This window comes from Osmia bicornis, unplaced genomic scaffold (assembly GCF_907164935.1).
Source record: "Osmia bicornis bicornis unplaced genomic scaffold, iOsmBic2.1, whole genome shotgun sequence".
NCBI lineage: Eukaryota > Metazoa > Arthropoda > Insecta > Hymenoptera > Megachilidae > Osmia > Osmia bicornis.
The window spans coordinates 69,271-141,359 of NW_025791065.1; the positions used below are offsets into that span (position 1 = coordinate 69,271).

At 45.6% G+C, this 72,089-nt stretch overlaps 5 protein-coding genes across 5 annotated transcripts; 1 reads left to right on the forward strand and 4 right to left on the reverse strand.

Moving 5' to 3' along the window:
* The first annotated feature begins 14,811 nt into the window (after positions 1-14,811).
* On the forward strand, positions 14,812-15,798 carry LOC123988656. The gene has a single exon (XM_046289408.1). The coding sequence runs from the start codon at positions 14,812-14,814 to the stop codon at positions 15,796-15,798; it is 987 nt and encodes a 328-aa protein (XP_046145364.1).
* Positions 15,799-23,122: 7,324 nt separating this feature from the next.
* LOC123988657 lies at positions 23,123-24,325 on the reverse strand. Its single transcript, XM_046289409.1, has one exon. It carries the CDS (start codon positions 24,323-24,325, stop codon positions 23,123-23,125), a length of 1,203 nt encoding a protein of 400 aa, XP_046145365.1.
* A 1,510-nt stretch (positions 24,326-25,835) lies between these two features.
* Positions 25,836-26,480, reverse strand: LOC123988658. Its single transcript, XM_046289410.1, has one exon. The coding sequence runs from the start codon at positions 26,478-26,480 to the stop codon at positions 25,836-25,838; it is 645 nt and encodes a 214-aa protein (XP_046145366.1).
* A 1,738-nt stretch (positions 26,481-28,218) lies between these two features.
* Positions 28,219-33,477, reverse strand: LOC114881840. The gene has a single exon (XM_029198719.2). The coding sequence runs from the start codon at positions 33,475-33,477 to the stop codon at positions 28,219-28,221; it is 5,259 nt and encodes a 1,752-aa protein (XP_029054552.2).
* Positions 33,478-61,991: 28,514 nt separating this feature from the next.
* LOC123988659 lies at positions 61,992-65,122 on the reverse strand. Its single transcript, XM_046289411.1, has 2 exons — positions 62,532-65,122; positions 61,992-62,490 (listed from the first exon to the last, which is right to left on the reverse strand). The coding sequence occupies exons 1-2, from the start codon at positions 65,120-65,122 to the stop codon at positions 61,992-61,994; spliced, it is 3,090 nt and encodes a 1,029-aa protein (XP_046145367.1).
* Positions 65,123-72,089: the final 6,967 nt, after the last annotated feature.

A 72,089-nucleotide genomic window follows, 5' to 3' on the forward strand; every position in this document is an offset into this window, starting at 1 on the left:
ACAATGGATTCCCCCTGAAACCTTTTTTTTTTCTTTACGTGGGGGAAATCTTCGGAAGACTCCCCCAGCCCTCCTGGGGAGGAGCCGAGGGTAGTGCCGGATTTTTACCGGCTAAAACCCCCACGGTGGCCTACGCTGTGTGTTTGGGAGGGCCCCGGGACCTCTGACGAACAACACCGGGACCCAAACACCCATGGCGCGTTGACGCCGCCTTGCTCGGGGGAGGGTCTAGCTTTGGCCCTCCCCCTACGTGCCAAACTCCGCCCCCATCGGGGGCCACACCCGATGACGGCACTCCTCGGGCCGCGTGCAAGGAGCATGCAAATGCACCGAGGCCCCAGCCCCGGCCCCCTGCGGCCCTGTGGCCCCGCATAAGTTTCGCGGGGACGCGCGATCGGTGTCGGGGGGGCTTTCGCCCCTCCCCGGTGCTCCTCTTCCGGTGGGTGACTGGTTTCCCCCCACAGAACTCCTCTTCAGGGGGAGAGGGTGCTCCCCCCATCCTCTTCTCCGCGTTGGGGGCGGTGGACCTGGTATGTAAAATCTTCACGGCCCAGCGCCCCATCTCCCTCCGGTGACGCCGTCAGGGGGTCTCCCCCGATGACGCCCCCTCCTTCTTCTGCGGATGGGGTCGAGACAGAACCGACCTTCCTCCTTCAGGGCGATGACCGTCTCGCAGTAATCGGTCACCGCCCTCCACTGATTCTCACCGGCGAGCATCTCTTTGACAAGTGCCGCCGGCAAGAGATCACCACCAACTTCGCACCGCAGGGCGTGACGGGCCCGCGCAAACGCTGGACAGTGCTCCAGGGTATGTTGCGCGGTGTCCCGCCACGCCCCGCAGTGATGGCATGCTGCAGTCCCTTCCGCCCGGATCCAGTGCAGGAACTCACCGAAACAACCGTGTCCGGTGAGCACCTGTGTGGTCCTAAACGTGAGCCTTCCGTGGCCGCGGTCCCTCCGTTTCTTGAGCACTGGAAGGACTGCTCCGGCCACGCGCTGGGCGGTGGCGCCGCTCTCGACGAGCTCGCGTCACCCCCGACCCAGGGCTCTCTGCCGGGCCTGGCGCCTTATCCTAGCAACAGCTTCTGTCATCTCTTCTGGCGGGATCCCGTCCAGACGAAGGGCACGCAAACGCCAGAAACATTGGCGTCACCCTCCGCCTGGAACTTGAAGGGGACAACCCCCGCTAGGGTCATCGGCGCTTCGTAGCGGAAAGGTGCGGTAACCTCTGATTACCCTGATGGCTACGCTCCTCTCAGCCCGGCGCAGCAGTTGCTGGCTGCGCCGGGAACCCATCAGGGCGTTCGCCCATATGGGCGCACCATAGAGGGCCATGGTCCGCACGACCCACACGTAGAGACGGCAAACCTTCTCGTTGGGCCCCCCGATATTGGGTAGTAGACGGGCAAGCGGGTTGCGTGCCCTGTCTAGTCTAGGGGCCAGACGACCGAAGTGCTCCTCGAAGCGCCAGTGGCTGTCCAGGTGGAGGCCCAAGTACCTGTGGCCCTTCCCCACCTGGACGTCGACTCCACTCACATGGACCAGCGACTGGGGCGGTGGCGCAACCCCACGCCGAGGCGAGTGAAACCACATCGCCGCGGTTTTGTGGGGAGCTAGCTGAAGCCCCAGCCGCTGGATCCACGCGGCAGCGGCAGCGACGCCAATCTCGGCGCGGCGGCTAGTCCTTTTCCACCCCTGACCGACGGCCAACACGTGCGTATCATCTGCGAAGCACGTGAGGCCCACACTGGTCGGGAGCTCGACCCGCAAGACCGGGTCGTACCCCAGGTCCCAAAGTGTGGTACCTTTCACAGAACCCTGGGATACGCCACAGTCCACGTCCCTCTCGTGCATCTGGCCATCCCGGCCCCTGTACACAATCATCCTGTCCCGCAGGTATCCGCCGACGATCCTCCTCATGTAGGGGGGCGCCTTGTGGCGTATCAGCGCCCTCCTTATCGTCCCGTGAGGCAGGGTGTTGAAGGCGTTGACGATGTGTAGACTAACGCCTAACGCCATCCTGCCCCGCGACGGGGCCGAGTCGTAGCGGGAGCGCATCGACTGGATTGCGTCGATAGTGCTGCGCCCCCGCCTGAAGCCATATTGCGACTCGGCCAAGCCGAAACCCTCCTGGGACAGGTGCTGGACGAGGCGGGATACCAGAATTCGCTCGAACAACTTCCCCACCTCGTCCAACAGCACGATGGGCCGGTAGGCCGAGGGACTGACGGCGGGTCGCCCATCCTTCCGGCTGAGGACTAGCCGCCCCGTCTTCCACTGTTCTGGGAAGACTCCATCCTTAATGCAGACGCTGGGACTTGACTTCCTCCGCCAGGTCCTCAGGGTCTGGGAGGGACCTGCTACCCCGACTCGGTTCTATAGGGTCCTCGTTAGGGTCGAGCACCCTCCTCTCCTCCAGCAGGTCAAGTTCCCGTCGCTGGACATCCAGGACTCTCTGCTTAGCCGCCGCGAGTCACACGTACTGGTCCGTGGTCGGCGGGCGACCCCTCTTGCTCGTGCGCCGTGCCTCCAGAGATACTGCCGAGGAGAGTGACTCGTCCGAGTCCAAGTCCACCTCACTCTCTCTGGATGCGGGGGCATCAGAGACCGCCGGGGAAACTCCGGCCCCTCCAATGAAGGCAAGCCCCCCGTTCCAGCGAAACGTGACCACTGGGTTACGGTGTAATTGCTTGGGCACTCCGGGTTCGCTACCCGCACCCGACCGCCACGCAGCCTGGCCCCTGGAGAACTGAACGACGCTGCAGCCACCTTTTCGCCTCTCTGACCCAGGCCTTACCGGCAAGGGAGGCTCTGCCAGGATCCGTAGATCCCACCGGCATCGCCCCGGGTCATCTGCGAGGCTACTTCGACAGCAGCAAACGTCCCCCTTTCAGCCGCCTTGTACGACAGGCAGGGGTTACCGTGACTGTATTCTATCCCCCAGTCTCAGGGGAGGTTTTGATGGGTTTTCCTTCCCTTGGTGTTTGGTCCGCGGGCGCTATTTTATTTCACTCCTACCCTGCATGCACTCCGAAAAGTGCATGGCGAGCATTCCCCTATCCGCCACCTTGGGACGCGCCACGTCGGGGTATCACCTCCCCGCCCAGCTAGTTCACTTGGCCAGGTCCGTGGGTCCCCCTGAAACCTTTTTTTTTTTTTTTTTGGTTCAGTTGGAAGAGGAAATGCGTTTGCGCACTCGCGGGTTCGTTCCCCTTTTCGTCTATTCGGCTAGAGGGGACCCGGGCGGTGTGGTACTCATGTCCGCCCTGAAGGGGCAGCCTGGCGCCCGTGAGGTGAGGCCAAACCCAAAGAGGCAACGCCAGAAGGGGGCAACCTGGCAACCCAACCCTTAAGGGTTAAGTTTAGCCCAAGAGTAGGCCACAGCCCTGAAGGGGCGACATAGACGGGCAGCCCAGAGTGGGCACTCCCGAGGCTGGACATACTACCCACTAAAACCTCTCCCCAAACGTGGGCCGCCGGCACCTTTTCACTCGTTAGAATTCATAAAGTAATACCAGCGTATAGCCACAACGACGCTTCGGCACATCAACGCATTTCGCGTTATTGCGGCCGCCCGCAAAAACGCCATGCGCTAGGCACATGGGGCATCTGCGGATCCACGCCGTTGCACCTCCGATCCAGCGGTAGGACATTTTCAACCTGTACGGTAAGGCACAGGATTTTTCTTCGGCCACGACCAGGAACCGAAGTAAGCCCATTCCGGGTTGTCGCGCCATGTGTTCACCTGCCAGGGCAGGAGCTTGCTCTTCGACACGGCCAGGAACCGGGACATCGTATCTCCACGGCTGACTGTGTCCATCTTCGTCCACCATGGTTGGTTGATAATGATGATGTGGCTTATCCTAGATGTCATCACGCCCACCTGACCTTCCACGAGGACAGGCCATTTTTCTTCAGCAACGATCGGCACCGGGGGGACATCTTCCCGGCGTGACCGCGCCACCTCTTCGCCTGCCTAGCACTATTGCCAGGACAGGGGTTCCGCTTCGGCCACGACCAGGAACCGGAGCTCCTGCTCAACGGGTGATCGCGCCATGTGTTCACCTGTTTTAACAGGGCTTGCTCTTCAACACGGCCAGGAACTGGGACATCGTATCTCCACAGTTGGACGTGTTCATCTTCGTCCACCATGGTTGGTTGATAATGATGATGTGGCTTATCCTTGCAGTCATCACGCCCACCTGACCTTCCACGAGGACAGGCCATCTTTCTTCGGCCACGACCAGGAACCGGAGCTCCTGTTCAGCGGGTGGTCGCGCCATGTTTTCACCTGTTTTAACAGGGCGTGCTCTTCAGCACAGCCAGGGCCCGGGGCGAGTGCTTTTCCCGGTTGACTGTGCCACATCTTGGTAGGCTGCAATCCTCGATGACCTGTCCCATACATACTTTACACACACACACACACGCTCATGACAAGCATAGCGCTTCGAATGCCCCAAATATGCAACGATAAATAATGAATAAATAATGAGTAAAGAATAAATGAATAAATAAATGAATAAATGAATGAGTGAATGAATAAATAAATAATGAATAATGAATAGGTGCTAGTTTTATGATCTGGCAGGCTTTGTAAATAATAAAACGTTGTTTTATTAGGTGTATGTATCGATATATATTTCTTTATTAACGCACGTGTTTCTCTTACTAAGACAAGACTTATAATGAATAGAAAGTTTCTCTCCTCAGCGCCGCGTGTTCTGTATCTTGAACTACTCGATGGTAACCTAGAGAGGCAACTAGATAGGATGCAATTTTCCGGCACTCTAACACTCCCTCCCAATTGCGTCTCGCCTCTCGCCTCCTTCGGTTGCGCCTTCTTTGGTTTCGTTGCTCATCAGCCTTATCTCTCCTTTTATTGTTTGTCAGTCTTATCTCTCCTTTTTGTTGCTCGCCGTCCTCGATTCTCACCTGCCACTTGCTCACCTCTCGCCATTCAGTTAGTCCCTGAAAATCAACGCCATATTTAGATTTAAAGAATACTGTTCATTATCTCACCTAATAGATTCTTGTGTGTGCTGAAAGAAAGGGGTTTCGTGAATATGTCCGCTATTTGTTCTTTAGACTTAACCCACTTAACCGTCATGATACCCTTGTTCACGCATTCTTTAATATGGTGCTGTTTTATTTCCACTAAGTGCCTCAACTTATTTCCACCATTTATTTCCACCGAAATATTCGCCGCTCGATTGTCGCACCACGGTCATGGGTAGAAGTGGTTCCACCAGAATTTGCTTTAGAGAATTATAAGTGGACAACATTTCCTTACTGCCTTCGCTCATAGCCACGTACTCCGCTTCACACGTGGACAATGACACATGCGATTGTTTTTGAGTTCGCCAGGCTATCGCATCTCCATACAATTTAATCACATAACCGCACGTTGTTTTGGATCCTTTGCAGTCGGCAAAGCTCGCATCTGTATAGCCCCTTCTATTCCGTTTGCTTTCCCAAGGTATCTCATTTTTAAGTTTCTAGTTCCACTTAGGTATCTGAACACTCGTTTTGCCATTGTCCAATCCTCCTCAGTCGGCTCGATTTGGTGCCTGCTCAAGATGTTGACTGCATCGGAGATATCTGGTCTTGTCGCACCGGCCAGATAAAGTAGACTGCCGACTGCTTCTCTAAATGGAACGTTAATTTTTGTTTTTACGGTTTTTGCCACTGACTCACCGGTATCTGTTTCTCTTGCTCGCCTTGCTCTATGAGCCACCTGATTTGTAATCATTGGAGTTCTCTGAGGATGCGCGTCTTCGCATCCGAATCTCTTTAGGATTTTATTTATATAATTTTCCTGGCTCAGCTCTATTACTCTCTCCTTTCTATCTCGCCTGATCGTAATTCCCAGAAATTCCCTTGGCTCACCCAGACTCGTCATTTCGAATTCAGCATTGAGTTGGAATTTCACTTTGTCAAGCTTCTTGTTATCATTACTCGCCATCAGTATGTCATCAACATAGAGAAGCAGGATCAGAAACCTATGTCCTTCTCTCCAAGTAAACAGGCAAGGTTCTAAATCCGTATTTTTCAATCCTAGCTTTAGTGCTACCTCAGTGAATTTTACATTCCAGCGTTTGGGACTTATTTTCAATCCATACAGGGCTCGTTCTACTTTGCACACCTTTTCTCTCCTTTCCCTTTCCGTATGGGTTGTTCCCTCTGGTATCTCCATATATATTTCCTCGTCTATGACACCATTTAGAAATGCTGTTTACACGTCCAATTGACAAGTGTTCAAATCATATTTGTTTATTATTGCTAGTACCGCACGGACCAAAGGCAATCTGGATACCGGGGCGTAGGTTTCTTTTAGTTCATAAAAGTTTCTGTCCTTGAAGCCTCTTATGACTAATCTCGCCTTGTATTTTGTCTTTCCATCTGCGCTGTGCTTTAGTTTGAAAACCCATTTCGAATCTATTATCGTTGCTTTTCGACCATCCTTTAATCTCTCTGGTCTATCTGTCAGCCTCCAGACCCTGTTTCTTTCCATTAATCCCAGTTCTTCATTTACTGCCTGTTGCCAGTGTTCTCTTTCCTTTGTCGTCATGGCCTCTTTATAGTTAGTGGGATCACTGTTTATTTCAGTTAGCAGAGCATGGTATATTTCATCATTCTGTATTATTGCACTGGTTCCTAAGTTGTCTTCTTGCGTCCACGTGAAAAACGCATTGGTTTTCAAATTCTCACCTGTTTGCAAGCTCGAAAGGCCTGCATCATTTATGGTCTTACTTTCTGATGAACTTTCAGGTTCTTTCTCTCCTTCATCCCGTTTTCTTTTCCTGGGTCTGCCTCTCCTTGGTTGGTTCTCTCCCTCCGGCTTCAATGATTCTGACTTCTCCCCTTGTTTCTCGCCTTTCTCGAATTCTACAAACCATTTATTGTTATCCAGTTTTTCTTGTATTAGTGGTAATCCCTCAATGTCTGTTTTAGCGTATTTGTCTCCGTATACCAATTTTTTATTGAACCTGGCATCTCTACTCTCATAGTATCTTCCTTCTTCCGGCTTCAGAAATTGATACCCAGTGGGAGTGTATCCCACTAGGACAACTCTCCTTCCTTCACACCCAAATTTGGGGCCCGTCTTTCTTTGGACTTTAATATATGCCAAACAACCGAACCTTTTGATCTGTCCTATATTGAAACCATGGTGAGGGGCAAATCTCTCCAGTGGCGTTATCATGTTGTTCGATTTGTGTGGTGTTCTGTTATACGCATATACAGCCGTTGTGACCGCTAGGTCCCACAGGTTCTCAGGCAGCTTTGCATCATATATGTATGATCTCACCTTTTTCTGCAACGTTTGGTTGAACCTTTCTGACACTCCGTTATGTTCTGGTGTGTCAGGGCAGGCCAGTTGTGATTCCGCACCTAGTCTCTTTAACACCTCAACTGTATACCCACCAGTGTATTCGGTTCCCTGGTCGGTTCGCAGAAAACACACCTTCACATCTCTGCCTAACAGATTTCGACCACTCCTCACAAACATTTCAAAACAATGCCCTGTCTCTCCTTTAGTTCTCATAGGGTATGCCATTCCAAATCGTGAGTAGTCATCTATAAACACCGAAATGAATCTATATCCTTTCGGATGTGAGACCGGGGAGATCGGTCCCATGACGTCGGAGTGTATTATTTGTAATTGAGCCGTGGCCCTTCCTCTGACCGAGCTGAAAGGCAATTTATTGAATTTCGAGATTTGACACACCTCACATTCTTTGATAGAGTCGTCAAAAATGGCCCTTTTAAGTTCTTTATTTTCCGGGAATTTTATTTGCAGGGCCTTAAGGTATGCGACGGATGCATGGCCAAATCTGACATGCCACAACATAGCTCTGTTGTTCTTGAGAAAGTTTTTGTACTCGTTTGTGAACGGACTCTCCTTTTCTGAACTCTCTACCCCTTGCATATCATTGACATTGTGAATTTCCCGGTCCCATATAGTTATATCGAAGTTCGAGTGTTCATACGTATTTTCGTTCTCACCTACTCTCCCTCCGTTCTCTCCTGGTCCACTCGACGTTTCGTTACCTTTCTTATCTGTTTTCAATTCTCTTATGTCCTCACCTAGGTTTGGCATGCCCTCAACCGTTGTATTCTCTCCTTGTAGCTCATTTAGTTTATTCTGCTGTTTTTCTTTGATCGCCACGCTCCTTGTGATATATCTTCTGCCTTCAATGTTTTCCTCAGCCAGATTTACTGTCCCATAAGTCGCACTGTGAGAAGTTTGGACTTTGGAGGTGTTTTCTTCTACCTCCAGCTCAATTACCCAGTAAGGACGCTTGTAGATACCTGTCAGGAACATTTCTTTGGATTTTGGATCAAATATGTTGATTCTTTGATCATCTAGATAGATGGCGAGCCCCATTTCTGCGAACTTTCGCAGCGACAGTAGATTCTCCCTGAGAGTCTCGGCAAATATTACTTTGTCTATTTCTAGAGTTCTACCGTTCTTCAGTCTCACCTCAATCTTTCCTGTTCCATTTACCCTTATATCCGTTGTGTTACTTTTATTGGCACACTTTATCACACCATAGTCGCTTTCGTCAAGGGTTTTAAACATGATTTTGGTATTTGTTATGTGTTCTGTCGCACCTGAGTCTGCCACAAATTCTGGAGTAGACTTTATCCGAGTTTCAGTGTTACTGACCAACAAACCCGTCGGATGTCTCTTCTCAACTTTAACAGTATCTCCCTTCTCATTTAAACTTACAAGGTTGGATTCATTGTGATACTCACCCTTTCTCTCATCCTTCGCTGGCTGGCTTCCACCCCTGTAGTGTAAGTTTTTGTATACTCGTCTTCCCCTACTTTTACTGACATCGAACCGACCCCTTTTTGTTTCACTCATCTTTGCACTCTCCCTTTTCCTTTTCAACACACCTTTCTGCCCGAATTTACCGTCCGAACCCCGAGTGTAGTTATTAAATTTGTAACTGATATTGTACCTTGAGTTTCCTCTGAAGGGTCCTCCTTGTTTCGTCACACCTCTTGAACCGCTGGATTTGTATGGGCAGTCCGGGGCTCTGTGATTGCCTATCTTTTTACAATGGTAGCACATTATGCCTTGTCCCCGGTTTGGGCACATCGCGCCTATGTGCCCATAAGACTGGCATTCATAACATCGTCGGCTGTCGACGAGCGCCTGGTTAGCCGACCTCACCTCTGTGCTCGACCCACTCATCTGCTCTCTCACCGCCTCATCCTTCATTACGAGGAGTTTCAAGTCATTATATGAAGTTGTCGCTCCTTTAGAATTTTTAACAAACTCGACAGTCTGAATGTTCGGAACCGAAATCATTACCGCGTTGCAAAATGCGTCTCTCTTTTCCTCTTCGGACAAGAGAGACGCCCCAGGAGAGTTTTCGTAGTTTACTATTGTTTCCTCAAACTTGTCACAGAATTCAGCGGCTGTGGTCTTTCCTATGATGAACTGCATGCTGTATAACTGTTTCCTCACCGAGTGGGATGTTACATTTACCTCGCTTCGCTTAGCTTCTTTCAATTTTTCAAGAATATCTATGGGGTTCTTTAAGTTTGCTATCTTTGAGTAATACGATTGATCTAGCCGATTAATTATTATATCTCTCGCCTTGAACCGCTGTTCCTTTAGAGTGTTCTCATCTATCCCGCCTACATTTTCTTTGTCGTTAATTACATGCAGTAGACCACAGGCTCTCAACTCTGAAGAAAGATAATCGAGAAAATGTTCGAACTTGATGTTATTATTAAGTTTGTACTCTCGCCTCATAGACCCACCGCTATTAACTATTTCTAACTTCAGAGTATCCTTGTTCTCTCTGTCTTTAGATTGACTCACCTTTATATTCCTTAAGTTTTCAATTTCCGACCTAACTACATTTGCGATTTCTTTCTTGAAATCTGAACCCCCCATTTCATTCAGACCGTCGTGTGTGTTATCATTTGTTTTTGTATTTTTATTATTCGGGTCTCTCACCTCATACCGCTGCTCGCAGAGTCTCTCACCGTGACTCTCTCCTTTCTCTCCTTTGTCCAGCTTCTGATACAGGTCGGATAGCTTGTTGATCATTTCGTAGACCCGCTGAATCTGGGTCGCATGATCTTCTCTCACCGTCTGCCTCAGATCTCTTGTCCTCTGATTTTCCGTCATTCTCTCCTCTCTCCATGACACGAGCTCTTTCCTCACCTCGCTCATCATTTCATTAGCGCTCGTTGCCACGGCTTCTATTTTTCTGACAGACTCCTGATATTGATTCAGGGCCTGCGAGGAAATGTCACACAGTCTGTTCACCGACTGAAGCAGCTCAGTCGTCCTTTTCTCTTGCTGCTCTATTTTGACCAGCGCTGAAATATTACTTATATTAGTTCTACTACTTAGGGGTTCGGCTCTGCTTTTGCTTCGTGTATAATTCGTGGACCCGGTTTGGGTTTACCTGCTTTTGTGGCGAAAATTGCATCCCTAATCTCTCCTCTGCTCTCCTTGCTCTCCTTACTCTCCTTACTCTCCTCTGACTCATCTACTCTCTCCTTTTCCTCGTCTTTCTCATCTTCTCTCTCACCGCTCGTGTCCACGTCTATGATCTTCCCACCTGTCCACTCGCCTTCGCTTCTTTGAGGGGCAATTTCGCCAAGCTCCTGCATCCTTTTTCTCGGCATGACAGTCGGTTTCCCGAACAGTAATTTTTCCTCATGCCATGTCACCAAGCTGTTCCATGCATTTTCCTCCAGCATTCTTTTCCCTATACGAGAAATGTTTAGTTTCTATGTGTTTTGCCTAAAGGAATTTTTTCCGAACCGGCCCACCGAACTACAAGTGTCGCCTGTTCCGGGAGGTGCGAATGCAGGAAGGCCCGTACCGCAAGGTCTCCCCGCATTCGCCCCGAGCCCTCCCGTCGGGGCCTGCAAACCGAACAACAAGCCTGCATGCCCCCGTCAGGAGCTTCAGAATCTACTTTCATATATGTATATATATATAGGCCCATTTTCGATTCTGGGAAATTTCAGTGTGTGCATGCGTCCACGCTGAGTGGCGCCCCGCGTGCGAGTATGCTAGCCTATTCGACACGCAGTCTTTCAGGCTTGATGCACACACTCAGTTCGAACTATTTTTTTTTTAAATTTATTTTTAACCTCACCTAATCTCATTTAATGTCGACAAACACTCACCAGTTTTGTACGGTTTTCCGCTGCCGGTGTTCACGGAGATCTCCTCACCGTCTATTTCAATTGTGATCTCATCGTTTTTATGTAATTCGTTTAATTGGAACATATTTGTTAATTTGTCCCACACACCTGATAGACTGGTGTCAGCTGAAAATATAATTTTCATTGTACGTTTGTTTTCGCACAGTTCTAGTGCGCAGTTACAAGCACGTGCTTTTGTGTAGAGAGTGAGAGGCAGAGGGAACGCTCTGTCTTCGTCCCACCTTGGTTTATACTCTCCTCGCACACTATGGCTATCCCTCCCCTTCTCACTCTCCTTTCTCTTTCTCGCCCTCGCTTGCGCGCACGTGCCTGTGCCGGCCGGCCTGTTACTACGCACCAGAAAGTTTCCGTTATTTCAAACAAAGGAAAAACCCTTTGCAAACGCGTCTCACCCCGCGATATTTCGCCATTTTCTTTTGTCCGATTCTACCACGTGTTTTTACATCTCACCGTATTGGCTTTTCACATTAATTTAATTGACACACCGTTATTTCTCGCCGAGGAAGAACTTTAGAAGATTCGTTTTACTTTATGAATCTCTCCCAAAAAATGAAGTTTTTCGTACTTACCTTCTTCCTCCTTCCCTTCACTCTCCTTCATTGGCACAACTTTTTCCTCACCCATCATTTTTATTTTTCTACACTTTATTAACGCAGTGGAAGCGTGCTGGTGCCCGTAACCTGTTAGTTTTATGATCTGGCAGGCTTTGTAAATAATAAAACGTTGTTTTATTAGGTGTATGTATCGATATATATTTCTTTATTAACGCACGTGTTTCTCTTACTAAGACAAGACTTATAATGAATAGAAAGTTTCTCTCCTCAGCGCCGCGTGTTCTGTATCTTGAACTACTCGATGGTAACCTAGAGAGGCAACTAGATACGATGCAATTGTCCGGCACTCTAACAATAGGAATTAATACGCACATGAAGCCCATGAATAGAATAGAGGAGCCCATACATTCAATAACAGCTGTCATAAGAAGCATACTAAACATACTAAACATACTAAAACTGGTTAAATCAAATCACAAATACAACGGGAAATAAATATATATATGCATCTAATGCATCTAATGCAATAGAGCAGTTAATGAATAATTAACAGTAAAAGAAACAGTAAGCAATATGAGAACATGAAAAACTGTGAAGTAAACATAAGTAGTATTGCGCGCAAGCAGGCAAGCGAGTATATGTGAACTGGACATAAGCAAATGACCAACAAAACCTCCAAAACCTAAAACGTCAAACATACATACATACAGCCGAGCAGCCAAATAGCAGAAGAGGAATATTTAACATTCAACACTAGCGCACAATATAATCACATAAAATTAAACTCAAGATAAACCATAAATTTGAGATGAAATAAACTAAGGATGTGAACCGTAAAGTAAAATGAAGTCGCCAGACAGATAGCAAATAGCAAGCCAGCCATGAGAAAAGAGAAGCAAACATAACATAACATAGAATGCTATTAATTATAATCAGAGGTAAAGGTAAATAATGTACAGTATAAAATATAGAATATAGGGTATAACCAGAAAGTATACTGGGAAGAAAATAAATAGGTGAGCGTAATGTAATACTAATAATTGAAACCATTCATTGAAACTATTAAGTTACTTAAATTTACTTGCAGGAACATTTACACGACCACAACCTCAACGTGGTTGGCAAGCGAACATGATGGAGTACAATCAATGATCAAATGAAGGCAATAAAAAACAATTAGAAATTATTGCGAGCAAATCATCAATAAAGATAAGTAGCTACATATATCTCATAATGAGAATAATAGGAAGAGACAGAACTGTTAACATCAGAAATTAACCATAGTATTAAATGTAAAATGTAACATAATCCGAGTCTATTTGCAGGAAGCCCTAACGCCAGCCAATGGAAGTGGAGGTAGAGTATAATTAACGGATAACAGGAGAAGAGAATACCCATCTGATATAATATGGGGAGCACATGAGACCTAAATCGGCATAAACCATAAGGCAGATCAAACAATTCAAATAGTTATAAATTGAGTAGATTAGATTGTTACTGGATTATAATACCGCTCCGATAAGTATGGTATTAATATTAATACTGATACAGGTAAGTCGATGCAATACAGCGCGTGGTGAAAACTAATCAATAATAAACAATCAATAATGAACCCCACATACAACCATATTACTACTAAATCATAATATAATGGTACAAGAAAACTAAACTACACTACAATAGATCTAAATTACTATGAACATATGTGTATATATAATATGTAACGAAAACACTCCAAATATAATCAATTTAATAAGTATACCGATGTAGATAATTAATTAAACTCCTCATACCATAGTCAGTTTAAATGATGCAGTTCCATTAAACCCCCTTTAATACCAATTAATAGAAAAGGCATATAGGTGCTAAACCAAGCCAGACACTCCAATAAGAAAGTCATATGAGATCCACGGTCAAGAAATTCAAAGAATTTAAGGAACCATAACGCATATATGTATGTATAGGAAACCATAAAGACATTGTATCATGCAGGACGGACTACCGCAGCGTATGCCTCCCTGAGCACCAGCCGTATTAACCAATACTGAACTAACACTTTCCAAATCAGAATCAAAATCAGAATCAGAATTGTAGTTAAGAAAGGGTAATTAATGTACAAAACATTGCATAAAGTACCGTAGGTATTCAAAATACACAGATTCACAACTGTCACAGCTGCACTAGAATTGAATTAAACATAGTATGCAAAACATTATCCTGAGGGGGGGTACGAAGTGCTACAAAAGAGCAGTGAATAATATTATAGGTACATGGAACGTAAAACGTAACACTCAATTGAAGAAGAAGTCACTGAAACATGTCAAGTGACCAAGAATAAAAATAAGAAAAGAATAAGGATAGTGAATAGTGAACGGCGAACAATAAACCAATAAACCAATGTCGTTACACGTCATTCATATCTAAATTGCTAAAGGATATATGATACATCTTATAGTCTACAATTAACACTATGACGTCCGGTGGCTCCACGTTTGTGCCATGCAAAAACTATCGGGTAAGTGCCGGTGGCTCCACGTTGGTGCTATGAAAAAACTATTGGGTAAGTGCCGGTGGCTCCACGTTGGTGCCATGCAAAAACTAATGGGTAAGTGCCGGTGGCTCCACGTTGGTGCCATTCGAAAAGCCGGCGATAAGCGAAATTATGTAAGTCAGTTGCACCGGCACGACACGAAAAAATCTAGATTAGACACGCGGACGGCATAGTGTTAATTGACAATGCCTGGGAGCCCAAACAACCCCCGAAAGCTTGGAAACAATGCATGATACTACAAGAGGAACTAAGGAGCTAAGAACTAAGAAACAAGAAACCAGAATCAGAATCAAACCCACCCTTAAAATATGCAAAGGGATTATAAACGCAATATACGCATATGATATAAACTCATTAATCCATCCAATCCACATGGACTCTTCTAAATTCCATAATACAAGACCCATTAAACTAAGTCAAATAAATATAACCGGAAATATAATCGCATATATAATCATCACAGATATAACCAATACAATACAATAACAATACTATAATACAATGGCACTCATGGACCTGGCACCACCACATATCATGGTAGAAGCAGGAGCCAAGAGCACAGCCGTAAAACTGTTCTTAGCAGGCAAATGGAAGATGGCTTCACCGGGCCACGCGTCTATCCTTAGGGAATTCAGGGAACCAGTAGGGGCCTTAACTCTAGGAGGAGACGCGTGCGACCCGACATACCATTTTAAAAACAGCTTCCGGGTAAACATCCCATTCAAGGAAGCGTGGGAAGTAAACCGGGAGGAACTCCTCACTCCGGGAGGGCTGATCTGGTATACGAACGGCTCCAAAACCAAGACGGGTACCGGAGCAGGAATATGGGGGGAGAGGCCCAGGGCAGAGATAGCAATGTCCCTGGACCCGCACGTATCCATCCTTCAAGCGGAAGTGTTTGCCATATGGGCATGTGCCAAGCTGTGCTTGGAACGGAACTATAGGGACAAGCACATCTACATCTGTAGTGACAGTAAGGCTGCGCTTGGATCCATACGTGCTTCGATAGTGCGATCCATGCTGGTACAAGACTGCACGGACATGTTGGAACGGCTGGCTAATAACAACAACCGCGTCAACCTAATCTGGGTACCTGGATATGCAGGTATCCCGGGAAACGAGAAGGAGAATATGCTGGCAAGGGAAGGAGCTAGAAGGCCCAGCCCAGACACAGCATACCGCATAGGTGTCGATAGAGGGACGGCAAAGGAGACGGTGAGGGAGTGGGCGTGTACCCAAACCCACCTGACCTGGAGCAGTACTCAGGGAATGATACACACTAAGGCCATGTTCAAAGGGCCATCGTCAAGGCTAGGCAAGACTGTGAGTCGCCTAGACAGAAACCAATTGCGTTTGCTCGCGGGGCTCATTACTGGGCACTGGTATACGAGGAAACACTTGATGCACCTAGGAACCGGCAACGAACCAAGGTGCCCCAGATGTGGAGAGGAGGACGAGACTCCCATCCACCTGATATGGCGTTGTTGAGGACTGGCGGCCCTAAGGCGATCCTGTTTTAGGGCTGTCACCCTTGACAACGCACGTATGGAGGACATTGGAGTGGGAAGGCTTCTGGGCTTTGCCAAAGAGGCCGGCCTACACAATACACCTCAACCTTAGTACTGCCCACAGGGGCTCGGGCACAATGGTCCCGGGAGGACTGAGTGCCCGGAAACAGCGCAGTAATAATAATAACTACATCTGCATTACATATGTAATATACATTTAATAACAATATCATTATTAGTATATCTACATTAGATGTAATGGAATATACTGGTTCGGTACTACAGATCAATGTACATTTAATAACAATATCATTATTACTATATCTGCATCAGATATGTAAGACACATTTAATAGCAATATCATTATTACTAAATCTACATTAGATATAATGTAATATACTGATTCGTTACTACAGATCAATGTACATTTAATAACAATATCATTATTACTATACCCCCATTAGATATAATGTAATATAGTGATACCTTCCTACAGATCAATGTACATTTAATAACAATATTATTATCACTATATCTATATGAGATATAATGTAATATACTGACACCTTCCTACAGATCAATGTACATTTAATAACAATATCATTATTACTGTATGTGCATTAGAAATGTAATTTACATTAAATAACAACAACATTATTACTGTATCTACATTTGATGTAATGTAATACCTTGATACCTTCCTGCAGATCTAGTACATTTAGTAACAATATCATTATTACTATATCTACATTAGATATAATGTAATATACTGATTCGTTACCACAGATCAGTGTACATTTAATAACAATATCATTATTACTATATCCACATTAGAAACAATATGTTCTCGGCGAGAATTAGAGTTTTCTGAATAGGCGTGGATTCCGTATTTTCAAAGACGTGGGCGTCGAGGAGAAGATGAACGACACAGCTTAGCGGTCACTAATTGTGTATAACTTATAATTTTTACACAATGAGTAGTGAATTAAGCACTACAAAAATCACACTTGTGTTTGAATTTGGGATTCCACGATTCACAGACTTCGCGGTGCAAAGCACTGAAATGATTTTAAAAATGCTCTAAACTCGAGTAAAGATAAAGATCTTGGTCGTTGTTGTCGCTTGATAATCGCCCTCTGAATTGCTTTCGCATTAATGCCGTAACGGTTCGAATTTAGGAGTTTTAATATTGGCGAGCGCTCGGATCAGTCGTTAGACAGCGCAGCAGCGATTACTTTTACTTATTTGGTGAAGACGGGATTATCGACCCGTGTTACCGACCGAGATATTCGTACGAGATAGATTTGCGAAATTCGTACACGTACACACGTTATAAAGATGCAGAAACACCGTGGCCCCTTTCTCTGAGGTAACTTTGCACTTTTCTGAGCTGTATTCACTATTCTACGCTCTAAATGCCACTTCCAGCGCAGCTGTGCAGAAGAAGAACGAGAAGAAGAAGAAGTATCTCGGAATATGTGCATGACGCCCCTTTTCTTGAGGTAAATCAGCAAATATCTCGGAAACGGTGCGAGCTATGGCAAAATGCTAACAGACCTTTTTTGTAGAAAATGAAATTTCCTGCTATTTATGTTCTATAAATGTCCATAGATCTGTAGGAAGGTATCAGTATAATACATTGCATCTAATGTAGATATAGTAATAATGATATTGTTATACAACGTATATTACATATCTAATTCATATATGGTAATAATGATATTGTTATTAAATGTATATTACATATCTAATGCAGATATAGTAATAATGATATTGTTATTAAATGTATATTATATATCTAATGCAGATGTAGTAATAATGCTCTTGTTAATAAATGTACATTGATCTGTAGGAGGGAACCAGTATTTTACATTATATTTAATGGAGATATAGTAATAATAATATTGTTATTAAATGTATATTACATATCTAACGCAGAGATAGTAATAGTTATATTGTTATTAAATGTACAATGACCTGTAGGAACGCATCAAGATATTACATTATATCTGATGAAGATATAGTAATAATGATATTGTTATATAATGTACATTACATATCTAATGCAGATATAGTAGTAATGATATTGTTACTAAATGTACATAGATCTGTCGGAAGGTATCAGTATATTACATTATATCTAATGTAGATATAGTAATAATGATATTGTTATTAAATGTGTATTACATATCTAATGCACATATGGTAATAATGATATTGTTATTAAATGTACATTGATCTGTACGAAGGAATCAGTATGTTACATTATTTCTAATGTAAATATAGCAATAATGATATTGTTATTTAATGTATATTACAAATCTAATGCGGATATAGTAATAATGATATTGTTATTAAATGTACATTGATCTGTATGAAGGAATCAGTATATTACATTATTTCTAATGTAGATGTAGTAATAATGATATTGTTATTAAATGTATATTATATATCTAATGCAGATACAGTAATAATGATATTGTTATTTAATGTATATTACAGATCTAGTGCACATATAGTAATAATGATACTGTTATTAAATGTATATTACATATCTAATGCAGCTATAGTAATAATGGTATTGTTTCTAAATCTACATTGATCTGTAGGAAGGTGTCAGTATATTACATTATATCTCATATAGATATAGTGATAATAATATTGTTATTAAATGAACATTGATCTGTAGGACGGTATCAATATATTACATTATATCTAATGGGGGTATAGTAATAATGATATTGTTATTAAATGTACATTGATCTGTAGTAACGAATCAGTATATTACATTATATCTAATGTAGATATAGTAATAATGATATTGCTATTAAGTGTGTCTTACATATCTGATGCAGATATAGTAATAATGATATTGTTATTAAATGTATATTACATATGGAATGCAGATATAGTAACAAAGATATTTATATTAAATATACATTGATCTGTATTAGCGAATCAGTGTATTACATTATATCTAGTGAAGATATAGTAATAATGATATTGTTATTAAATGTATACTACATATCTAATGCAGATATAATAATAAGGATATTTTTATTAAATGTACATTGATCTGTATAGGGAATCAGTATATTACATTATATCTAATGCAGATATAGTAGTAATGATATTGTTGCGCCGAGGAGTGGAGCTCGCGCTTTCCATAGTTAAATGAATACACCAGGAGCAAACTAGACTGTCTATATTTCAGTTACACAATTGGGTTAGCAATAGATCCGTACAGTTCGGCTTCCCGATAGAATCTGATATTCAAAAGACGCGTGGTTGTCTAAGAGACTTCAAGCATCCGGTGACGTGTTTCCGCTCGAAACAAGGGATAGCTTCACGTTATGATTCGACGACAACTTCGGACGGGGCAGTCTATGGCTCTTTCGATATATCAAGAAGCAGTCGATGCGTCGAAAGAGCGGGAACTTCTCACCGTCGCAACATTGCTCCCCTCCTTCAATAAGCGGTCGACCCGACCGCGGGCATCTTCATACTTGTAACCATCTTCACGTAGGCCGATCAATAAGCCAAATCAAGTCATAGTCTCTAACCTCGGGCTGTCAGTCTTCCATGGATGCTAACCTCTTCTTTAGTACCTCTGCCTGAAAGGAGGTTAAAACCAAAAGCGTAACAGTTACCTAAGTGGCCCTCTCAGGCAGCTAACGTCTTGACATTCGTCCTTCGTCCCAGGGGAAAACCACTCAAAAACCCTGAGCAAGACGCCAGTTCAGTGCTAACAAGTCAACTTATAAACCGCTCCAATTTCCTATTCTTCTTTCTTCGATTTCCAATTCTTCTTAGCACTCTTCTTGCTTCGAGGAGGTCCCGACAGTTCCTCGCCCTTCCTCTTGATTCCTGGGCCTTCACGCCTTCCTCTCGAAGTCTTCTCGGATGAAGAAATTCCAGTCCAACGGGTCCACTCTACCGGGGGATGCTCCCCAGCCATCAAGCAAAGTCTTTCCTCGATGGACTGGTGGTCCGGAGCATACCACAACTACGCAGTCCGATGACCAGAACCCCGAATACAAAAATCAAAATAAACGGGACACCGGCTGAGGGGATGCCCTCTTCCTCCGAAGAGAACAACACTTCCTCCATCGTTTAGACACGCGTAGCCAGCAAGTTTACCGTGGCCGAAAGAAACTTCATCCTGGCTTTGTGCGACGAAACGTCTTCTTCTAGGACGAGGACGTCAGAAACACCCTCCTCAGTCTCCTATTCTTGATCCTTCCCTATTTAGGTGTTTCTTCCCCGTGAATGTTCATATGGAGCCAAACGATTCGCGTGAACCACCTTAGGTTTAGATTTTGGGGAGCGAAATATGCGGTAGATTAACTCATTTAACCGGTTCATTACTTCATAGGGTCCTTCCCAATCAAACTGGAGTTCTACTAGTTTCTTCGATGTAAGCAGTCTCTTCCTTCTATTCAAAAGCAATAGTTCCTCCGGGCAAATCCAAAGGTAGGTGAAATTCTCGTTCCAACAGAAGCATGGAAGGACTATTCAGAGTAACTTCATGTCGAGATGAACGATATGCTAATAAAACGCGGGAATCCACTCATCCCAATCCTTTTTGGGATAAATACTGCATCAAGGTCCTCAACAACCGCTCCAGGAGTCCATCCGATTGAGGGTGCAAAGGAGTTGTTCTTGTTTTCTTTATTCTCAACATCTTCATCAACTCTTTAAAGATAGTTGACTCAAAACTGCGACCCTGATCAGAATGAAGCTCCAACAGTACTCCATGCCGACTTATCACCTCCCTCATCAGGGCCGTGGAAATAGTAATAATGATATTTATATTAAATATACATTGATCTGTATTAGCGAATCAGTGTATTACATTATATGTAATGAAGATATAGTAATAATGGTATTGTTATTAAATGTATATTATATATCTAATGCTGACATAGTAATAATGATATTGTTATTAAATGTATACTACATATCTAATACAGATATAATAATCAGGATATTTTTATTAAATGTACATTGATCTGTATAGGGAATCAGTATATTACATTATATCTAATGCAGATATAGTAGTAATGATATTGTTGCGGCGGGGAGTAGAGCTCGCGCTTTCCATAGTTAAATGAATACACCAGGAGCAAACTAGACTGTCTATATTTCAGTTACACAATTAGTTTAGCAATACATCCGTACAGTTCGGCTTCCCGATACAATCTGATATTCAAAAGACGCGCGGTTGTCTAAGAGACTTCAAGCATCCGGTGACGTGTTTCCGCTCGAAACAAGGGATAGCTTCACGTTATGATTCGACAACAGCTTCGGACGGGGCAGTCAATGGCTCTTTCGATATATCAAGAAGCGGTCGATGCGTCGAAAGAGCGGGAACTTCTCACCGTCGCAACAATATTGTTACTAAATGTACATTGATCTGTACGAAGGAATCAGTATATTACGTTATTCCTAATGCACATATAGTAATAATGATATTGTTATTAAATGTACATTGCCCTGTATTAGGGAATCAGTATATTACATTATATCTAATGAGGTTATAGTAATAATGACATTGTTATTGAACGAATGTTACATATCTAATGCTGACATGGTTATAATGATATTGTTATTAAATGTATATTAATTATGTAAGGCAGATATTGCAATAATGATATTGTTATTAAATGTACATTGATCTGTAGGAAGGTATCAAGATATTACAGTATATCTAATGTAGATATAGTAATATTGATATTGTTGTTAAATGTATATTACATATCATTTCAAAGTTCCGACGCCGTACCAACATTATAAAGATGAAGAAACACCGTCGCCCCTCTCTTTGAGGTAACTCTGAACTTTTCTAAGCTGTAGCTACCACTTCCAGCGCAGCTGTGTTGACGAAGACGAAATATCTCGGAATATGTGCGTGACGCCCCTTTCCTTGAGGTACATCTGCAAATATCTCGGAAACGGTGCGAGCTGTGGCAAAATGTTTAGAGACCTTTTTTGTAGGAAATTAAATTTTATACTATTTACGTTCTATGATATTTTTTCATCAGACGCGTAGTTTTCGAGATATATCGAGATATTTCAAAGTTCCGACGCCGTACCAATATTACATAGATGAAGAAACACCGTGGCCCCTTTCTTTGAGGTAACTCTGTACTATTCTAAGCTGTAAATGCCACTTCCAGCGCAGCTGTGCAGAAGAAGAAGAAATATCTCGGAATATGTGCGTCACGCCCCTTTCCTTGCGGTAAATCTGCAAATATTTCGGAAACGGTGCGAGCTATGGCAATATGTTGATAGACCTTTTTTGTAGGAAATTAAATTTCCTACTATTTATGTTCTATGACATTTTTTGATCAGATGCGCAGTTTTCGAGGTATATCGAGATATTTAAATGTTCCGAAGCCGTACCAACATTATAAAGGCAAATATCTCGGAAACGGTGCGAGCTATGGCAAAATATTAATGAGACCTTTTTTGTAGGAAATTAAATTTCCTACTATTTATGATCTATAAATGTCCATAGATCTGTAGGAAGATATCAGTATATTACATTGCATCTACTGTAGATATAGTAATAATGATATTGTTATGCAATGTATATTACATATCTAATTCAGATATGGTAATAATGATATTGTTATTAAATGTATATTACATACCTAATGCACATATAGTAATAATGATATTGTTATTAAATGTACATTGATCTGTAGGAAGGTATCTGTATATTACATTATATCTAATGCAGCTATACTAATAATGATATTGTTATTAAATGTACATTCATCTGTAGTAACGAACCAGTATATTCCATTACATCTAATGTAGATATACTAATAATGATATTGTTATTCAATGTATATTACATATCTAATGCAGATGTAGTTATTATTATTACTGCGCAGTTTCCGGGCACTCAGTCCTCCCGGGACCATTGTGCCCGAGCCCCTGTGGGCAGTACTAAGGTTGAGGTGTATTGTGTAGGCCGGCCTCTTTGGCAAAGCCCAGAAGCCTTCCCACTCCAATGTCCTCCATACGTGCGTTGTCAAGGGTGACAGCCCTAAAACAGGATCGCCTTAGGGCCTCCAGTCCTCAACAACGCCATATCAGGTGGATGGGAGTCTCGTCCTCCTCTCCACATCTGGAGCACCTTGGTTCGTTGCCGGTTCCTAGGTGCAGCAAGTGTTTCCTCGTATACCAGTGCCCAGTAATGAGCCCCACGAGCAAACGCAATTGGTTTCTGTCTAGGCGACTCACAGTCTTGCCTAGCCTTGACGATGGCCCTTTGAACATGGCCTTAGTGTGTCTCATTCCCTGAGTGCTGCTCCAGTCAGGTGGGTTTGGGTACACGCCCACTCCCTCACCGTCTCCTTTGCCGTCCCTCTATCGACACCTATGCGGTATGCTGTGTCTGGGCTGGGCCTTCTAGCTCCTTCCCTTGCCAGCATATTCGCCTTCTCGTTTCCCGGGATACCTGCATATCCAGGCACCCAGATTAGGTTGACGCGGTTGTTGTTATTAGCCAGCCGTTCCAACATGTCCGTGCAGTCTTGTACCAGCATGGATCGCATTATCGTAGCACGTATGGATCCAAGCGCAGCCTTACTGTCACTACAGATGTAGATGTGCTTGTCCCTATAGTTCCGTTCCAAGCACAGCTTGGCACATGCCCATATGGCAAACACTTCCGCTTGAAGGATGGATACGTGCGGGTCCAGGGACATTGCTATCTCTGCCCTGGGCCTCGCCCCCCATATTCCTGCTCCGGTACCCGTCTTGGTTTTGGAGCCGTCCGTATACCAGATCAGCCCTCCCGGAGTGAGGAGTTCCTCCCGGTTTACGTCCCACGCTTCCTTGAATGGGATGTTTACCCGGAAGCTGTTTTTAAAATGGTATGTCGGGTCGCACGCGTCTCCTCCTAGAGTTAAGGCCCCTACTGGTTCCCTGAATTCCCTAAGGATAGACGCGTGGCCCGTTGAAGCCATCTTCCATTTGCCTGCTAAGAACAGTTTTACGGCTGTGCTCTTGGCTCCTGCTTCTACCATGATATGTGGTGGTGCCAGGTCCATGAGTGCCCCCATTGCCATTGTCGGTGTGGTACGGAAAGTCCCAGTCATCCCGAGCAATGCTAGGCGGTGGATCTTCTCCAGGTGCCTCCTGTTGCATTGTTTCTTCATAGAGGAAACCATGCACCATACAACATTCCACCATACAACAGAGGCATATGTTACTTGGGGTACCAAGATTGCGGTGTATATCCACCTGACCATTCTTGGTTTTAGTCCCCACGTAGTTCCAAACATCCTCCTGCAGGCCCAGTAAGTTGCGATTGCCTTTTGTGCCTGCTTTCCGATGTGGAGTTTCCAATTTAGCTTCATATCTAGGGTGACCCCTAGATATTTCGCTGAGATGGATAGACTAATCTCCACCCCGAACAGTGATAGGGCCTTGAATTCAAAGCCTCTTTTCCTCGAGAATAGTACCATCTCCGTCTTGATAGGGTTTACCATGAGTTTATGGGATAGGCACCATTTTTGCACGAGTATGAGTGCTTCTTGCAGTCTTCTCGCTATATAGTGCGGGTGTCTGCTTCTAACCAATATGCAGATGTCATCCGCATACCCTATCACCAGAAAACCTTCCTCGCTGAGCCTGCGGAGTAGCCCGTCTACCACAAGGGTCCACAGCAGGGGAGACAGGACTCCCCCCCTGCGGGCAACCCCTTGCGATGCGTGCCCTCAACGAAGACCCATCCGAGGAGGTTATTATGGTCCTGGTTCGTAGCATATTGTCGATCCAGGTGACCAGACTGTCGTCAATCCCGAAGCTTCTTGCTGCTTCATTCATCACATCGAAAGATGTGCTGTCGAAAGCCCCTTCTATGTCTATGAAAATACTCACGACGGACTCCCCCTGGGATAGGTCCTCTTCCACCTCCCTTACAAGATGGTGGAGCGCCGTTTCCACGGATTTGCCCGACTGGTACGCATGCTGGGAGGCGTGTATTGGCCTTTCTGCCAGTGCATGCTCTCTGATGTGCCTATCAGCCAGCCTTTCTAAAGTTTTTAGTAGAAAGGATGTTAAGCTGATTGGCCTGAAGGATTTCGCCGTATCGTAGCCACTTCTGCCTGGCTTAGGCAGGAAGACCACCCTGGCTATTCTCCATTGAAGCGGTACATATCCCAGTGCTAGGCATGCTCTGTATATCTTACATAGCTGCTTCAACAGGTCCTCTCCGGCTTCCTGAAGAAGAGCCGGGAAAATCCCGTCTACACCCGGGCTTTTGTACCTACTAAATGAGTTTATAGCCCATCTTAATCTGTCTATCGTGACCACCTTTGAGGCCAGTTCCCAGTCCCGTGCGCTGTTCCTGAGAGGTGCCTGTTCCTTCTGGAACAGTTCCTCCGGTATCAGTTCCGAGCCTGGGAAGTGCGTCTCCACAAGGTGGCTCAACGTCTGCAGGGAGTCAACTGTGACTCCTCCATTGGGAACTTTTAGACCTTCCGGTTTTTGTGGAGGCCCGGATACAAATACCTTCCGAAGCCTAGCTACCAGCGGTAGGGCCTCGGTTTCTTGGCAGAAGTTTTTCCAGGTCCTTCTTTTGGATACTCTGATCGTTTTTTTGTAGGCCTTCTGGGCCTCTTTATACGAGTCCCAGGCTTCTACGGTATTTGCCTCCATCGCCTTGTTCAGAAGCTTCCGGGCCCTGGCTCTGAGCTTATTCAGTTCATTGTTCCACCAGGGAACCCTTTTGCTTTCTCTCCTTTGTTTTAACGGGCATGATCTTTCGTAGGAGCCGATGATTGAGGCCTGCAGTCTTGCGACCTCCATCTCGATCCCCTTCGTGGTCCTCGGTATCACGCAGTGCCCCCTGAGCTCTCCCTCTAGGCTCTCACGGTATTGAGGCCAGCAGGTGGCCCTGGGGTTCCTGTATGTTCCCGAGGCCCTTAGGTCTGCATTCGTCTTTAACTTGAAAGTGATTAGCCTGTGGTCAGATATCGTAGCCTCATCTTCCACACGTCAATCTTGTATGGCTTGGGCCGCCTTTGCGGAGGCCAGCGTGATGTCAAGCACCTCCTGTCGCCGGGAGGTGACAAACGTTGGACTGGAGCCTCTGTTTAGAATCTCCAGATCCGTGGTAGCGAGGTATTCTAATAATGCCTCGCCTCTTTTGTTTATATTGCTGCTGCCCCAGACGATATGGTGAGCATTTGCGTCGCACCAAATCACTAGTTGCAGCCCGTTGACCTTGCAGTAGTCCGGCAGCTCACTGAGTTCCCTCGTTGGCGGGGGCCCCTCAGAGTCATAGGGCTGGTAAGTCGAGCAAACCACCAGGTTCGCCCTGCTACCTCCCACCCCCGCTGGGAGTAGGACTGCTGCTTGGTCTCTTGTGCAGAATTCTGCCAGTTTCGTTGCCCCGAGCCCTCTTTTCGCGTACACGCATGCTCTGGGTCCAGTCTCCAGGTCTCCATGGAAGATGGAGCCTTGTGTCATATCTAGCGCCCCTACTTGCCCTTGGATTAACCAGGGCTCTTGTATCAGGGCTATATTCGTGTATTTATGTATATCTGTGTGCTGCGCCGCAAGTCGCCAACGGAGCAGGTCCGTGGCCGCTTTGCAGTGCTGCAAGTTGATCTGCGAGATGGAGAGACAACCTGCAGTCATGGGAACCGCAGTGTCATCTCCTCTCGTGCGTTTCGCGCCTGCGCCTACTATGCAGATATAGTAATAATGATATTGTTATGAAATGTATATTACATATCTAATGCAGATATAGTAATAATGATATTGTTATTAAATGTATATTACATATCGAATGCAGATATAGTAATAATGATACTATAGTAATAATGTACTAAGTGTACATTGATCTGTAGGAAGGTGCCAGTATATTTCATTATATCTAATGTGGATATAGTAATAATGATATTGTTATTAAATGTACACTGATCTGTGGTAACGAATCAGTATATTACGTTATATCTAATGTAGATATACTAAGAATGATATTGTTATTAAATGTATATTACATATCTAATGCAGATATAGTGATAATGGTATTGTTATTAAATGTACATTGATCTGTGCGAAGCAATCTGTATATTACAATATTTCTAACGTAGATATAGTAATAATGATATTGTTATTAACTCGTTATGCGCCACGCCGAATTCTTGTGCCGTTCCGTTCAGGCCACAGTTAGCCGTCAGCCGGGCCTTGCCGGGCCGCTCGCAGGTAGGCGAGCCAGAGTATAAAGAGATGTCGGGTAACGTAACCCGGCCGGGCCTTTCCTTCGTATGTTTACCTATCGACTTGCACATATACTTTGCTTATATCCTTATTGCCCGTTCTCCTTTATAGTAGATAAAAACCCGAAAAGCGAGGCCTAATGACGCCCGAATGCGTAACAAATCCTCAGTTTCATAGATATCGTAGCCCAGTATCTTGTCTCAATAAATTACATTAATGTTTTTAAGTATTATATTGTTTTCCTTAAAGCATTGACCAAACAAAAACGATGCCGCCAAAAATGAACGTTCTGTCTCACAAGTACGGAGGGACCGACACGCGCGCGATGATAACACGAACGACAAGTCTGCCGCCGGTCCGTACGGACCGGCGAGGCCTCAACGGAGAGGTTTGCGCCGGTCCCTGGGGACCGGCGTGGCGCTAGACGTGTTAAATGTATATTACATATCTAATGCAGATATAGTAATAATGATATTGTTATTAAATGTACATTGATCTGTAGGAGGGAATAAGTATAATACATTGTTTCTAACGTAGATAGGGTAATAATGATATTGTTATTAAATGTATATTACATATCCAATGCAGATATAGCAATAATGATATTGTTGTTAAATGTATATTACATATCTAATTCAGATATGGTAATAATGATATTGTTATTAAATGTATATTACATACCTAATGCACATATAGTAATAATGATATTATTATTAAATGTACTGTTGTCGCGAGATTGAAGGATTGGGAGCGCGTTGTGAGAAGGTGGATCGAAACGGGGAGAACTTGGAGAAGATGCACTGTGAAACGTGGAAAGACAAAACTGTTTATTCTACACACAACTAGGTTGTTTTACACAGTTGTCTTACATAGTTGTTTTACACGTAGACTATGTAACGCTTAGCACAATTTTACTTGTATTCTCGGTATGTTTATTTAGTCGCTCGCTGCTCTGGTTTAATCTATTCTAATTAGGTCGCGCCTGATCAGCTGTAAATATAACAGAGCATGAGCCTGGTGACGTCACTCTGACGTCGTTAGATACAGGGTCCAAGTGGGGGGTTCGTCGTGGAATAGGAACGGTAAACGGCCCGCTGTGCCGTAACATTCCTGCCGGGCCTTGCCGACGTAACTGTACGTTGGCAAGATGCACCTACCCGTTGCGATTGTCTGTGACGGGATCCGACACCTGAGCGCTGGGATCCGTAGTGTCAATGGGCAAGACGCATAACTTTGTAATTGGCCGCGTTAACGTGGTGGACGCGGTGCGCAGGGTTACGACGCGAGTTAGGTTGTCACGCCCTGGGTGCAGCTGTGTAACGCAGGCGAGAGGCCATTTTGAAGGAGGAGTTCGTTCGTCTTTTATAAGGACAAGGTTTCCGAGTTGGACTCCGTTACGTAAGGCCTGCCATTTCGAGGCAGTCTGCAGGGAGGTTAGATACTCCCGTGACCACCGATCCCAGATGTTCTCCGTGAACTGTCTTAGCAGTTGCCACCGTGAGAGGCGTGACGTCTTGACGAGGGACAAGTCTGGTTCAGGAACCGCCCTTAGCGCGTCCCCAGTGAGGAAGTGCCCAGGAGTTAAAGCGCTGAGATCGGACGGATCGTCCGTCAAGGGGCAAAGCGGTCGCGAATTAAGAACAGCTTCGATCTGCGTCAAAAGAGTTGTAAATTCTTCGAAGGTGAGGGCCGTATCCCCCACCACACGACGAATGTGAAATTTTACAGATTTGACGGCGGCTTCCCATTTCCCCCCGAAGTGAGGCGCGGAAGGAGGGTTAAACCTCCAATCGGTGCCGTCGTTGACAAGTGTTGTCGAAATCGCGCCCGGATCGCGAGACGCTTTCGCGAGCATGGTGCGGAGCTCTTTGTCGGCGCAGACAAAATTGGTTCCGCAGTCGCTAGTGATCGTAGCAGGTATTCCGCGACGCCCGCTGAATCGCTTATAGGCCGCGATAAACGCCTCCGCAGAGTAGTCGGATACAAGCTCGAGATGGACGGCTCCAGTAGCAAGGCAGATGAAGACCGCGATATATGCTTTGTGGATCTTTCCCCCCCGGCCGCGAATCGTTCTTACACTGAAGGGACCCGCGTAGTTCACTCCGGAATGCAAAAAGGCCCTGGAAGGGGTGACGCGACGCGTTGGGAGTTGGCCCATAATCTGTTCGGCAGTGCGAGCTCGTTGTCGTGCACAGACAACGCATTTGTTGATAAACACGCGAATAGGGCAACGACCGCCGATAATCCAGTATGATTGTCGTATCGTGGCTAACGTTAGTTGGGGCCCAGCATGAAGTGAGTTCTTGTGCGCGTGATCAATGACGAGAGACGTAAGAGGGGATGAGCGCGGGAGAATAAGCGGGTGTTTCTGATCGGGATGCAACTGCGAGTGACTCAACCGACCACCGACTCGTAAATGTCCCTTCTCGTCTACGTACGGCATAAGATTGTAGAGACTGCTTGTTTTCGAGACGGTAGTTCCAGACACGAGCGCGGAGAGTTCATCTCGAAAATGCTCCTTCTGAGTTTCTTTCACCCAATATAAACGCGCGCGATCTAGCTCCGAGACAGAAAGCGTGAGCGGGGTTGGTGATGGTGCAGACCGTGACCGAAATTTGACAACCGCTCTGAAACACCACGCGGTTACGCGACACAGACGCGATAGCGAGGAGTAGCGCTTTAGGGTGTCCATCCATGACTCGGTGGTTGCGACTAGTGAGGCTTGAACGCGAGATTTTCGCATCTCGACGTCAATCCGGTCATCCGGAGTCAACTTTTCCGAAGGCCACGCGGGGGACGGGCACTGCAACCACGGGGGTCCCGACCACCATAGTGCATCGCTGATGAGATGTTGAGGCGTCGTGCCTCGCGAAGCCAAGTCTGCTGGGTTTTGAGTACCCGGAACATGGTGCCATGTGGCGTCTGGTAATGACGTTTGAATTTCGGACACGCGATTATGCACGAATTCCTTCCAGCGAGAAGGGTGGCTGCGGATCCACGCAAGAGCGACCGCGGAATCCGTCCACAGATGTATCGGAGCGTTCCCCATTTTTAGAACCTTACGGATCCGTTTGACGATACGCGCGAGCAGTGCTGCGGCCGAGAGCTCCAGTCGCGGGATAGTGACGCGTTTGAGAGGTGCAACTTTTGTTTTGGCCATTAACAAGGCAGTCCTGATTTGGTCGGTTTCATCTTTCGTGATGAGATAGATGACGACTCCCATGGCAAGGGAGGACGCGTCCGCGAACCCGTGAATCTCCGTGGAAACGTTCGTAGGCGCGGTACCGATCCATCGCGGTATTGTTACAGCTCGCACTTCCGAAAGATTGGAGCTGAACTTCTCCCAACGCTTAACGAACTCCGCGGGGAGTGGGTCGTCCCAGCCTACCTTTAGAGTCCACAATTCCTGCATGAAGGTTTTGCCTTGCACGATGACCGGAGCGATCCATCCGAGGGGATCGTAAAGCTGAGAGACGGTTGAAAGTACGCTGCGCTTCGTCGTGCATGAATGAGAGAGGGTATGAAATGTAAACACGAACGCGTCACGATTCACGTTCCACGCGAGACCTAAAGCTCGATGCGACGCGTCATCGTTCAGTGAACGTTCGCCTAGCGCGCTCGCAGATTGCGACGAGAAGTTCGATAATAATCTATCGTCATTCGCGGTCCATTTGTGAAGCTGGAAGCCCCCTGATCGCAGTAGCTCACTGATTTGAGATATTTTTTCGAGGCCTTCCGGGAGGCTGTGCGCGCCGGAGAGAACATCATCTACGTACGTCTCGTCGCGGAGAATGGTACATCCAAGAGGAAACTCCTTTTCGTGATCGGTAGACAGTTGACGCAGACATCGGAGAGCGAGGTATGGAGCGCAAGCAAGTCCATACGTGACCGTGGAGAGAGCATATTCTTCTATAGAACCGGAGCTATCGCGACGCCAAAGAATACGCTGAAGTGATTGATCGTCATCGTGCACTCGTATTTGGCGATACATTTTCTCGACGTCAGCCAAGAATGCAAACGCGCATTGTCTCCAACGCAGTAACACATCGGCGAGATCATTTTGTAACTTCGGACCGGAATGAAGGCAGTCGTTTAACGAGAGGCCCGATGAAGTTTTGTGCGACCCGTTAAAAACAACACGGACCTTTGTCGTGCCCGTTTCGCGTAGGACGCCGTGGTGTGGTAGATAATATGCTACGCGCGCGGTCAGTTCCGAAGAGGTTACGCGGTGCATGTGCCCGAGCCGTTCATACTCGGTCAGAAATTGAGAATAAGCGCAACGCAGTGGTGGATTTTTGGCTAGACGAGTTTCGGAATTGACAAGTATACGATACGCGGAATTGCGAGAGTCACCGAGAACCGCAACGTCTCGAGCGAGAGGTAGGCGCACGGTGAACCGACCGTTGCCGTCTCGAGCGTGTGTACGTACAAAATGATTTTCGCATACTTGGTCGGCTTCGGAGATTGTTGGTTCGCTGCACGAGGCGTAGTCTTCCTGGTTCCAGAATCGTTGCACGAGATCGACAAGTTCGCGGTCCAAGCAGCACTGCAGGCTCGCGCGGTGTTTTGCTTGGGGACCCTCCGCTGCTTGAGGCGTAGGACCGGACACGATCCACCCGAGTTGAGTCTTCTGGGCTAAAGGTGTTCGTGGTGGACCGCGAACAACCTCAGAAAGTAGTACGCTGTTGTAGACCTCGACGCCGATGATCAGGTCAATGCGACTTGACTGCGGGAAATCGGGGTCCGCCAACTGAAGCCCGTGGAGGTGCGGAAGGCTGACCAGGTTGGGAGAGCGATCTGCAATGTAATCGGTGAGCTTCGGCAATATAAGAGCGTTTACCTCACAGCTGAACATTGGGTTGACCAAGGACGATATTCGAAACGTGGAGGCGCCCCGAGTGACGACCGTCCGTCCTGCTCCGATGCCCGAGACGGGAATGGTTGCGTGTCGTCGTGGGAGATGCAGCTGCTGAACCAGAGATTCGGTGATGAACGAAACCTCGGAGCCTTGGTCAAGAAGGGCGCGGGCGATCCGAGTTTCCCCGTATGGAGATGCAAGTTTAACAAGCGCTGTGGCCAGCAGCATCCGCCCAAATGCTGGCCGAGGGTGGACATGGTTCGAGAGAAGATGTGACGTAACTGATGACGCTGCAGTGACTTCGGACGCGGACGGTTCAGTTTCGGGTGAGGGCTTCGCCGTCGGAAACGTGGAGGTCGTCGATTCATGAAGAGTTGAGTGGTGCCGCGCCTTGCATGTAATACAACGGTGATTTGAGCGGCATGCCTTACGATGGTGATTGCCGAGACAGTTGAAGCACCGACGCTGCTGAGCAACAACTGATTTACGTTGATCTACTGGTTTCGCGAGATACGTTGGACACGACGTGAGAGAGTGAGAAGCGTTGCATACTGGACAGGCGGCCGCGTTAACGGTTGCCTGATGCACCTGGACCTTAACTTCTCGACTTCGGGAAAGCGGTTGCGACGATCCGGAAAAGCGTTCCACGGACTCCGTCGCGCGAATGTGCATCAACAGGAAGTCGTTAAGTTGCGTCAGAGTTGGAATTTCGGTGGAGGTGCCGATATGCAGCTCCCATTCTCGGAAAGTGTTAGAATCGAATTTACGCGACACCCAGTATACGATTATAGGGTCCCAGTTTTTTGTGTCGCACTTGAGACCGTTAAGAGTTCCGATGACTTCGTTTGTTGTTCCATATAACCGTTTAAGCTCGGTCGCCGATTCTCGCTGTAACCGTTTGACTGAGAATAACAAGTCGAGCTGGGTGTCAACAAGAACGCGACGATTTTCATAACGGTCAGAGAGGACTTGCCACGCGAGTTTAAAATTATCCGAGGTCACGGATAAGTTGCTGATGAGTTGGGCGGCTTCGCCAGTTACGCTCATTTTTAGATAATGCAATTTTTCTACCTCGGGTATCGATGCGTTGTCGCTGACCATGGATTGAAACAAATCGCGGAACGGCGTCCATTCTTTGTGATGTCCAGCAAACTTTGGCAGCACGAGCTTAGGTAATGCCCGTGGCTGACCCGGTTGATCCGCGCAACTCGTGATGGACTGGGCAACAGGGCCATGCGGTGGTTTGGGAGTACGAGCGAAACGGTCCAAATACTCCTCCAGAGTCGCTTGGTTGTCGATGAAGATTTCCTCACCTTGAGTCCACAGGTCATCGGTGAAATAGCTTAGCTTGCGGGTTTCTTCCGTCTTCTGATCCGTAATTTGCGCATGGTTCCGACGGAACGACGTCCAGTTCTCTTTAAGCGACGAGAGACGGGATTTAACGTAGGATTCCGTGATGTTCGCCTCCCCCTTTTTGCGTAAATTAATAATTGTCCGGCTCATCGACGTAAAGAGCTCGTATTGACGTTCAATTAAACCAGTAATTGACGACATGATGACCGTTAGAACAAACGCGAGCAGCACAATTTAAACTTGGCCGTTGGGAACGGTTACCAAATTTTGTCCCACGGGAAGGTCGCACACGCGAACGAGCGAACGATGCGAATTAACGAAACGCGGTTCCCACTGGCGAAAAAGAAACACTTTCACAAAAGATTTTCCCAATCCATCTAGTGCCGGGTATCCGGCTCGAAGGACCATTTAATGTTGTCGCGAGATTGAAGGATTGGGAGCGCGTTGTGAGAAAGTGGATCGAAACGGGGAGAACTTGGAGAAGATGCACTGTGAAACGTGAAAAGACAAAACTGTTTATTCTACACACAACTAGGTTGTTTTACACAGTTGTCTTACATAGTTGTTTTACACGTAGACTATGTAACGCTTAGCACAATTTTACTTGTATTCTCGGTATGTTTATTTAGTCGCTCGCTGCTCTGGTTTAATCTATTCTAATTAGGTCGCGCCTGATCAGCTGTAAATATAACAGAGCATGAGCCTGGTGACGTCACTCTGACGTCGTTAGATACAGGGTCCAAGTGGGGAGTTCGTCGTGGAATAGGAACGGTAAACGGCCCGCTGTGCCGTAACATGTACATTCATCTGTACGAAGCAATCAGTATATTACATTATTTCTAAGGAAGATATAGTAATAACGGAACTTTTAAACATCTCGATACATCTCGAAAACTACGGATCTGATCAAAAAATCTCATACAACATAAATAGTAGGAGATTTAATTTCCTACAAAAAAGGTCTCTTAACATTTTGCCATAGCTCGCACCGTTTCCGAGATATTTGAAGATTTACCTCAAGGAAAGGGGCGTCACGCACATATTCCGAGATATTTCTTCTTCTTCTTGTTCTTCATCTGCACAGCTGCGCTGGAAGTGGCATTTGCAGCTGGGAATAGTGAATGCAGCTTAGAATAGTGCAGAGTTACCTCAAGGAAAGGGGCCACAGTGTTTCTTCATCCTTTTAATTTCGCTGCAGCTTCAGAACTTTTGAATATCTCGATATATCTCGAAAACTACGCATCTGATCAAAAAATGGGATAGAACATCAATAGTAGTAAATTTAATTTCCTACAAAAAAGGTTTGTTAACATTTTGCCATATCTCGCGCCGTTCCCGAGATATTTGCAGATTTACCTCAAGGAAAGGGGCGTCACGCACATATTCCGAGATATTTCTTCTTCTTGTTCTTCATCTGCACAGCTGCGCTGGAAGTGGCATTTGCAGCTGGGAATAGTGAATACAGCTTAGAATAGTGCAGACTTACCTCAAAGAAAGGGGCCACAGTGTTTCTTCATCCTTATAATGTTGGTACGGCTTTGGAACTTTTAAATATCTCGATACATCTCGAAAACTACGCATCTGATCAAAAAATGTCGTAGAACATATGTAACGGGGTCGGTCGGTTCGGTGCGCACGGCGTTGCGCACCGCGGTCGGTTTCCCCGTGCCAGGGTTCGCAAGGGAACAGGTCGGTAAATAACGAAACAGGTTTAAGTAGAAAAATATATGTTTATTCAAGAAAACTAGAGATGACTACGGTGACCAAGTGCGGCGGTCCTAGTCTCGCCGCGCTGGACGCCGGGCGGTGGTCTCCGGCCTCGGATACTACAATCATAAGAAAGGCTGCTGGTTAGACGAATGGAGCCGCTTTCCTTAAGACTAGAGTACAGGTCTTACATACTACGGTCGGAACCCGGTCCGTCACAGAAGTTACGCGGATCTTAAACCTACCGCTGTTAATGCTACTGCGGTCGCTACTGCCTTACAGCTAACGAATACGCACGCTGGTGTACGCGGAGCGCGGGCGCCAGCGGAGCGCGAACGCGAGTAAATCAGCGAAAGCGACGAGGCACTGTCGAGTGCCGAGAAAGTCGGGAAAAGGAAAGACCCGATTGGGTCGACGGTGTTTTATTGAATCGCGCTGCGGTGTTTCGCGCTGCGGTGGAGTTGTTGCCCGTTTGCCTCACGCGGCTCGTCTTCTCGTACGCCGAGGTAGAACCGAGCAGCGAACGAGACGACGACCAATCCTGGCCAGCGCCTGGATACGGCCTTAACATTTTGCCATAGCTCGCACCGCTTGCGACATATTTGCAGATTTACCTGAAGGAACGGGGCGTCACGCACATATTGCGAGCTATTTCTTCTTCTTCTTGTTCTTCTTCTGCACAGCTGCGCTCAAAGTGGCATTTACAGCTCCGAATAGTGAATACAGCTTACAATAGTGCAGAATTACCTCAAAGAAAGGGGCCACAGTGTTTCTTCTTCCTTACCTAATCGGTAAGACGTTCGTTTTGAACGGCTGTTTATTGTCGTTTGGAGCGACGACGCTGGCCGATTGTGTTGCCTTGCAAGGTCCCAATATGGATCTCTCTTCTTTTCTCTGAATCGATGCATGCTGCCCAGTTGCATGGTTGTTGGAAAGTCCCTGTACGAGAGTGCATACAAGCCTGTTTATTTACGGCCGGATTTGCGCGCGTGGCGGAAACTTGGATGCTTGCGAGGCGTGCTTTGATTTATCCTTATACATCTTTCGTTGTAAATTTTTATTTCTTTTGCATTTGTATGGACGCAATCGCTTACAATTTACAATTTGCAATTTACAATTTGCAATCTATGTGTTCAAAAGTATTCGAGATTGTAAGGAGGTCTTGAGCTTGCGATTGAGAACCGGTTGAGAACGTGTTGATTCAACACGTGGTCACCACGAAATTCTACTAATTTCGTGGATTTGCACGAACTAGATTAACCGCGAGTTCGCGTTGGCCGTCGGCACAGAATTCGCGTTGCGATGCTGAGTTCTTTAGAATCGAAATTCGTTAATTGCACTAGAAATTTTTGGAATCAGTACTGCACGTGTTTACCATAACGATACAAAACCGTAATGGCCGAACCAGCGGCTTCGTCGTAGCAAGAGCCGTTGGCTTCTTCCCGGTGACGTCAAGCTCGGTGATTGGTCAGCCTGACCGGCATCCAAGGTCACTGCTCTTTTGTAATGTTTTGCATACTATGTTTAATTCAATTCTAGTGCAGCTGTGACAGTTGTGAATCTGTGTATTTTGAATACTTACGGTACTTTATGCAATGTTTTGTACATTAATTACCCTTTCTTAATTACAATTCTGATTCTGATTTTGATTCTGATTTGGAAAGTGTTAGTTCAGTATTGGTTAATACGGCTGGTGCTCAGGGAGGCATACGCTGCGGTAGTCCGTCCTGCATGATACAATGTCTTTATGGTTTTCTATACATACATATATGCGTTATGGTTCCTTAAATTCTTTGAATTTCTTGACCGTGGATCTCATATGACTTTCTTATAGGAGTGTCTGGCTTGGTTTAGCACCTATATGCCTTTTCTATTAATTGGTATTAAAGGGGGTTTAATGGAACTGCATCATTTAAACTGACTATGGTATGAGGAGTTTAATTAAGTATCTACATCGGTATACTTATTAAATTGATTATATTTGGAGTGTTTTCGTTACATATTATATATACACATATGTTCATAGTAATTTTTATCTATTGTAGTGTAGTTTAGTTTTCCTGTACCTTTATATTATGATTTAGTAGTAATATGGTTGTATGTGGGGTTTATTATTGATTGTTTATTATTGATTAGTTTTCACCACGCGCTGTATTGCATCGACTTACCTGTATCAGTATTAATATTAATACCATACTTATCGGAGCGGTCTTATAATCCAGTAACAATCTAATCTACTCAATTTATAACTATTTGAATTGTTTGATCTGCCTTATGGTTTATGCCGATTTAGGTCTCATGTGCTCCCCATATTAAAGCAGATGGGTATTCTCTTCTCCTGTTATCCGTTAATTACACTCTACCTCCACTTCCATTGGCTGGCGTTAGGGCTTCCTGCAAATAGACTAGTGTTACGTCGCGAGCGAGTGATGATGATACGGCGCGCGACGTACAAATAAAAAAAATTTAATTCTGGATTGATACGCGGATGAGAACGGTATTTTCGCTGCACCAGTCCCGATCGCGCTCGACGATGTTAGGTCGTTAACGATCGGAACAATTAAAAGAATCGTTTAATTTTTATAATAAGATCCTAAAGTTGTTATATTGAGTTCGTCAATGCTCTAGTCCCATACGGGCCCCTCGTGCGAATTTATGCAATGATGGTTAGCGTGAATGTTAGGAAGGAAGTGTGTTAAACTAAAATGAATCGGAAACTAGTTATGTGTAACAAAAAGAAATATAATTTCAAAAAAAGTAAAGGATAACAGTAAATGAAGTGGTTTACAAAAATTCGAGCTGTTGAAAATATAGGAAAAAAAAATGCAATTTAAATATATGTTTAACAAGATCGGCGTAGATAGAACGGAAATTTAAAGATGATTCGAGCGGCGATTTCGATGAACAATTAAATAACGTTGAGAGGAAACGGTCCCAAGGGGAAAAACTTCCAGAACCAACGGTATCATGGGCCGCCTCACGTTATAACCTACGGAATTATTGTTAAAATTGCAAAATATTCTTCGATACCTTAATAAAACGTTGAACAGAACGATCTTGGGGGAAAACTTCCAGGACACGCGGTTTCAAGATCGCCCGTTTTGCCTCACTATATCCAAATTCGTCGTAGTGGAGAAAATGAAATAAATAACTCACCAAGCTCGTTGTAAAATAATACACGATAATAACTTTGGATGTCTTAACGGTTGCTGGTGTAGTCTGAAAATCTGGAAGGCGAAGAAAAGATGAGAACTTTGTCACACGCACTACGCGTTCGCGATCGGCCTTTCGACGGTATTACGATTACGAGAATTTACGAGACTATTACAAAACGACGCGACGCGGAAAAAGGAAAAATATTAATCATCGAACGATTTAAAAGCAAAAGTGAAAAGATAGAAAATGAAAACTATGAAAAGAGTTTAACGTATTCGTAAAGTCTTTTGCCGCGGAAAACGCGAACTGCGATCTCCCGGCACTCTGCCTTTTCCAGGACTTTACCGGGCAGCTAATTACAACGATTTTCGCACGACAACTCTTGCTTAACGTGAACACGGGCTCCCCGTCACGTACCTCACGATTTTTCGACGAAGAGTGATTTGCCTCAGTCAAGCGATCGTATCTCAGGGTTCGACCCGCGATCATGGGCCCAAAGTGGGAACATCATTTGGCAAATCAGGATACGTATCGAAGTGGAAGGCCCGCGCGTATTGGTTTCGTCTAGGCGCGTTTCCCGAGTTCTCATCCCTTCTTGACCTTTCTTCCGTCTCTATCTTCCGTAGGCTATCTCTTTCTTTTACCCCTCTAACGCTACGCGGATTTCATGCGTCGCAATTCTAAAGTTTCTAGAATGTTCGAAATCTGTTACGACTTTAATTGTTTGAATTTATTAATTAAGGAGAGGCTTTTATAGATGATATTTATAAATGATATTTCGGTAACGAAGAACATTTGCCCTTTTATAGATGATTAACTTACTACATTGAATAACTAGTAATGAATAACGCGAAATTTTCCGTTCTTATTTGTATTCCGGCGGTTTACGGAGAAAGGCAATCGATATTCATAATTATTATCAGATCGCGGATATATGCAAATATGTTACTGCATTTAATCGTTATTTGTTCCGCATACATCAATTTTTAATGGTTTTCGTATTTTCTAAACGCTCTACGTTTAACGTTTAGTTCATTGTCGATGTTTATTGCCTTAGTCGACCTTCGCTTGGAACGTTCTTGAACATCGATCGACAATTTCAAACCTCAGTGGTTGTCACGCAAACCCTCGCATTCTATAGTCATTCAAGCAGTTTCATTCCGTTTCATGCTAGCTGTTTCGATCTTAATTGCATTCATTCTTTGTGGAAGAGTCGGCTGACGCATGCTTCGCAGGTAGGAGAGGTATCTCGCTAGCAGGGTCGAACAAGAATTTTCTTTGAAACGGCGCGGTTAGCTGGGAAATTTCCAAGTGGGTCGCACTGCTTAACCGCGCGGCGAAGGATGTTTATGATACCTCTCCCTTAACGGTTTTGACTTTCGAAGTTTTAAACTACGCAGTTTCGACTAGGCAATTACCCCAAGGAAAGGTTGACTTTGTATTATTTGAAAGAGCTAAATATAGCCTCCTTTGTGTGCCTCGCCTGGGATTATTTCCAAGTGCTACGAACAGGCGAGGTACACAAACTTGGTATACTAACGATTAAACTATTGAAACTAATAAGAGAAAGGAAAAGAAGAATTATTATTTTAATCTCAAACCCCTTTCTTGTGCTCCTCGTGTGGAATATTTTCAAGTGCAGCGCACTCAACGAAGAGGCACAAGTTAGGGAGAGCGCGGACAGGATACGGAAATGAGAAAAAACAAGTAAACTGCCCTTCCTTGCGTCTCCCGTAGGGGAATTTCTTCCAAGTGCAGCGCACAAGACGGGAAGCGCAAGGTCGGGTTATTGAAAAATTAACCCGGACGTAACACTAGGATTATGTTACATTTTACATTTAATACTATGGTTAATTTCTGATGTTAACAGTTCTGTCTCTTCCTATTATTCTCATTATGAGGTATATGTTGCCTTCATTTGATCATTGATTGTACTCCATCATGTTCGCTTGCCAACCACGTTGAGGTTGTGGTCGCGAAAATGTTCCTGCAAGTAAATTTAAGTAACTTAATAGTTTCAATGAATGGTTTCAATTATTAGTATTACATTACGCTCACCTATTTATTTTCTTCCCAGCTTACTTTCTGGTTATACCCTATATTCTATATTCTATACTGTACCTTATTTACCTTTACCTCTGATAATAATTAGTAGCATTCTATGTCATGTTATGTTTGCTTCTCTTCTCTCATGGCTGGCTTGCTATTTGCTATCTGTCTGGCGACTTCATTTTACTTTACGGTTCACATCCTTAGTTTATTTCATCTCAAATTTATGGTTTATCTTGAGTTTAATTTTATGTGATTATATTGTGCGCTAGTGTTGAATGTTAAATATTCCTCTTCTGCTATTTGACTGCTCGGCTATATGTATGTATGTTTGACGTTTTAGGTTTTGGAGGTTTTGTTGGTCATTTGCTTATGTCCAGTTCACATATGCTCGCTTGCCTGCTTGCGTGCAATACTACTTATGTTTACTTCACAGTTTCTCACGTTCTCATATTGCTTACTGTTTCTTTTACTGTTAACTATTCATTAACTGCTCTATTGCATTAAGTGCATTAGATGCATATATATATTTATTTCCCGTTGTATTTGTGATTTGATTTAACCAGTTTTAGTATGTTTAGTATGTTTAGTATGCTTATTATGACAGCTGTTAATGAATGTATGGGCTCCTCTATTCTATTCATGGGCTTCATGTGCTTATTAATTCCTATTCATTATTCATTATTTATTTATTCATTCACTCATTCATTTATTCATTTATTTATTCATTTATTCTTTACTCATTATTTATTCATTATTTATCGTTGCATATTTGGGGCATTCGAAGCGTTACTCGAAGCGCTATACTTGTCATGAGCGTGTGTGTGTGTGTGTAAAGTATGTATGGGACAGGTCATCGAGGATTGCAGCTTACCAAGATGTGGCACAGTCAACCGGGGAAACTACTCGCCCCGGGCCCTGGTTGTGCTGAAGAGCAAGCCCTGTTAAAACAGGTGAACACATGGCGCGACCACCCGTTGAGCAGGAGCTCCGGTTCCTGGTCGTGGCCGAAGAAAGATGGCCTGTCCTCGAGGAAGGTCAGGTGGGCGTGATGACTGCAAGGATAAGCCACATCATCATTATCAACCAACCATGGTGGACGAAGATAGACACGGCCAACTGTGGAGATACGATGTCCCAGTTCCTGGCCGTGTTGAAGAGCAAGCCCTGTTAAAACAGGTGAACACATGGCGCGATCACCCGTTGAGCAGGAGCTCCGGTTCCTGGTCGTGGCCGAAGAGGAACCCCTGTCCTGGCAATAGTGCTAGGCAGGCGAAGAGGTGGCGCGGTCACGCCAGGAAGATGTCCCCCCGGTGCCGATCGTTGCTGAAGAAAAATGGCCTGTCCTCGTGGAAGGTCAGGTGGGCGTGGTGACATCTAGGATAAGCCACATCATCATTATCAACCAACCAAGGTGGACGAAGATGGACACGGTCAGACGTGGAGATACGATGTTTCGGTTCCTGGCCGTGTCGAAGAGCAAGCTCCTGCCCTGGCAGGTGAACACATGGCGCGACCACCCGGAATGGGCTTACTTAGGTTCCTGGTCGTGGCCGAAGAAAAATCCTGTGCCTTACCGTACATGTTGAAAATGTGCTACCGCTGGATCGGAGGTGCAACGGCGTGGATCCGCAGATGCGCCATGTGCCTACCGCATGGCGTATTTGCGGGCGGCGGCAATAACGCGAAATGCGTTGAAGTGCCGAAGCGTCGTTATGTCTATACGCTGGTATTCCGTTATGAATTCTAACGAGTGAAAAGGTGCCGGCGGCCCACGTTAGGGGAGAGGTTTTAGTGGGTAGTATGTCCAGCCTCGGGAGTGCCCACTCTGGGCTGCCCGTCTAGGTCGACCCTTCAGGGCTGTGGCCTACTCTTGGGCTAAACTCAAGGGCTAAACCCCTTAAGGGTTGGGTTGCCAGGTTGCCCCCTTCTGTCGTTGCCTCTTTGGGTTTGCCCTCACCTCACGGGCGCCAGGCTGCCCCTTCAGGGCGGACATGAGTCCCACACTGCCCGGGTCCCCTCTAGCCGAATAGACGAAAAGGGGAACCAACCTGCGCGTGCGCAAACGCATTTCCTCTTCCAACTGTACCAAAAAAAAAAAAAAAAGGTTTCAGGGGGACACACGGACCTGGCCAAGTGTACTGGCTGGGCGGGGAGGTGATACCCCGACGTGGCGCGTCCCCAGGTGGCGGATAGGGGAATGCTGGCCATGCACTTTTCGGAGTGCATGCAGGGTAGGAGTGAAATAAAATAGCGCCCGCGGACCAAACACCAAGGGAAGGAAAACCCATCAAAACCTCCACTGTGACTGGGGGATAGAATACAGACACGGTAACGCCTGCCTGTCGTACAAGGCGGCTGAAAGGGGGACGTTTGCTGCTGTCGAAGTAGCCTCGCAGATGACCCGGGGCGATGCCGGTGGGATCTACGGATCCTGGCAGGGCCTCCCTTGCCGGTAAGGCCTGGGTCGGAGGGGCGGAAAGATGGCTGCAGCGTCATTCAGTTCTCCAGGGGACAGGCTGCGTGGCGGTCGGGTGCGGGTAGCGAACCCGGAGTGCCCAAGCAATTACACCGTAACCCAGTGGTCACGTTTCGCTGGAACGGGGGGCTTGCCTTCATTGGCCGGCCCGCGAGGATGACAACCGCTATAAAAAATCTCTAGCCCCAAGCTGCGGTACGCGGTGATGAGGGCGCCCCTGGAGTCAGCGCCAGGGGTGGCTGATGGGTGCATCAGTCTCTAGCGGCCAACCCCGGGGTAGCTGGCGACCCCCCGGGTGTACTAGCCTTACCCGGGTAAGGCGGCTCTGCCCAGGTGGACCCACAGACCGACCCACTCGTGGGAACACTATGGATGACTTGAAACTAAAAACGCCAACAACAACAACAAACACTGGACGGGACGTACCGACGACGACTGCGGCTGTTCAACAGGACGCGAGACGGGAAACGGGCGCGAAGGATATGGCGCAGCCCAGCAGTAGCAGGGTAACAGATGCGCGCCGCCTATCCGTCCGATTAACTAGGGCGGATGTGGAGTGGCCTCCCCTTAGGCCGGTATGAGGAGGGGTCGGAGTTTCCCCGGCGGCATCTGATGCCCCCGCATCCAGAGAGAGTGCGGTGGACTAGGACTCGGACGAGTCACTCTCCTCGGCAGTATCTCTGGAGGCACGGCGCACGAGCAAGAGTGGTCGCCCGCCGACCACGGGCCAGTACGTGTGGCTCGCAGCGGCTAAGCAGAGAATCCTGGATGTCCAGCGCCGGGAACTTGACCTGCTGGAGGAGAGGAGGGTGCTCGATCCTAACGAGGACCCTATAGAACCGAGTCGGGGTAGCAGGTCCCTCCCGGACCCTGAGGACCTGGCGGAGGAAGTCAAGTCCACACGCGCGACCTTATTGCGCAGTCCTTGGAGTTCTGTCGCGACATCGACAAGGTCGCGGGCGTCTCCAAGGGGCTGAAAGGGACATTTGTTCGCAAGCTGAGGATGGCCTCCCGCTACCTTAAGGCCATCCACACGGAGGCGGGAATCAGGGCTGCACCTACCAGAGCCGATAAAGAGGTGAAGGAGCTTCGCGAACAGCTGAAGCTGCGGGAGGAACAAGTGGCTGCCGAGGAGGCCCAAATCAACAAACTGCAAAATAGCCTGGCAGACATTACGTGCAGGGTCGCTGCCACAGAGGTGCCGGCGCCTGAACGCCACGGCCCATCCAAAAGGTCGGCGAGGCCCGGCTCGCCGTTGTCTGGCGAAGAGGCGGGCAGGAAAAGGAGGAAGGACGCAGTCGAAGCTTTCGACTTACCGACTTGCCCGGCTGAATGTCCCGTGGTGCAAGTCCCAATCCCAGCTGCTGCACCTGGAAAATAGAAGGGGAAGGTTGGTGGCCTCGAGCCCGACCTGATGAGGGGATTTGCGGCTCTCCTCGAAAAAGGCCTGTCGGGGCTACGGGCGGAGTTCAAAGCCGCTATTGCAGTCGTCCAGCCCCCGCCTAAGAGGGCGGAGCATGTTAAGGGGGGAGCTGCGGCTGCGACCATCCCCACTGCATGGAGGAAGGAAGCTGAGAGGCGGGTGCGGAACAGGACTCTGCCTGCCACGGAGCCGTTGCCGGGGCCCTCCTTAGCACCCGACCAACCGGCATCATTTGTGGAGGCTAGAATGGCCCGGATTGTCGAAGAATATCGGAGGACGGCGGATGGGACCTGGGTGACGGTGGTCGGCCGCCGCGCTAAAGCTGCAGAGAAGAAGGCGGCAGCGGCCAAGGCCCCTCCCTCCCAGAACTCCAAGGTGGTGGCCCAGAAGGGGCAGAAGAGAGGGGCGGCACCGGCGGCTACGGGGCAAGGGGCCAAACCTGCCAGGCAGAAGGCCCCCCGCCTTCCTCGTTCTGCGGCGGTCACCATCAACCTAGCTGCCGAGGCTAAGGTCTCATACGCCGAGGCCATGCGCATGGCCCGGGAGCGGGTCAAGTTGGAGGAGCTGGGCATCACGGCGTTGATGCCCAGAAGAGCTCGTACCGGTGGCTTGGTCCTCGAGTTACCTGGGGAGGACAGGACGGAGAAAGCTGCCAAGTTGGCTGACCGACTCCGCCAGGTGTTCAGTGGCACCGAGGTGAGGGATGCCCGCCCCGTAAAAATGGGCTAGGTTAGGGTGACCGAGTCGTCGAGCCCGGCGGAGGTGGCGGCCGCATTGGCCGCTGCGGTGGGTTGCTCCGCTGAAGGAATTAAAATGGGGGAGATTCGCACCTCCCCCCAAAGGATGGGGACTGTCTGGGCGAGATGCCCTCTAGCGGCACTCAAAAAGTTATCCGCCTCTGGGAGGGCTCTGGTCGGGTGGTCCACTGCCAGAATACAGGTGCTACCACCGCGGCCATTGCAGTGCTATCGCTGCCTGGAAAGACGGCATGTTAGGCAGCGATGCACCTGCGAAGCTGATAGGTCCGACCGCTGCTATGCGTGCGGAGAGTGGGGCCACGTGGCCAGCAAGTGTAGCGCCACCCCGCGGGGCATCGATTGGGGGCAATAGGTTGTGCCCCCTCCTCCGCCCAGAGGAAGAAGAAGAGTGCCGTTGAAGGGGCAGGAACAGCCCCTAAGGAACAGGCAACAAGGACCAAGCCTGCGGAGTCGAAGAGCGGGGGCAAGAAAAATCCCTCTGCCAAGTCGGCGAGTAAAAATGCCGCGGAGGCGGCTCGTAAAGCCTAGGTATGGGGCCCAAGGGCCCTATACTTCAGGCCAACTTGAACCACTCGGCCAGGGCTCAGTACATGTTGTTCCAAACCCTGGCCGAGCGGGAGGATGGGTTGGCGGTGGCCGCGGAGCCGTACCGAGTCCTCGACAGACCAGATTGGTTCGGGGACGAGGACGGCTCCGTGGCGATTATTGGCACCGCAGTACGCCCACACCCTGGACCACTAGAACGGGGCCGGGGGTTCGTCGGCGTGCTGTGGGGTGAAATAGCGGTGGTGGGGCTCTACGCCCCGCCCAGATGGCCTCTCGCGCAATATGAACAGTACCTGGACCGGGTGGGGGACTTTGTCTCCCCTTGTTCCCCCCGGCCACTGCTAGTCCTCGGGGACGTTAATGCCCATGCGTCACTTTGGGGCTCCCCGAGGACAGACGCGAGAGGCAGGGCGGTCGTAAATTGGGCGGCGGGGCTAGGACTCCACCTGCTCAATGTGGGGTCCGTTAGCACCTGCGTGCGTGCCCAGGGGGAGTCTATAGTCGATCTGTCTTTCGCTACTCCCCTGGCCGCGCGTATGGTGCAGAGATGGAGGGTGGTGGAAGACGCGGTCACACTTAGTGACCATCTATACATCCGCCTCGACCTTACCACCACCGCCCGCCGCCCCTGTTGAGCACCACCGCTACGATGGCCGCTGAAGTGGATGGACGAGGACGTGCTGATGGCTGCAGATGCCCTCGCTCTGGCCTCGCTGCCAACAACTGCCGGGCCGGTCGCGGATATTGGGGAGGAGGTAGTATGGTTCCGGGAGCCATGAAGGGGGTTTGCGACGCCGCCATGCCCCGGGCCAAGAACCTCCCCAAGCGGGCCGCTTACTGGTGGACGGGCGAAATTGGTGAGCTGAGACGAGATTGTCTCGCAGCCCGTCGCCAGTGGCAAAGGGCCGGCAGAATAAGGACATTCCGCGACCCAGCGAGGGATGAGGATCTGTACGGGCAGTACCGAGTTTTGGAGACTGTCCTACAGGCAGCCATTAGGGAGTCTAAATCCCGGGCATAGGACGAGCTCCTAGGCTCTCTCCAGAAGGACCCATGGGGGCGCCCATACAAAATGGTGATGGGCAAGCTTAAGCGGTGGGCGCCGCCGGTCATGGAGAGCCTCGCCCCCAGTTTTTGGGACGGGTAGTCGACACTTTGTTCCCACGAGAGAGGGAACACTCCCGCCCCCCACCGGACCACGAGGAGGTGGATTGGTCCGACGAACTGGGGGTCACGGAGGAGGAGCTGGCCAGGGCGATTAAACGGATAGTGGCCCGAAACACTGCTTGGGGCCCCGATGGCGTCCCCGGCCGTGCCTGGGTGGCGGCTCTTCGCGTCCTCGGTCCGAGATTGAGACGCCTCTTCAGCGCCTGCATTAAGGATGGAGTCTTCCAAGAACAGTGGAAGACGGGGCGGCTAGTCCTCATCCGGAAGGATGGGCGACCCGCCGACAGTCCCTCGGCCTACCGGCCCATCGTGCTGTTGGACGAGGTGGGGAAGTTGTTCGAGCGGTTTCTGGTATCCCGCCTCGTCCAGCACCTGTCCCAGGAGGGTCCCAACTTGGCCGAGTCGCAATATGGCTTCAGGCGGGGGCGCAGCACTATCGACGCAATCCAGTCGATGCGCTCCCGCTGCGACTCGGCCACGTCCCGGGGCAGGGTGGCGTTAGGCGTTAGTCTAGACATGGTCTACGCCTTCAACACCATGCCTCACGGGACGATAAGGGGGACGCTGATACGCCACAAGGCGCCTACATGAGGAGGATCGTCGGCGACTACCTGCGGGACAGGAAGATTGTGTACAGGGGCCCGGATGGCCAGATGCACGAGAGGTACGTGGACTGTGGCGTACCCCAGGGTTCTGCGAAAGGTCCCACACTTTGGGAACTGGGGTACGACCCGGTCTTACGGCTCGAGCTTCCGAACGGTGTGAGCCTCACGTGCTTCGCAGATGATACGCACGTGTTGGGCGTCGGTCGGGGGTGGAAAAGGACTAGCCGCCTCGCCGAGATTGGCATGGCTGCCGTTGCCGCGGGTATCAGGCGGCTGGGGCTTCAGCTAGCTCCCCACAAAACCGAGGCGATGTGATTTTACTCGCCTCGGCGTGGGGTTGCGCCACTGCCCCAGTCCATGTGACTGGAGTCGACGTCTAGGTGGGGAATGGCCACAGGTACTTGGGCCTCCACCTGGACAGCCACTGGCGCTCCGAGGAGCATTTCGGTCGTCTGTCCCCTAGACTAGACAGGGCAAGCAACGCGGTTGCCCGTCTACTGCCCAATATCGGGGGGCCCAACGAGAAGGTTCGCCGTCTCTACGTGGGCATCGTGCTGAGCATGGCCCTCTATGGTGCGACCATATGGGCGAACACCCTGATGAATTCCCGGCGCAGCCGGCAACTGCTGCGCCGGGCTGAGCGGAGGATAGCCATGAGGGTAATCAGAGGTTACCACACGGTCCGCTACGAGGCGGCGATGATCCTGGCGGGGGTTGTCCCCTTCAAGTTCCAGGCAGAGGGTGACGCCAAAGTCTTCTGGCGTCTGCGTGCCTTTCGTCTGGACGGGATCCCGCCAGAAGAGATGACCGAAGCTGTTGCTAGGATTAGGCGCCAGGCCCGGCAGAGAGCCCTGGGCCGGTGGCAACGCGAGCTCGTCGAGAGCGGCGCCACCGCCCAGCGCGTGGCCGGGGCGGTCCTTCCAGTGCTCAAGAAAGGGGGTGTCCCACTTGGACGTCGACCGATTCGACGCGTCCCGATTGGACGGTCCCGATTGGACGCGTTCCTTTTGGACGCCGTGCCGATTGGACGCGTTCCTTTTAGACGCCGCACCGGTTGGACGCGTTCCTTTTGGACGTCGTGCCGTTTGGACGTCGTGCCATTTGGATTCGTGCCATCTGGACGCCATATCTTTTATAATCATTGCCTTTGGAAATCGGCAGATGGTGTTATCGTTTGTCGATTTAAATTCCTATGATATTTGAATGCGTATGCATGCTAAAGTATATGATTATATATATCTAACGATAAGGTCAAGTGGTTGTGTGTAACGTTTGACAGATATAGGTTATAGTGAAAAACATGTGGAAATTGAATGCAGTTACTTTCTTACAAGATATATCTGGAAGTATGTTTAAGGTAAAAGAAATATTAAATCTTATTTTCTTTAATACATTCTTTATTCCAAATTAATGTTGTTGTGGACAATGTATCAATATATAATAATATGATTTCTTTTTCTTTATTTTCAGCATTTATTCAGACATTGATGAGGAAAATACCACCAAGATTATGGAGTAGAGAATTTGAATAGATCCATTCAACAAATTAAACATTGTGGAATGAAATACTAGGATTAATAACAGACACGTACTCCGAAAACAGATGCAATTACATTCTCGCAAGATATATCAGGAAATATGTCTCAGGTAAAAGAAATATTAAACCATATTTTTTTCAATACATTCTTTATTCCAAATTAATATTGTTGTGTACAATGTAACAATATATACTAATATGATTTCTTTTTCTTTATTTTCAGCATTTATTCAAACATTGATCAGGAAAAAAAATATTGGAGTAGAGAATTTGAATAGATCCATTAAAGAAATTAAACAGTGTGGAATGACATACTAGGACGAAAGACAAAAACGTACCCTGCAAACAGATGCAATTACTTTCTCGCAGGATATATCAGGAAATTTGTTTGAGGTAAAAGAAATATTAAACCATATTTTTTTCAATACATTCTTTATTCTAAATTAATGTTGTTGAGTATAATGTAGCAATATACAATAATATGATTTCTTCTTTATTTTCAGCGTTTGATCAGACATGGAGGGGAAAATTGCAACAGAGGTATTATGGAGTAGAAGTATTAAATAGATACAGTGCAGAAATGATTCAAGCAAGAGCAGTGTTAAATTAGATAAGGTTGTCTTGCACGTTACAGACTTTAAAAACAATGTAATACCAGCATATTTCAAATAAATAGTTTAATAGAAATAGATGAATCCCTTAAACTTTAATTTCCTATTCTAATTTGCTTAATATAGAATTTAAGTTACAATTCACATTGTTTTCTTCTACTTTCAAATAAATAGTTTTACCAAGTAGCAATTTATAAAAAAAATCATTTGTAACAGAGTTTCTATTTCACTATTCACTTTTATCTATTTTATAGTGCTTGTATTGTTTACAAATCTTGAATTTGTCTCAAACGAGTAGAACAGTTCTATTGAAATATTCCACTGCCAAGTCGAATCTGAAATGATATTAAAACGTTTGGAAAGAATCTTGTCAAAGAAGACTTATGGACAGAACGTTGGAAAAGAGAGTCAGTCATATCGTTATTGGTAAATATAATCTGAGATCTTCTACAATGTCATTCACGAAATTATCCTGAACAATTATACTAGATAATATTAATTAATGGTAGGCCAACAATGTAGTACGTTAACAACATTTTATTTCAATGATAATCTGGAGTACTTTTCATTTATTGAACGAGGAGAGGTGCTTATCATGGTAAATAAGTTGCTACACAGATGACATAATGGAATAATAAAAACTGAAAAAAAAACACGCATTTGAAAGAATGTTCCTTTTTTATATTGGACACACTATTATTAGTGTAATAACATTATTGACATTATAGACATAACAAATCAGGCACCTTTTTACGAGCATTGGTTGAATTTCATTTTGAGAGACGTTAAATTCTTAACCCTTTTTGACACTTCAGTAGTATTTGATGTGTAGAATTCAAAAATATCGATTGTATGCCATTATTATGCCATTATGAAATTAAATCTATTAATCTAAATACACATCCATATATATTTATTCCGCGACCCGATCTCATCAACAGTATTTAACACGTAAATTCCAAAAACACTAATTTCATGCTTTGGAATCCACTGCTTCTTTTTAACCGACTTCGAAAAGGAGGACGTTACTCAATTCGATCAGTATGTATTTTTTTTTGTGTTCACCGATTACTCCGAGATGGATGTACCAATCGGAACGAAACCTTTTACATCTTGTAAGGTATGTCTTCCGGTTGGTCCCATTGAAAAAAAATTTTTCATTTTTTCATTGTTATTGCAAAATACAGGAAGTTTTCAATGTCAAGATTGGACGATTTCAATGACCTTTTAATATGTTGTCGGGGACATGATTCTGAACAACTTTTTCATTATGCATAATTAACGGAAAGTTTTAGTTTCCGAGATATTCGTGAAAAACTATTGTTACTACTACGTTGAATTCTATGTATGCCTACGTGTCTCTACTGGTGTAAGAGTCAGCATGCAGTCGCCGATTCTCTACTGTTTCTTATATTGTTGGGATCCGGGTGAAGAAACGATCGCTTTTTAAAATATAAAAGTTTATTCGATGGTTCCTCGTGACACGCCAAACTCAACTTAACGCAATTTTACAGTGAATCGGAAATACGCAGTGGAACAACGCGAGTACTTTGGTTGGTGGTTGAATCTTGAATTCTCTCTTGACCTATTGTCACGATATATATATATATATATGTCTTCTTCGCTTAGTGGGGGAGGATGACTCTAACTCTTGATGCGTGAGAACGGAGGTAAGACTATCGCTGATGAGTCGGAGATCGCGGAATTGGATGGTGGGACATCCGGCCTAGAGTTCAACGAATTATTGGTATTGGATGGTGAGATATCCGGCAGTGAGTTCGTAGGGTTATCGTAATCAAATGTTGGTCTTCCAACAATATACATGGGTACTCTGCAAGGCATGTACCGATTGCGATGAAACCTTTCACATCTAATAGGAGATATTTCCGTGATATTTCACTTGCAAAAATTTATGCAATTTATTATTGTTAATAACTATTCTGATAACTTGTATGGTACTTGTTATCGTTAAAACCTATCGTTATTGCAATTAACCAATAAGGACGGTAAACTACCTTACGGCATCCTACAAATACTGCTCGCTCCACTAAAAAGTATGAAATAATTTCTACTTCATTTATACAAATACCCAACAGCTATTAATAAAACCTATTTACTCGTTAAATAGTATACTAAATACATTTCAACCTTTTCGGAGGCGGCGCAATATTACAAATACCCGAATATACGATGCTGCCAATAATGATTTGATAGGTTGTCGACGCCTGAATCTTCCTAGTAGAAGAAAAGTTTTTAATTTTGCGCCGCCTCCGAAAAGGTTCAAAAGGAATGTATTTAGTATACTATTTAACGAGTAAATAGGTTTTATTAATAGCTGTTGGGTATTTGTATAAATGCAGTAGAAATTATTTCATACTTTTTAGTGCATTTCGAAGTCGGTTGTATTTTTTGTTAAAAATTATTTTATAACACTTTGATAATATTCGATTGGAAAATTAGTAATTTATATACATATAACCTAACTACATGTGTCAAACTACAAAAAACACAACCAGCATTTTGTAATGTGACATCCCCGTAATATTTACAGATTCCAGTTATTAGATGTTTTAAAGTTCTCGAAAGCCGACTGTTTCGAAAATTGTCGTTACTAAGTTGTCGATCACCTGGCGAGGTTGTTGACCCAATGACGTCGCCTGTCTATGACTGACAGAGACGACATCATCGGGTCGTTGGCCTAGCGGATAGCTGACAGCAGCGGACAGTTTGAGAAAGTAAACACTCTCGGTTTCGACAGGAGCATAACAAAACCTATCTCTGTGTTTTGCTAGAAAATTTTGATATATTGGAGATTATCAAAAAAAAGAATTGTAACTGGCACAATATATTGTCGGATTACATGTAATTAATATTATCTAGTACAATTGTCAAGAAATTTAGTGAATTCCGTTTCGTAAGATTTTAGGTTATATTTGCCTATGGTGAAATAAAACTAATTCATAGTAATTGAATTTCCTTTTCTACCTTTTCTCCATAAGTCTTCTTTGAACAAGATCGTTTCTAAATATTTTAATACCTTTTCTGATTGGATTGAGTATTGGAATATTTTTGTTGGACTGTTGTAGTCGGATAATGTGAATTTGGGATTTGTAAATACAATACAAGTGATACAAAATAGATGAAAGTGAAGAGTGAAGTAATTACAACAATATTACAACTTCTTTTTTCTTTTATGTATTTTTACTCGACAAAAGTATTTATTTACAGCTAGAAGAAGACAATGCGAACTGTAAATTAAATTCTATATTAAGGAAATTGGAACAGGAAATTACAAATTAAGTCTCATTTTCTCCTATTAATTTATTTATTTAAAATATTCTTACACTATGATTTACAACACAAACTTATCTAATTTAATAATCCTCCTTTTTTGATAATTTGTTCAATGTATCTATAAAAATCTTCTACTCCATAATTTTTTGGTTGTAAGTCTCTCATCAATGTATGAATAAATGCTGAAAATAAAGAAGAAGAAATCATATTATTATTATTGATACATTGTACTCAACAACATTAATTTGAAATAAAGTATGTATTGAAAAAAATATGGTTTAATACTTCTTTTACCTTAAACATATTTCTTGATATATCCTGCGAGAAAGTAATTGCATCTGTTTGCAGGGTACGTTTTTGTCTTTCGTCCTAGTATTTCATTCTATGCTGGAAAGTATCTCCAATATATCTATGTAACTTTGATACACCATGGTTGTAATTTCCCCATCAATGTCTGAAAATATAGAAAAAGAAATCATATTATTACATATTGATACATTGTACTTAACAACATTAATTTGAAATAAAGAATGTATTGAAAAAAATATGGTTTAATATTTCTTTTACCTCAAATGTATTCCCAGATATATCCTGTGAGAAAGTAATTGCATCTGTTTTCGCAGTATGTTTCTGTTATTAATCCTAGTATTTCATTCCGCAATGTTTAATTTGTTTAATGGATCTATTCAAATTATGTACCTCACAATTTTTTGGTTGTAATTTCCTCATCAATGTCTCAATAAATTCTGAAAATAATGAAAAAGATAGCATATTATTATATATTGATGCATTGTACACAAAAACATTAATTTGAAATAAAGAATGTATTGGAAAAAATATGGTTTAATATTTCGTTTACCTCAAACATATTTCCTGATATATCCTGCGAGAATGTAATTGCATCTGTTTGCATAGTACGTTTTTGTTATATGTCCTAGTATTTCATTCCATGCTGGAAAATATCTGTAATGTATCTATTCAACTTTTCTGCTCCATAATGTTCTGCTTGTAATTTCCTCATCAATATCTGCATAAATGCTGAAAATATAGAAAAAGAAATCATATTATTATATATTGATACATTGTCCACAACAACATTAATTTGGAATAAAGAATGTATTAAAGAAAATAAGATTTAATATTTCTTTTACCTCAAACATATTTCCTGATATATCCTGCGAGAATGTAATTGCATCTGTTTTCAGGGTACATGTTTCTTATTTGTCCTATTATTTTATTCCATACCGTTTAATTTCTTAAATGGATCTATTCAACTTTTCTACCGCATAATTTTTTGATTGTAATTTCCTCATCAATGTCTGAATAAATGCTGAAAATAAAGAAGAATAAATCATATTATTATATATTGATACATTTTACTCAACGACATTAATTTGGAATAAAGAATGTTTTGAAGAAAGTAAGGTTTAATATTTCTTTTACCTTAAACATATTTCTTGATATATCCTGCGAGAAAGTAATTGCATCTGTTTGCAGGGTACGTTTTTGTCTTTCGTCCTAGTATTTCATTCTATGCTGGAAAGTATCTCCAATATATCTATGTAACTTTGATACACCATGGTTGTAATTTCCCCATCAATGTCTGAAAATATAGAAAAAGAAATCATATTATTACATATTGATACATTGTACTTAACAACATTAATTTGAAATAAAGAATGTATTGAAAAAAATATGGTTTAATATTTCTTTTACCTCAAATGTATTCCCAGATATATCCTGTGAGAAAGTAATTGCATCTGTTTTCGGAGTATGTTTCTGTTATTAATCCTAGTATTTCATTCCGCAATGTTTAATTTGTTCAATGTATCTATAAAAATCTTCTACTCCATAATTTTTTGGTTGTAAGTCTCTCATCAATGTATGAATAAATGCTGAAAATAAAGAAGAAGAAATCATATTATTATTATTGATACATTGTACTCAACAACATTAATTTGAAATAAAGTATGTATTGAAAAAATATGGTTTAATACTTCTTTTACCTTAAACATATTTCTTGATATATCCTGCGAGAAAGTAATTGCATCTGTTTGCAGGGTACGTTTTTGTCTTTCGTCCTAGTATTTCATTCTATGCTGGAAAGTATCTCCAATATATCTATGTAACTTTGATACACCATGGTTGTAATTTCCCCATCAATGTCTGAAAATATAGAAAAAGAAATCATATTATTACATATTGATACATTGTACTTAACAACATTAATTTGAAATAAAGAATGTATTGAAAAAAATATGGTTTAATATTTCTTTTACCTCAAATGTATTCCCAGATATATCCTGTGAGAAAGTAATTGCATCTGTTTTCGCAGTATGTTTCTGTTATTAATCCTAGTATTTCATTCCGCAATGTTTAATTTGTTTAATGGATCTATTCAAATTATGTACCTCACAATTTTTTGGTTGTAATTTCCTCATCAATGTCTCAATAAATTCTGAAAATAATGAAAAAGATAGCATATTATTATATATTGATGCATTGTACACAAAAACATTAATTTGAAATAAAGAATGTATTGGAAAAAATATGGTTTAATATTTCGTTTACCTCAAACATATTTCCTGATATATCCTGCGAGAATGTAATTGCATCTGTTTGCATAGTACGTTTTTGTTATATGTCCTAGTATTTCATTCCATGCTGGAAAATATCTGTAATGTATCTATTCAACTTTTCTGCTCCATAATGTTCTGCTTGTAATTTCCTCATCAATATCTGCATAAATGCTGAAAATATAGAAAAAGAAATCATATTATTATATATTGATACATTGTCCACAACAACATTAATTTGGAATAAAGAATGTATTAAAGAAAATAAGATTTAATATTTCTTTTACCTCAAACATATTTCCTGATATATCCTGCGAGAATGTAATTGCATCTGTTTTCAGGGTACATGTTTCTTATTTGTCCTATTATTTTATTCCATACCGTTTAATTTCTTAAATGGATCTATTCAACTTTTCTACCGCATAATTTTTTGATTGTAATTTCCTCATCAATGTCTGAATAAATGCTGAAAATAAAGAAGAATAAATCATATTATTATATATTGATACATTTTACTCAACGACATTAATTTGGAATAAAGAATGTTTTGAAGAAAGTAAGGTTTAATATTTCTTTTACCTTCAACATACTTCCAGATATATCTTGTAAGAAAGTAACTGCATTCAATTTCCACATGTTTTTCACAATAACCTATACCTGTCAAACGTTACACATAACCATTTGACCTTAGATATATGGAATCATATACTTTAGCATGCATACGCATACAAATAGCATCGGAATTTATATCGACAAACAATACCACGATCTGCCGATTTCCAAAGGCAATGATTATAAAACATATGGCGTCCAAATGGCACGAATCCAAATGGCACGACGTCCAAACGGCACGGCGTCCAAACGGCACGACGTCCAAAAGGAACGCGTCCAATCGGTCCGGCGTCCAAAAGGAACGCGTCCAATCTGGACCGTCCAATTGGGACGCGTCCAATCGGTCAACGTCCAAGTGGGACACCCCCAAAAATGGCAGGTATGTCGATGACATTTTTGGTGGCGCAGATACCGCAGAACATCTACAGCACATTGCAAATCAGCTGACGCAGTTGTGTCAAGCGGGTGGTTTTCCACTCGCAAAATGGCACTCCACGAGCAAATCGTTGCTAGAAGACCTCGCACCAGAGCAGGTCAACGCAGCAATCTCATTCGACGACTGTGCAACCAAAATTCTCGGAATTAAATGGATTCCACATCAGAACACGCTCAACTTTTCAACCACATCAGCCACGCAGCGCACGCAGTTTACAAAACGCCTCATTCTCTCCGAAGTAGCTCAACTCTTTGATCCACTCGGTTTTGTTGCACCTGTAATTATCAGAGCTAAAACTCTTATTCAAGAGCTTTGGTTACAGGAACTCAGTTGGGACGACATTCTGCCGGTTCATATTACTCAACGATGGTTACACATCAGGGAAGATTTAACCAGCTTGGCCAAGCTTTCAATCCCACGATGGTTCAACACCACGACCACGTCTACAGTTGAACTTCATGGCTTCGCTGATGCATCAGTCCTCGCAATGGCAGCCGTCGTCTATCTCGTCGTACACGCACCGTCCACGGGTACCCAAGTTTCGCTTGTCTGCTCGAAAACGCGAGTGACACCACTCAAACGTCTGACCATCCCGAGGTTGGAACTCACCGCAGCGCTGCTACTCTCTAAACTGATACGGCATGTTCACGCTACTTTGAACATGACCGTCTCTCAGACATTTTTGTGGACGGATTCAGAAGTCACGCTTGCATGGATCAAAACGCACCCCTCCAAATAGAAGGATTACGTTCGCAACAGGGTAATCCTGATCCAGGAGATTACGCAGAACTTTCACTGGAGGCATGTACCAGGATCATCGAATCCAGCTGACTGCGCATCAAGAGGCATGACGACAGAACAGCTTCAACAGCACTCGTTTTGGTGAACGGGACCACCAGGGATTACGCAAACGCAGAACGCATGGCCCACTCAAACAAGTGTCGACGCAGACGAGTAAGGAGCTCCAGAAGCTCGTGCTGCGGTTTCACTGCACAGGTATAACGCAAACGTAAAGGAATATTCATGGGATTTGATCTATAAACAGTCTTCTTTTCACAGATTACTCAGAATTACATCTCTCTGCCTCAAATTCGTGGACAAGCTGCTAAAAAGACAGGACGCTTAGCCCACACACGCTATCTCAGCAGCTGATATGGAAAGGGCCAGAATCTACTGGATTCAGGCCACGCGCTCCACATTCTTTCAAAACGAACTCGCTACACTCGCCAAAGGAACAACGCTTCCATCGACGCATCCGTTCACGAGGCTCACCGCTTACCTCGACCATCAAGGAATCGCCAGGGTAGGCGGACGCCTCCAACATTCAGAACTCTCGCACGATGGCAAACACCCTATCATTTTGCCTCGTGATTCACGACTCTCTGCACTTCTCATCGAACACGCACATCTTCAGACCATGCATGGAGGTACGCAATCCACCCTCGCTTTTCTCAGACAACGCTACTGGATTCTCGGTGGACGAGCTCCAGTGAAAACACATATCCTGCGGTGCGTGAAGTGCGCTCGGCAGAGGGGGATCCGTGCTCATCAACTGATGGGCCAACTACCTCTTTGTCGGGTCACTCCATCGCGCCCGTTCACACACACTGGTGTGGACTACGCAGGACCGCTCACGCTGAAGACTTGGAAAGGCAGAGGAGCCAAGACGCAGAAAGGGTGGATTTGTGTATTCGTCTGCTTCGCAACATCAGCTGTATATTTGGAAGTTGTCACCGAATACTCAGCCGACGTGTTCATCGCAGCCTATCGCAGATTCGCAGCAAGGAGAGGAACTGCAGCCTCTCTCTACTCAGATTGCGGCACCAACTTCCAAGGAGTGGACGCGCAGTTTAAAAAGCAGTTCAAGGACAGCACACGCGAAAATCAAGATATCGCAGTTCTACTCGCCAAGGATGGTACGCAATGGCACTTCAACCCCCCTGCCGCTCCACACATGGGTGGAAAATGGGAGGCAGTGGTCAAGTCTCTCAAATTCCATCTGAAGAGGACGATTGGAGATGCTTTATTGACGTTCGAGGAATCAATAACATTGCTCGCGCAGATCGAAGCCATCCGCTATTCAAGACCGGTGGAACCACTCAGCGATGATCCAGACGACATCGCAGCCCTCCCACCAGGACATTTCCTGATCGGATCGCAGATTAACGCAGTGCCAGAGTCTACGCTTCTAGACTTCGCAGTCAACCGGTTATCAAGATGGCAATTACTTCAGCAACGCCTCCAACAATTTTGGAGACTCTGGTCCACGCAGTATCTTCAACGACTCCAAGCAATTTCGAAGTGGCATCACCCGTCAAATGAGATCAAGGTAGGCACTCTTGTTCTTATTACTGATGAATGCTTGCCCCCAGGGAAATGGCCCATGGCACGGGTTCTCAAACTCCTCTCAGGCAAGGACGGATTGACAAGAGTCGTTGAGCTCAAGACGGCCACCACGACGCTGACAAGGCCCATCGCGAAGCTGGCCCTTCTTCATCAGCCCTCTCAGGACAACTCGGACACGCAGACCACATCATCGACCTGTCGCTGATGGCCGGGGGGAAATGTTGGCGAAATTCCCCAAGTCTACGCAGTATGACGAAGTTGGCAATGAAAGTATTTCGTCTGTGCGTCGTTACCGATAGCGGTAGTACCTCTCGGGCCCACTTTGTCTACGCGGTCCCCTCTCCACGCCGGAACCGGCAAAATCGACGCCATCATTGATTTCCGCTTTCTTGATCGAACGCTTAGAGCATACACACGTGCTTCGCTTGTCCATGCTCACGCATAGATCAGGTTTCAGTTTCGATTGTTAATACAACAAGTATTTGACCGCGCCTAATCTACGCAACTATTTGTGACTATTTTGTATAATTGACGGCGCTTCGCCCACGCATTGTCATTGTAAGTGTTCGTGCCCACGCAGTGTAATCTTTTCACGTGTTTCTTGTGTTTGTAATTAGCCGTTGTATATATTTGACGTACAATAAACGAACTGTGCTTATTGTTACCTGTGCCTCGTTTTCTCAGTCAGCTCAACGCAAACATATCGAGATATTTGAAAGTTCCGAAGCCGCACCAACATTATAAAGGCAAATATCTCGGAAACGGTGCGAGCCATGGCAAAATGTTAAGAGATCATTTTTATAGTAAACTAGGTTTCCTACTATTTATGTTCTATGATATTTTTTGATCAGACGCGCAGTTTTCGAGATATATCGAGATATTTCAAAGTTTCGACGCCGTACCAACATTATAAAGATGAAGAAACACCGTGGCCCCTTTCTTTGAGGTAACTCTGCACTATTTTAAGCCCTTAAATGCCACGTCCAGCGCAGCTGTGCAGAAGAAGAACAAGAAGAAGAAGAAATATCTCGGAATATGTGCGTGACGCCCCTTTCCTTGAGGTACATCAGAAAATATCTCGGAAACCGTGCGAGCTGCAGCACAATGTTGAGAAACCTTCTTTGTAGGAAATTAAATTTCCTACTATTTATGTTCTATGGCATTTTTTGATCAGATGCGTAGTTTTCGAGATATACCGAGACATTTAAAAGTTCCGAAGCCGTACCAACATTATAAGGAAGAGGAAACACTGTGGCTCCTTTCTTTGAGGTAACTCTGCACTACTCTAAGCTGTATTCACTACTCCGAGCTGTAAATGCCACTTCCAGCGCGGCTGTGCAGAAGAAGAACAAGAAGACGAAGAAATATTGTACATGCGTTTCGTCGCCGTGAGAAAGGAGGCGATTGGAAGACTCCGTGATTGTAAAGAGGTGCCGGACGTTAGGACGATGCGGTTTTTACGAATGAGCCAGAGATGTTTTTAAATGAACCAAATGTTTTTGAGCTCGTTGCTGTCCACGGTTGTGCAAAGATTGACAAATGCTTAAGTCTAAGTTTAATAAAAATGAAATACTTTAAGCGCGATTTTGCTTCTGTCCGCGTGTTCCCGAAGCCGAGAGTTCGGAATTTCGGAAGGAAGGCGTAGCGCGATGTTTCGGCTACCGAAGACTGGCTAAGAATCAAGATTAAGCGGTTAAAATCGACCGGCTTAAACATTGTAGCGTCCCCTTTGTTCCAGTGGCCTCCCGCCACCTCTCCGCCGAACTCGTCACGCTCCGTCGGCCCGCCGATTCGGCGAAACTGTAGCGAGGTGACATGTAAACACCTGGGACAAAGGGGAAGCCTATTGTGTTATTGTGGAACGGTTTGGATTCTAAATAGAAACTATTATTAGATAACCAGAGTGATTTATGGTAGTCTATTTATAGAATCCATAAGCGATCAGCAGTCTTTAAAGAGGTATTGTTAACCTTAACCGTTTTAAACTAAGTAAACGATTTTAAATTTGTAACGTTCGGTTCTCGCTCGAACATACCGCCCGCCTTCTTCGACGCACGAAGAACAAAGGTACTAAAGCAGGGGTCCAAAGTTATTTAAGATAGAAAAGAGACAATGAAAAGCAAAGGCGTAGAGAATAACAATTATCCGTTCGGTATGTATATAACGACGCGAAGAGACACCGAGTTACATCGTAGAATAATGTAAGCGCGTGCAAGCCGCGGTAGGCATGAAATGAAAATTTCGAGTGGTTGAGCTTCCCAAATGGAAGCGCAAGCTTACTTAACGCCATCTCTTGCACGCAGCACCACATTACGGTACCGGTTGTACGAAAGCTCTAAGTGTAACTTCGCGCTAAGGTAATTTTAATATATAGAACGCAATAAACGTAACATACGAGCAAATATAAACGTGAAGATACAAGAATACTGAAATCAACTAAGCGTAAAAGAAAAGAAAAGAAAAATCGACGCGCAATTTTATTAGGTGGCGTCGGACGGCGGAACCGGGAGGGGGCAAATCTTTACGATTGGCCGAAGTACTTTGCCTCCTTTCCTGCGTATAGTGACCACCCTTACTTGCCCATCTTTTCCTGGGTGAAGGGCCTCAACGCGTCCCAACGACCATTTTGCCGGGGGCATTAGTTCGTCGCGGATTAAGACAAGATTTCCCACCTCGAGATTTGGTCGCTGTCGACGCCACTTCGGGAGTCGTTGGAGGTGCTGAAGGTACTCGCGCCTCCACCGGTGCCAGAATTGTGCCCGCATGAGGTTTAGCTGCCTCCACCGTCCGCTGTGTGAAGTGTTGTGCGTTGTGCTGGAAGCCTCAAGTTCGGGAACGGAGTTGGGCGTTTCCCCGATGAGAAAATGGCCGGGCGTCAGGGCAGCCAATTCCGAGGGGTCGTCCGAAAGAGCGAAGAGAGGCCTTGAGTTGACGCATGCCTCTATTTGGCAAAGAAGTGTGGAGAGCTCCTCGTAGGTGAGTGTAAAGTCCCCCATTATTCTTCGAAGGTGGTGTTTTACTGATTTAACGCCTGCTTCCCACAGGCCCCCGAAGTGCGGTGCATAGGGCGGAATAAAGCGCCAGCTTGTCCCGTCCTTGGCCAGCAGGGAGGCCGCTTCTTGGTAGAAGTCCGAGGCCTGTTGAAACAGCGAACGATGTTCTCGGTCGGCTCCCTGGAAGGTCGTGCCGTTGTCGCTGAGCATGGTAGCGCAACGGCCTCGTCGGCTGGTAAAACGCTTGAAAGCTGCAAGGAAAGCAGACGAGGTTACATCCGAGACGGCTTCGAGATGGAGTGCCCGGGTGCTTAAGCAGACGAAGAGTGCGACGTAGCCCTTATAGGAATTGTGACCACGCCCAGCTGTGGTACGTATTTTGACTGGTCCGGCGTAGTCCACTCCAGTGGTTAAGAAGGCTCATTGAGGGGCTGTGCCGGTGTTAGGAAGATGGCCCATGAGTTGACCGCCTGCTCGTCCTCTGAAACGAGCGCATTTGACGCATTTTCTGATTTCAGCCCGAACCAGAGATCTCCCACGCAGGATCCAAAACTGACGAACCATGTGGCTTCTGGTCAGCTGCGGTCCGCCATGGAGAGTGCGTAGGTGGGCGTCCCTCACTAATAGCGTGGTCAGAGGGCAATTCTTCGATACGAGGTAAGGATGCCTTTCGTTAAACGGTAGTAGAGCGTTGGCCAGTCGTCCTCCCACTCTGAGCAGACCTTGTTCATCTAGGAAAGGCCTTAGCGATGCCAGCGGCGAAGTCCTCTTCAGCTCTCTATGTCCCTGAAGATGGCTTAGTTCCTCCCCAAAGTAGGCTTGCTCCGAGACCCGATGAGCGGCTCGGAGGGCGGAGGTGCGTTCTTCCGCCTTGATGAACCCGCTTTCGCACGGTCTTTTCCGGGCAAGGTTGCTGAGCCTGAAGCAGTAGGCTAGTACCGTTAGAAGCCGGGAGAATACCTGGTAAGGAGCTCATCCGAGTTGTCTTCTACGGCCAGATGTACTGTGACCTTGCGTTGTTCTAAGTCCGTGGTCTCGCTTTTTTCCAGGCGTTCGGCTGGCCACTGGTTGGCTGATTTAGAGAGCCAGGAAGGTCCTTGCCACCAGAGTTCGGCCCTCAAGAGATCAGCTGGAGAGATCCCTCGCGTGGCCAGATCTGCCGGGTTGTCCGATGATGCCATGTGTCTCCAGAGGTCGGGTGGAAGCTCGGACTGGATGTCGGAGACCCGATGAACTACGAAAGGCTTCCACTGTGAGGCGTGTCCACGGATCCAGTATAGGCAAACGCTGGAATCCGTCCACGCCAGCATCCTGACCGGTAGGTCGAGTCCTTCCTTGACCCGAACCATGAGTTTGGACAGCAAAGAGGCGCCACACAGCTCAAGTCTCGGGATGGTTGCGGTTTTGACCGGGGCCACCTTGGTTTTGGCCACCACGAGCGAAGTTCTGACCTGGCCCTCGTGTTCAACTCGCAGGTAGACCGCCGCTGCGTACGCCCGTTGTGAGGCATCACAGAAGCCATGAAGCTCCAGGTCCGGTTGGCTCTTGGAAGAAGTGATGATCCAGCGTGGTATGGTAAGAGTCTCCAGCTGGTCCAGCGAGTGCCTGAAGGTTTGCCAACGTCTTTGGATGTCCTCAGGAAGAGTTTGATCCCAGTCGGCGCCCAAGATCCAGAGATCCTGCATCAGGATTTTTGCGGTGACCAGCACCGGGGCCACCCAACCCAAGGGGTCGAAAAGGCTCTCGACCTCCGAGAGTATGGAGCGCTTCGTTGATGCCGGCGGGGAGTCCGTTGGAGGCGCAACCCGAAGCGAGAAGGAGTCGGTTGTCGGATCCCAGTTGACCCCTAGCCTGGCAATTCCTGGCCATTCCTGGAAGAGGTGCTGGTCGGAGGCGCCGTTCTCCCTCAACTCTGGTACGTTCGACGCCCACTTGCTCAGGTCAAATCCTCCAGCCTTGAAGATCTGAATGACCTGGTGTTTTGCTTGCAGGGCTTCGTCGACGTCGTCTGCTCCTGCAAGGATATCGTCGACGTAGGTGTACCTGCGAATGGCGCCCGCTCCCAGTGGCAACCTGTCCCCTTCATCCTTCTCCAGCTGGTTGAACACCCTCAAGGCTAAGAAGGGCGCACAGGCTGTTCCGTAGGTCACGGTGGTGAGTTGAAAGTCCTGCACTCTTTCATCCGGACCAGTTCGCCAAAGAATCCGTTGCCATTTCGTATCCTCCGGATGAACCTGGATTTGACGGAAGATTTTCACCACATCTGTAGTGAAAACGACCTTGAAGATACGCCACCGTGTCAAGACCATCCAGAGGTCTGCTTGGAGCTGAGGCCCTGCGGACAAACAATCATTAAGCGAGTATCCTGAAGCGGTTCGAAAGGAGGCATTGAAGACGACTCGTAGTTTTGCCGTAGGGTCGTGCCGCTTGACGACTGCATGATGCGGGAGATAATACGCCGATTCTTCCTTGGCCGTTTCCGGGACTGTCTTCATGTGCTGCAGGGACAGGTATTCTTCCAGGAATTTGCTGTACTTGTCCTTTAATGCGTGGTCCGAGGCTAATCGGCGTTCGCAATTGAACAGGAGCTTCAGCGCGGATGTCCTAGAAGGCTTCAGCGAAGCGGCAGAGTCCCGTATGAAAGGTAAGCGTACCACATAGCGTCCATTCTGGTCTCGTGCATGGGTCCCCTTGAAGTGCTGCTCGCATTTCTCCTCTTTTTCCGACATTGGGGGGCGGTCGTGAACCTCCTCTAGCTCCCAGAAACGCTGGAGCAGCGGACCGATGTTAGCTTCGGTTCGGCAGTGGAAGGTACGCGCCTCCTCTTGAGCTGTGGCGGAAGATGTTGCTCCCATAAGGACCCAGCCGAAGGGTGTAAGCTTCGCCGTGGGCGTTCCTGGTGATCCCGTTCGAGTGACGTCCGTGAACAGAGCTCCACAGACATCTGCTCCCAAGACGAGGTCCACGCGGGCCGGCACGCCATATTCTGGATCGGCTAACGGAAAACCCTTCAGGTGTAGCCAAGGTTGTGGAGTGATTCGATGGGCTGGCAACAAAGATGTTAGTTTCCGCAAAACCAAGGCCCGAACCGGCAAGCGGAAGCCGGACGGATGGCGGGGTCGTACTACCAAGGAGACCTCGCCTGTAGAAACCCCGTTCTGGTTTTCTTGGACGCCGGAGATAGTAACTCGTACCGCCCGCCGTGGCAAACGAAGGGCCTGAACCACCCAAGAGGAGACAAGAGAAGCGTCGGAGCCCGTATCCAGGAGCGCTCGGACTTCAAGGGCTTCGCCTGATGGTGCCTCCAATTTCACCTTGGCTGTTGCTAGTACAGCGGCTGAGCGTGGTCCGGCCGTCAAGGAGAGCGAGGTCGCTGAGCAGGGTTCCTCCGGAAGCGAAGATGAAGATCCCGTCGGCATTGCCTCCATAGAGCCGTAATTGCAGGTTGACGACGTTGTCTTGAGCGCGTCGTGAAGCAGAGTGTGATGGCGTCCACTGCAAGCTAAGCAAGATTGTTTAGAGGGGCACTTACTCAAATCATGACCCACCATTAGGTAGTTAAAGCATGCCTTGAGACTCTGCGCCTTTTCCTTGCGCTTCAAGGGGGCCAATGCCTTGAACTTATAGCAGCAGCCCAGAGAATGACTGCCCGAGCAAGAGGGGCACTTCCTGGGTTGTGTAGGTTTAGCGGCTGCGGTCAGTACCGTCGTAGAGTTCCTCTTTTTTACCGCCTCTTTATTTTAGGCTTGGCTTCCTTTACGCTCTTCGATCCCGCGGGGTGGAGAACCGGATCACCGAGCTGGGCAGCGTCCAAGGCCTGGATCTGGTTCTCGAGAAAAGCGGCGAGCTGATGAAAGGCTGGGATTTCCTTGCTGTTCGCCAACGAAGTTTCCCAAGCCAAGTGCGTATCCTTGTCGAGATTCTGCGTCAGGAGATAGACGAACCATTCGTCCCAGGAGGCGACCGGCTTCCGCAAGGCTGCATAGGCCCTGATAGCTTGACGGAATGTGTCCAGGAAACGCTTAAGTTCCGCCATCGACTGTTTCTGGGCTGGCGGGCAGGTTGGCAGGGCGCGATGATGGGCAAAGGACAGTAGGCGTGGATTCCCGTAGCGCAATTCCAGATCCTCCCATGCCCCTCGGTAACCAGATTCAGTTATCGGAGTGTTTTGAATGACGTCTGCAGCCTCTCCGGTCAAGCTCGACTTCAGATACAGCAGCTTCTGAACGTCGGGTAAGTGTTCCATGTCGTGAACCAAGCTTCGGAATAGGTCACGGAAGCTTTCCCATTTCAGCGGGTCGCCTGAAAATGTCGGCAGTTCAATTTTTGGGAGCTGAAGCTGTTTAGTTACCTCGGAAGGAGCTTGTCGAACTCCTGGTGAGCCTGGGCACGAGCGGTCGGTTTGGCACTGCAGAATCATGGCTGCCGCCTGGAGGTAAGCCTCTTCTACGACAGAGAACAGATCCTGTTGTACGTAAGTGCTCGCACTAGCTTCTTGGCAACGCATTAACTTGCGATGTCCGGTCATAAAGTTGTCCCAGTAATGCTCCAGCAGTCCCTTGCGGTGCTCCAGTACGGCCCACGTAATTTTGTCCTTCCCCAACTTACACACATTGTTCCAGAAGCGTTGAATCCATCCCCCCACTTCCTCCTGTTCTCGAAGTAGGTCAGCAAACGTATTAGAATTCGTCATATTGCAGTTCGGTTCAACGTTCGGAAATCGGTAAGCCGGTTAAATCCTTTACAGGTGAGACGCAAGGAACAGGAACAATGCTCTTGTGTTTACTTTCACGCACCGACGGTTAACGTGACGTAGAAAGTTCTCGAATGTAGGGAAACACCCGACCGACGATCAGCTGATTATTAAAGGAAATAATGTTCTTTCACTTATCTGCTTTCCTTTGATCTTGCAGTTGCAGAGCCCTGGAAGCTCGCTTTCTTTCCGATGCGCGGCCAGCCAAGAGGAAGATCTTCTTATCCAGCCGCTCCGTCGATGCACACCCACTCAAACCAGCACTGATCGTCCCGTATCCGGCTCGAAGGACCAAATTTGTACACGCGTTTCGTCGCCGTGAGAAAGGAGGCGATTGGAAGACTCCGTGATTGTAAAGAGGTGCCGGACGTTAGGACGATGCGGTTTTTACGAATGAGCCAGAGATGTTTTTAAATGAACCAAATGTATTTGAGCTCGTTGCTGTCGACGGTTGTACAAAGATTGACAAATGCTTAAGTCTAAGTTTAATAAAAATGAAATACTTTAAGCGCGATTTTGCTTCTGTCCGCGTGTTCCCGAAGCCGAGAGTTCGGAATTTCGGAAGAAAGGCGTAGCGCGATGTTTCGGCGACCGAAGACTGGCTAAGAATCAAGATTAAGCGGTTAAAATCAACCGGCTTAAATATTGGAGAGTCCCCATTGTTCCAGGGGCCTCCCACCACCTCTCCGCCGAACTCGTCACGCTCCGTCGGCCCGCCGAGTCGGCAAAATGGTAACGAGCTGACATGTAAACACCTGGGACAAAGGGGAAGCCTATTGCGTTGTTGTGGAACGGTTTGGATTCTAAATAGAGACTATTATTAGATAACCATAGTGATTTATGGTAGTCTATTACTAGAATCCATAAGCGATCGGCAGTCTTTAAAAAGTTACCGTTAACCTTAACCGTTTTAAACTAAGTAAACGATTTTAAATTTGAAACGTTCGGTTTTCGCTCGAACAAATATCTCGGAATATGTGCGTGACGCCCCTTTATTTGAGGTAAATCTGCAAATATCTCGGAAACGGTCCGAGCTATTGCAAAATGTTAAGAGACGATTTATGTAGGAAATTGACTTTCCTACTATTCATGTTCTATGACATTTTTTGGTCGGATGCGTAGTTTTCGAGATATATCGAGATATTTAAAAGTTCCGAAACCGTATCAAGATTATAAGGAAGAAGAAACACTGTGGCCCCTTTCTTTGAGGTAACTCTGCACTATTTTAAGCTGTATTCACTATTCCGAGCTGTAAATGCCACTTCGAGCGCAGCTGTGCAGAAGAAGAACAAGAAGAAGAAGAAATATCTCGGAATATGTGGGTGGCGCTCCTTCCCTTGAGGTAAATCCCCAAATATCTCGAGAACGGTGCGAACTATGACAAAATGTTAACAGACCTTTTTTGTAGGAAATATTTGCCTCTATACTGTTGGTGCGGCTTCGGAACTTTTAAATATCTCGATATATCTCGAAACCTACGCATCTGATCAAAAAATATCATAGGACAGAAATAGCAGGAGATTTAATTTCCTACATAAAAGGTCTCTTAACATTTTGTCATAGCTTGCACCGTGTAGGAGATATTTGCAGATTTACCTCAAGGAAAGGGGCGTCACGCACATGTTCCGAGATATTTCCTCTTCTTCTTGTTCTCCTTCTGCACAGCTGCGCTCGAAGTGGCATTTACAGCTGGGAACAGTGAATACAGCTTAGAATAGTGCAGAGTTACCTCAAAGAAAGGGGCCACAGTGTTTCTTCTTCCTTAGCTAATCCGTAAGACGTTCGTTTTGAACGGCTGTTTAATGTCGATAATGGCGACGACGCTGGCCGATTGTGTTGTCTTGCAAGGCCCCAATATGGATCTTTCTTCTTTTCTCTGAATCTATGCATGCTGCCCAGTTGCCTGGTTGTTGGAAAGTTCCTGTACGAGAGTGCATACAAGCCTGTTTATTTACGGCCGCATTTGCGCGCGTGGCGGAAACTTGGATGCTTGCGAGGCGTGCTTTGATTTATCCTTATACATCTTTCGGTGTAAATTTTTATTCCTTTTGCATTTGTATGGACGCAATTGCTTACAATTTACAATTTGCAATTTACAATTTGCAATCTATGTGTTCAAAAGTGTTCGAGATTGTAAGGAGGTCTTGAGCTTGCGATTGAGAACCGGTTCGGAATGTAGGATCGGCAGTGAGACGGCAATTGAAAATAAATGCACTTGAAATTGCACAAAACAAACAATGTATATTTACAGGCACAAATACACTATGTACAGTATTTACAATAAATTGTGCGTTGCACGAATTTATGATGATCGTAGATCGTGAAGATTCTCCCGCGTCGCGGAGAATTTGCGATTGAGATTGCGCTGTATTAAAACCACGTGTTGGTTCAACACGTGGTCACCACGAAATTCTACTAATTTCGTGGATTTGCACGAACTAGATTAACCGCGAGTTCGCGTTGGCCGTCGGCACAGAATTCGCGTTGCGGTGCTGAGTTCTTTAGAATCGAAATTGGTTAATTGCACTAGAAATTTTTGGAATCAGTACTGCACGTGTTTACCGTAACGATACAAAACCGTAATGGCCGAACCACCGGCTTCGTCGTAGCAAGAGCCGTTGGCTTCTTCCCGGTGACGTCAAGCTCGGTGATTGGACAGCCTGACCGGCATCCAAGGTGGCTGCCGGTCTCGCTGAAGAGTGCTGCCGCGGTTCGTGTGGCGACGGTTGAAATCAACGCATTTTCGAACACCATGACTTATAACCGTATAATCTATAATTTATAAAGTAGGGGGGATTGAGCCAATAAGGCCTACGGTTATATTTAGTTGGAATATAACTCATTTGCTGTATTTATTATTTTACATTATATTACATTTCATTACATTACATTACATTATGTCGGCTATGTATGTCGGTTATGTTGGTTACGTATGTTGCGCGTTACACACTTTCTGTAGTTCCCAATTTGTGAACATCCTTAGCTGTTTTACCTGCATTCAGTTTACGTACATTCATTCATTTATTATTCATTCATTCCTTCATTTTGATGTTGATTGATTAAAGCTATACATTGATCTGATTCGATTTTTCTTGATTTATTGATTCATTTCTGCTTCATATTTCATTTCTGCTAGTTGCCTGTTACCATGATTTATTCTAGTTTCATTGATTTATTATTTTATTTTACTAACTAATATTATTTGACTGAGAGTTGTTTTTATTGGGCTCACGGGACTTTCCTGATCGCATGCGTTGTTGACGTTGTTTGACTTTACTGGTTGATTTTGTCTAAGTTAAATGTTTTATTCTATTTATTTATTCGGCCCTTCGTTCTGTGGCGATTCCTGATTCCGTTGATTCTGTTGTTCAGTTGTTCAGTTGTTTTGTATAATCTGTTTTCTGCGGCGCGATATGTAGTAATACAGTATGTCCTGCAATCTGCGCAATCTGTGGATCTTATTCGGGTTGATTCATTTGATTTCATTTTATTTTTCCTTATTGTTTGTAATTTGTAATTTATATGTAATTTATATTTATTTCATTCCACCCTATTACAAACGTATGATTGATATTTATATATAATAAATAACCGTAGTATTGATTTTACTAACTGATTTATCCTCCATCTTGATCTGTCTGGAAGCTTGATTTGATGTTCGTGTGCTTTATACCTTCGTGAAAGTACTGTATATCAGACTTATCCTTGATGATAAGTTTGAGGGTAAGTATGGATTCCTAGGATTGCGCGGCTGCACGATGGATGGTTTTGCAGTCGATAACTGTGTGTACCGGGTAACTGGCGCGCGGTAGGTAATTGCTGCGCGGCAGATAATTGGTCTGTGGATAACCGTTACGGAACCGTTACGGAGCGAGCGACCGAGTATTATGTGGTGGATGGAATATTTGCGGTTGGTAATATCTCTGGTGCTGCGGTTGGTTACCGACTAGGGATAGCTTTACGGCTTATCTTCGGGCAGTATTGCATGCTTTACTTATTACGATGCGTTTTGCTATCGTTATCTTTCGTAGGTACCTAACTTCTGGTTTTCATCGCGGTGATTTATTGAAAGTTGTTGAAGTATTTTCGCTTTTATTTCCGCTTTTCGGTTTTGAACGTTTATATATTCTGTATAATTAGTTGATTAATTTGATGATTTGGTGGTTAACTTGATGGTCGATAATCATTATGGTATGGACTAGGGAATTCGAACACTAGGTATCTATGTTCTTTATGGTTTATGGTCGCGCTCTTTATTTTACTTCGCCTGGTTTCCTATCTTAGTTGACGTCGACATGGTCATCGGTCATCTATGATGTGATGTGATACGAAGTGTTAAGTGATAAGTGTCAATTGAACTGAATTAATTAATTAATTGAATTGAATTTATTGAAATTATTGAATTTTGAATTTTCTAATTTAAATTTTGTATTTATTCGTGCCGATGTGATTGCTGTGACAGTGCGCGTACTAATGTGCTACGCTCGGAGGTATTGTATTGTAGTGTAATTGCAGTGTATTTGTTAATGTGGTATCATTAGCTCGGTTTTGTGCATTTTATGCATTCGGTGCATTTATATTACTTACTATTATATATTATATATTATATGCTGTATCATGTTATATTGTATTATGTTATAATATTGTATTATAGTATTGTTATTGTATTGTATTATACCGTGATGATATTGTATTATTTTATTTATGTTATTAATGTTATTACATCCAAGCTACGTTCAATCTACGTTCAATTGCGTTCAGCCTGCGTTCAATCTGTGACCATTTTAGGCATTGAATATATTATATGTTATATTATAATATTATTATTTTAGACCTTGGATTGTGTCCAGTTATTCAGCTATATTAGTTAGCTATGTTAGGCTATACTTAACCAGTATTCTGTATCAAATTGTATTGTATTGCATTATTATTATATAACTTCCTAACTTTCTATTCCATTATATTATTATAATTGAGTAAGTAAATGTACAGAGTAATTAACAATGGCATATGGCATATCGAATTGCATTGAATCAAATTACTTGATACAGATTATTAATATGTGTCTGCTTTATTTTACCTGCTGTGATTATAGCTGTGGTTATATCTGTGATGATTATATATGCGATTATATTTGCGGTTATATTTATTTGACTTAGTTTAATGGGTCTTGTATTTTTTGCGAGTTGCGTGGTCGGCGTGGTCAGAAAGTAACACGCCTGCGTAACGATCACAATAAACGTTGTATTTAACACAAAATATACAAGCAGTATTTACAAAGTCACTCGCGTGGTCTGAGAATCACACGAGTGGTCAAAATGTACAAGAAACACTACAATATTTACAGCGCGTTCTTAAACTACATTTAACGCGTGGACACTGTGTTAAGCGTGGACTGAACAATGTTTAACGTGAAGCGTGGACTGAAAATCTGTTGCGCGTGGGCAGAAACTAAGAGACTTGTTCGAAATGCGTAGACAGTGAAACACACGTGTTCTCACGTCGAACGATCGTACAAGAAGAACAAGAATCGATCATGGCGTCGATCGTGCCGGTTCCGCGTGGAGAGGGGACCGCGTGGACAAAGTGGGCCCGAGAGGTGCTGCCGCTATCGGTAACGACGCACCAACGAAGTATTTTCGTTGCCAACTTCGCCGTTCGGCGTAGAATTGGGGAATTTCGCCAACATGTATTATGGAATTTAGAAGAGTCTATCTGGATTGGATGGATTAATGAGTTTATATCATATGCATATATTGCGTTTA

Coding starts and splice junctions, on each gene's coding strand:
- LOC123988656 (XM_046289408.1), top strand. CDS start 14,812: ATGGCACTCATGGACCTGGCACCACCACATATCATGGTAGAAGCAGGA.
- LOC123988659 (XM_046289411.1), bottom strand. CDS start 65,122: ATGGTGGGTCATGATTTGAGTAAGTGCCCCTCTAAACAATCTTGCTTA. Junction 62,491..62,531: donor TCGGATGAGCTCCTTACCAG/GTATTCTCCCGG, acceptor CTACTGCTTCAG/GCTCAGCAACCTTGCCCGGA.
- LOC123988657 (XM_046289409.1), bottom strand. CDS start 24,325: ATGGTAAACCCTATCAAGACGGAGATGGTACTATTCTCGAGGAAAAGA.
- LOC114881840 (XM_029198719.2), bottom strand. CDS start 33,477: ATGTCGTCAATTACTGGTTTAATTGAACGTCAATACGAGCTCTTTACG.
- LOC123988658 (XM_046289410.1), bottom strand. CDS start 26,480: ATGACTGCAGGTTGTCTCTCCATCTCGCAGATCAACTTGCAGCACTGC.